Source organism: Sorghum bicolor, chromosome 6 (genome assembly GCF_000003195.3).
Source record: "Sorghum bicolor cultivar BTx623 chromosome 6, Sorghum_bicolor_NCBIv3, whole genome shotgun sequence".
NCBI lineage: Eukaryota > Viridiplantae > Streptophyta > Magnoliopsida > Poales > Poaceae > Sorghum > Sorghum bicolor.
The window spans coordinates 53,921,994-53,982,941 of NC_012875.2; the positions used below are offsets into that span (position 1 = coordinate 53,921,994).

Sequence of the window (60,948 nt, forward strand, 5' to 3'; positions counted from 1 at the left end):
TGTGGTCAAAGGAATCTATTCTTATTCTGTGTTTGGTACGAGGATATTGAAATAGAATTGATTTTTTATTTGAAATCGAATTATTTTTGGGGAAGTGGAATAGCTAGCACCACGTCATAGGAGGGCACGGAACCGAGGCCTTATTTACTTGCCTAGGCGAAAAATTTTAGTCACTATAGTACTTTTGTTATTTGGTAATTAATGTCTAACTATAGACTAACTAGATTCAAAAGATTTATTACATAAATTACAGACAAACTATGTAATTAATTATTTTTTATTTATATTTAATGTTCTATACATATGTCACGAAATTTGATGTAATACTTTTGAGTAGAACTAAACAATGCCTGACTTTTACTGCATGATTTTGCCCCAGAAGCCAAGTGCAGTGCTGACTGTGGTTGCTGGGTCGCAGGTGGAGGCCGTCTCAGTCCTTGTTTACTTTCCAGAAATTTTACAGATTTTTTAGAGATTTTCTATGACATTTATGGTATAATCTTTTGAATCTAGTTAGTTTATAATTAGATAATATTTATTAAATATAAATAAAAACATTACAATATCCATTTTGTAACTAAACAAGGTCTCAGCAATGGTGCATGCGGCTCAGGAGGGGAGGGACACTTGTAAGTTGTACTCCCTCCGTCCAAAAAAACATGTAAATTTTGATTTTTAAAGAGTCAATTTTTTTAAGTTTGACTAAATTTATAAATCATATTTTTTACATTTAAATTTCTAATCAGGTTTATTATGAAATAATAACTAATCTAACATTGTCCACTTACGGAGTAACTAGGCTCAAAAGATTCATCTCACAAATTACAGGTAAATTGTGCAATTATTTTTTATTTTCGTCTATATTTAATGCTCTATGCATGCGATCAAAGATTTAATGTAACGGAAAATTTTGAAATTTTTTAAGAACTAAACAAGACCCAAAGTTAAAAATCTTTAACTCCTCAGAAAACCGAGATTTACATATTTTTTGGGTCTAAGGAGTAACTGTCTACTCATAATAAACAAGGGCATAGGTGGCGGCGAAAAGCGAAACATTTCTTCCTCGCTTACCACGGAACGGAGCTTGTACGTAGCTTCAAGGCCCCGCAAAGAACAAATCCACAAAGAGGATACTTCCGCCCTCCTACTGGCTATTACTGTATTACCCAGATTGCTCCGCCGTGTACGGCCGACCGTCGACGGCCGACGTGTGCCTTTCCCGGCTTCCCTCTTCTCTCCGGTTGTCCCGTGAGGCCGTGAGTGCTCTGGAATGTCTGAATCTGATGCGGCAATTGAGGGGGCGTTTGTGAGGGTGGCCGTGGTCAGCCTGGCTTGCTCGCTAGGCTCAGGCCACGCTAGACCAGCCCCAAGTGCTGCAACAACCTATGTTTATCTTCCAGCATATAAACGGTCTAGTCTAGAGGAGATTGTATTTGTAAACCATGTTAGGACCGGCCCAAAGCACTAAATACAACTATCTTGCCCCCCACTTGCCCTTGCTGTGCGCCGTGAGGAGCCTAGCTCCAAAACAACACCCATTCTCAGCGTATCTCTAGAGCCAGGCTGAGAGGGCTGTTTTGGCTGCGGGAGACCGGGCTACATGCTGAGCCAAGTGCGCAAACACGCGCACTTGCAGCCGGGGAGCGCAGAGCCCAGCTAAGCCACCCTCGCAAACGCCCTCTGAAACTCAAACCGGAGACCCATAACATAATATAGGTCATATACAGTAAATGCGTCAAACCCAAAACTTGCTCTTCTCTAAGAGGCCTGAGACCCAAACCAAAGCAGGCTCCTGCAGGCATTTGTCAAAAAAAAAAGACGCTCCAAGCCGAGCGCCGCTGCACGTCTCCAGGTCGCGCTACCCACACGCCCCTCCTGGCCGAGCGCCGTGCCACCCCCACGCACCTCCTGCCGAGTGCCACGCCACCGCCGCGCACCTCCAAACCTAGCGCATCGGCGCACCTCCCGCCCAAGCGTCGCGCCGTCGTCATGCGCCTCCAGGCCAAGCGCCGCCGCGCGCCTCCCGGCCTCCACCACAACTCCAAGCAGTTGCGGCCGCGCCGTTCTAATCGGAGGTGGAGCAGAAGGTGGAAGGGTGGGTGGAGGCAGAGGTGGCGGAAGCGGCGTGCCGTCGTCGTGCTCACGAGCCAGGAAAAACATTTACGTCCTCATCGAGAGAGGATGTATTTTTGGGTTTCCTCTCAGCAGATAGGCAAAATGAGTCATATGATTGGTCATCTGTTGGAAGTTGTTTTCAGTAGGCAAAAGCACTATGCAAGAAGCATTTTGAGTATGGGTTGCATTGTTGGAGACAGTCTTAAGCGAGCAACGCAGTTCAGGGTTCCTTTTGTGTAAAAATGGATCGGGTGATCAATTGAACATGTTGTTTCAAGTTTTATTAATACTTGAAAAAAAAAACCAGACTGGCAAAACGTTCATTCAAAAAAGAAAGAAAGGTACTCTAGTAGTCGCGGGCTGGTGGGCTGTCTGCTGCATTCCGCAATGACTACGCATGCATGGCCTGCGAAGAGAGATGCACCTAGGCCGAATACGTAGATGCGTCCCGTTTTCTTCAAACGAAGTTGGGTCCTGTTTTTCACTTTACCTTTTTTTTCTTCAAATTATAGAATCGAGAATGTGCATGTAGCACAGTGATAGTCTTATAGGAGAGCTGTTGAGTCCTGCTCAAAAAAAAAAAGAAGAGCTGTTGAGTGGCTTATAGTTTTTTTAATAACTGTGGCTTATAGGTTGGGAGCTCGACTCTCTATAAAAGCCACTCCATTTTCTTTAATTAATAGTTTATAATAGCCTGGGTTTATAAATTTATCTTAAAATTAATGTTGAATTTTCCTTTTCTTTAGACTTTTCATAGAGGTAAGATCAGTACGTGGACACCATCTAGGCCGTGTCGCACAAACAGTCTAGAATGCGACACTGCCGTATTTTTTTTTCCAATATGGATATCGGAGCTACTTGGTTAGTCAGTTCTCTTGCCCTTCTTCTCGCGTTCTCTCTGAGCAAGGCTAACCTTATCAGCATAAGTGGGCTGAATCGAGACACTTATGTTAGCAGAGAAAACCCTCGCTTTCATAAGTAACGAAGCAATCGACAAGTGATCCAAACACCGTTCGTTGTTTAAACTTCTTGTCGAACTAGGCAAAGCAAGAGTAAACAAGGGATCCAAGCACACCCATTCAAGCTATACAAAGGACCTATAAAATATCCAAATATCCCAATATCGTCAAAGTCAACGTAGACTCCTCATTGTTGTTGAGCACATTATGTAGTTTTTTGTAAGCACCTTGCGCAATCCTAGATGAACAAGCCTTAGACTATCTCCAATAATCATCATCCAAAATACAAGATTCATTTATCCTTTGGGTAGCGCTATAGATAAAAGGTTCCATACATATTTTTAGTATTCTCCAACAAAAAGATCTAAAAGACAACACTCTCTGCAAATGGGTCTCGAGGAGAGAGGATACCCAAATTTGGGTTATGCCTCTCCTGATACCCAAAATGGGTCTTCTGTATGGGTACTCTATTGGAGGTTATAGGTATTGTGTTGGAGACTCATTTTAGGTTTGGGTTCTCAAATGAGTCTTCTGTTGGAGATAGCCTTATCACAGGGAAGTTAACCAACTAAGTTTAACTTTTGTTTTCCCCTTACGTTTTATTATTTTTGTGACCTTAAAGAAAGTTGTGTTTTTCTTATGCGATGAAAGGAAAGTGCGTTCACCGCATTGCATAAAGGGGACAAAGGTTACTCAACGTCTATCCATAGACCTTGTTTAGTTTCAAAATTTTTTAAGAAATTGACACTGTAGCACTTTCGTTTGTATTTGACAAATATTGTCTAATCATAGACTAACTAGGCTCAAAAGATTGGTCTCGTCAATTCCGACCAAACTGTACAATTAGTTTTTATTTTCATCTATATTTAATACTTCATGCATATGTCCAAAAATTCGATGTGATGAGAATCTAAAAAATTTTGTAATTTTTTTGAAACTAAGGCCTTGTTTAGTTGCCAAAAATTTTTGGGGAACGCTATTATCGACTAACTAGGCTCAAAAGATTCATCTCGCGATTTACAGACAAACTGTGTAATTAGTTTTTATTTTTGACTATTTTTAATGTTTTATACATGTGTCGTAAAATTTAATGTGACAGAGAATCTTGAAAAATTTTGGGTTTTTAGGTGAACTAAACAAGCCTAAACAACGCCATAGGGCACCACGACGGCACCTCGTAGGTCCTAATCAGCACAGATGGCAGCGTCAGCAGAGAGACACCCCAACCCAAGCAGCACAAGGCACAGCAACGCCCAACGGCCGGCCGGCGACGACACCCACGCAGCCACGCTCTAACAGGTGGGTCCAGACTGGCAGACTGACTACTCATTACTGCGGGCCCGGCACCCGCACGCCGTCCCTGCCTGGGCTGACGCCGGGCAGGGTCGGTCCACACTCCACAAGACGGTGATTGCGCGGCGCCAGTGGTGGCGAGGCGGCCATTCCAGGCAAAGCGGTGGGTCGCGCTTCCTTCCTCCCTGAGTCCTCACTCGGCTCCTTCCAGCTTCGCCAAATCTATCCGATCTGCGGCTGCGCAGTGATCTCCCCGGCCTGCGCACGAGGTTAGCTTCCTCCTCCGCCGCTTCCTAAGTTCCGGCAGATTCGTTTATTCGACATGTCTCGGGAATGAGATGTGTGCAAGGTGGCGAGCTGCTTTATCTGTGGCCTGTTGCGACTCGGGAGTTCTTGTGGTGCTCGTTAGAGGAATTGGGGCATAGATTGCTGGAAGAGATCAGTCTGTTTTTTTTTTCTGACAGGAAGAGACTAATCTGTATTTTTATAGGAGATGATGTGTGTGCTATCGCAGGATAATCACGTTTAGTGTTAGTCCTTTGGGACCCGGATTGGAAAAAGGGTCTTGATCTGCGGTTGTAGCTTCAGAGGGGGTTGCAGTTGTGCCCTTGTAGCTGATCAATTGCGTGCTTATAGTTTGAATTTGTGTTCTTGTAGTTGTAGACCAATGCTTATTAGTTTTGAGGAGTCCATGTTTAAGTTGACAAAATTTGCTAGGGAGAGGGACTGCAGTTGATCCATTTCCACAGTTTTGAGTACAGTGTGATTGCAATGTGGTGCATTTACATGGAACCTGATCAAGCAATGTTCTGTGAGCTTCCTTTTTAGGTGCTTGCGAGCATGTATCTGCTAGGAAAGAAAACTGGAAAGAAGAAAGTGTATCTTGGTTATATGAGTGCCCCTCTACCGTATGCCATTGAAGAGAACTACGGTGGGTGCTTCTTTGATGACGACGACGATCTTGCCCAAGTTCTTCAAGATCAGGTTGGCTACTGTTTCCTGTGGTCTTCTTTAATTGGTTGGGCAATGGCCATGTGTTCCCCATATGTGCGCTTCTGATATTGTGGGAATACTAATGAAACTTAGTCAAAATTGTTAATTAATGTTTTGTTTTGAGGAGTTTATCCTAAGCACTAGTTGCATTGGTACGGTATTGAGTCCTAGATCCATAATGGGCTGGTTGAAAAGTTATAAAATAATTATTACTGTTTTTCTAATAATATTCATTCACACAGGGTTGTCATTTGTAAGATAGAAAATTCATAAATTTCTGTTTCACTAGGGCGGTATGCTTGTTAGTTCTGGGCTCAAAATTAGAATCTACGAAATACCATTTTCATGAATTCGTGACAGTGTATCCTTACCTTTTGCTATGTGCTGCTTATGACCATTGCTATCCTTTGTACTGCAACCGTTCAGCATCATTTTGACAAATATGGCCTTAAATTAACTTGCCTGTTCGTCCACCCTGTTCAGGAAATATTGTATCAATTAATTCAAGGAAGTAATGGTAGCGGTTCATCTAGAACTCATTTGACTCCAAGTTGTAGCTATGGCCATGATCGGACACCAAATGAACGAAAATCATCTGAAGATGTAAACTATGAGTTGCAACTAGCAGTTGATGAAGCTTTAGCTAGAGAGTTGCAAGAAATGGAGGGCAAACTAGCCAACACTTCACTTAATGACAATAATGGTTAGTTGCATACTCTATATTCTTTGGTGGTGGAGTCAATTTGTTTCCCAGATTAAGTGCTAATCTGTTGTCTCAAATTATCTGTACAGGAAGAAAGCCAACATCATCTTCATTGTTTGATAGAGGCAATAATTCTGCAAGTAGACCTCCTCAGGTATACATTTCTGGAAAGCATTTTGGACAATCGATACACACTTCCATTTATTGCCAATTACCAATGTACAGGCAGTGGAGGAGGATGGGATTGATCCAGATAATATGACTTATGAGGTGTGTTTGTTTTGTCTCCTCCCCTCTCTTTTTATTTGTTGCTATGCTTCTATAAGTGGCATGTGCCAGCTAGCTTTTGGTTCTAATAACCAGTACGTTTTGCTAGGAGCATATTCTATTTTATTGCCACCTTGTGGCTATCGGTATTTTAAAGATATATGTTCCCGAGTATTAAAGAAATGGGATTTTCTTTTCATTTATTTCATTTGATTTCAGGAACTGCAACAGTTAGGGGAAGCCATTGGTACCGAAAGCAAAGGGTTGCCTGAAAGTGTCATAGCACTCTTGCCAACTTCAACTTACAAAATTGGGATATTCTCAAGAAAGGAAAAACATGAAGAGTATGTTTTTTTAGCTGATTAGGATATTGGATTTCCCTTTTTCTTGGTCAACATTTTGTATGTTTGGAAGTGCAGTGGCAATACTGATTAGTTATAAGATTTGAAGAATATGTTTTCTAGTTGTTTGTTGCATCCTATGACACTGCTACCAGGTGTTTATCTATGTTTGTACTGTATTAACTTATGCTGTTTACGTAACAAACCATTTTGCCACTTACTCTTTTGTGCTTGTGCAGATGTGTGATCTGCTGTATGTCATACAAGAACCGGGATAGGCTTACTAAATTGCCCTGTGGACATCAGTACCATCAAGCTTGTGTTGCTAAATGGTTACAGATCAATAAGGTAAGTTACCTAGACACCTAGTCTTTAGCTTTTGAGTATGTCTTTCTCCGTTCCAAACCATAGCTTATTTTGGCTTCTCTAGATACATAGCGTATATCTAAATGCATAACAAAAGCTATGTATTTAGAACAGCCAAAAGGACCTATAATTTGTGGGATGAAGGGAGTAGTACATAGGTTGGTGGTACAACTTCCATCCTTCTAGGAATTGTTGTAGTTCCTGTGGTTCCTGATCAATTTACTTGTGTTGGAATTATTTATTAGGATGAGTGCAGATTTGGTGCCCCGGATGCTGGTGCCCTCGTTAGCTAAAATACTATGTTGCAATGTTTCAAAAAACATAAAAAATCATGTATGTAGTACACATAGAGTTACGTATAGCCGCAACAATTCAGTTTAAAATTCATCGTCAAGAAACAAAATTGACAAGCAGTGAACCTGGCACTGTTCATCATGTGCTGACAGTGACATTTCTGTTTTTTTAATCTCAACATCAAAGATGAATTTTAAACTAGTAAATTGTTGCGGCTACACTTAACTCTAAGTGTACTACATAAATGTTTTTTAATGATTTTTGAAACATTGCAACATGGCATTTTAGCTAACGAGGGCACCATATAATTTTTCTATTAGGATTTAGGAGTATGAAAGCCACCGTGCCTCGTAACATGTCATTGTTTTTGTATTGCACATCAAATTTGCCTGCCAACTATAGTATGTATCTTGAGCAATGACCCGAGGTCAAACGTGATGTAGAAATATTACAAGTTACACCTTCGTTTCAAAGTATTTGAATGGTCTGCATACCTAAGACTAAGAGGTACAATAGCCAAGTAATCTTTCTTATGGAATCAGATTTTCATGAGGGTAGGTGTGCATGCATACATTAATAGAGTTGATTGTCGCAACTATATTAGGCGTTCTTTATAGCTATATGGGTTGATCATTTGGTAACTTTTTCAATTGAAACTCGGCACCTCAAACCCCTGGCATTTTCAGAGCAAATATTTCTGCTTCTGCATTTTCAAATTTGCAACCATATTAGTAATTTTTCACTTCTTATCCTGAGAAAGCATGTCTGCTAAGCCTTTAGTGGCATGCATGATGCTGCAGGTATGCCCTGTTTGCAATAAGGAGGTTTTCAGCTAGTAAAATCAAACAGTGCAGATTCGTCTGATGTCCAGCTCCAGCAACTGTCTGAACTACTGCGTAGATGTGCATTATTTGTATAAGCACTGCACTAATGCCCCGCATTGCTCAAGGATCATAGCACACCAAATTAGTGATATCTCGAGCAAATGCAATAACATCTCTGCTTTTGAACTTTGGGACATTCAGCCTTGGTGCCACACACTAGTCCTTTTTTATCATCTCCTATATCTGTATACTGGTCATTCATTTCAGTACTTGGCTCCAGTTCATTCAGCATACTGTCTGTAATGTTGCAACTTGTATTAAAACAGTGACAAATATGGAAAATTAGGCACCGATGTTTTTTTAAAAAAAGTAGCAGCCATTGTGTTTAGCAAATGGTCAGAATGTTGGAATGTTCTGATTTCTCCACAGCCAACCATTTTGGACTATGGTTTGCAGCAGCAATTTATCTTCTTCAGTAAGATAGGTCGTTCCACAATAGGATGATTTCTGGCTCATGGATGGAATTCAAACTTATGGGTCAGTATATGATTTGAAAATGTTGGTATTCCATGAGCAAGCAGCCCATGCATGGACAAACTTGCGTGTCACAGGGCAATGCTTCTTATAATACTTCAGGAGACAGAAAGCACGCCAGGAAACCACGCCGCCCGTCACGCTCGTCAGGGTTGATTAAAGACTACTTCTGTTTGCTCGTACCACAGAAATTGAAGCATTGGTGGGCTTATTTGTGCACTGACACGTGTCGCTACATGTTTTGTAAAAAGGCCCTCTATATTTTAGAAATTCAACTCATAGTCCAACTCATCTGCACCTTGCTCTCCCCGCACACGGCCGCATCAAGGCGCCGCTTGGCCCGCACCCAACACCCGCACGACAACAGAAACCCTAGCTGCCGTCATCTCTTCTGTCCCCTTTGCCTCTCCGTGCTGGAGAAGCGTGCCTCGATCTGTAGCCTGTAGGGGAGGACGGTGTGCGGCTATGGTGATGCCGCAGTGGGGCGCGCGATGCTCTCGTGGTCACAACAACAACCCTTGATTCGCTGAGGCAATGACGAGAGCGGAAGGTACGAACGAGCAACTTCTCCTTTTCCTTCTCGTCTGAAAGTTGATGCAATGAACCTAATGCGTAATTGACACCTTACGACCTTGTTTAGTTCGCAAAAAGAAATTTTTTTGTGTCATATCAGATATGTCGGTATATATTTATAGTATTAAACGTAGACTAATAAAAAAATAAATTACATAGCTTGTCTGGAAACTGCGAGATGAATCTATTAATTAATCCGACATTAGTACATATTGGTTACTGTAGCAATTATGACTAATTAGGCTTAAAAGATTAGTCTTGCGATTTATAACCAAACTGTGTAATTAGTTTAATTTTTCATCTACATTTAATGCTTCATGCATTTGTTGAAAGATTCGATGAGATGAGTGAAAAGTTTTTAGGTGGAGACTAAACAAGGCAGCAAAGTACGATTGTATGAAGCTTATTTTAGCTAGCTTTGATTAATTTGGTCAGTTTATTGATAAACCTGACGCTGCTCTTGACAAACAAACTGTCATGTTGAGACATGTATCACAATGACGAAAGCCGTCATTGTCCAAGTGTGGCCCTCAGATCCTGCTACTTTCGTCATTCATGTGCAGCCAATATAGGCACTATTGTTTGTAAGGAATGCAGTAGTAGGTGACGTATGGAAGTTTTTCGATTTATATAAGTGGTGACTGATAGCAAGATTTTGTGAAACTTAGGTTTGCTTAACAAACTAGACTAACAGGTGATGATGGATCAAGATCCAAATCCAAATCCAAATAGAGAAGCCCAATTAAAATTCTAGAGATAAAAAGAAATCCAACTTTCAATCATGCAAACCCAATGCAAAATACCTATATCTAATCCGATCTAAGTCGGCTCCTCTCTCTCTCTCTCTCTCTCTCTCTCTCTCTCTCTCTCTTTTTTGCGAAATACATCCAAGATGATTCAACAATGACAAACTAAATATAGCTGTGTGTCGTTCCAGGTCAAAAGTTGGACTCAATTCAAATCGCACCTTAATTTTTTCTTGTGAAATTGATTGACTAAAATATGTTATAAATGACTTAGTATGATATTTAATTAGCTATTTGTGCAGTGTGAGTAGATATATACTACGTGGGTCAAGCGTCAAAAGTTATACCCTAGGATTATACAATCAAGCTAACAGATTTTTAATGAAATTAACTAAAATTTGTTGGAGACGGCTCAGATGTGACGACGAACAAATTTATTTAAATTAGTACGATCATATCAACATGTAAATACCATATCAAATGGTGGACATTGAATTAAAATAGATTTCTGACACAAATGAAACAATAGCCTCGTACTATTATGCATGGGTAATTCAATACAATGTTCCGTAACATCGAAAAAATAAAAAATAGCATGGTTAAGTAATCCAATTGAAAAATGTAAAGAGTTCCACAACCCACTAAATCCAATAAAAATCTGTTTATGTTTATCTATGGACAATCTACACGCATTTCCACCTCTAAGAATGTGTTTGGATTAAGAGTTAAATTGAAGTAGGTCAGGGTAGGTCGAACTCAGATTCCCTAGCGTTTAATTATATATAGGCTCATGTGGGTTAAATATATCCCAATAGAAAATGTACTTCCTAAATATGGGTTTGAGCTAATTTCTCCCAAGCGAGCGAACGGGTTGACCCAGTTGTGCGCCCTCACGCTGTTCATAAGAACTTGGTAAACATCAACCACGTATAAGATCATATGGAACTTGCGTAATTGAGAGTGAGAACGATGAGCTTAGTGCTTGATTTAAGGGAGCAACACATTTCATTTCTTAAAGATATCGCATGGATTTTGATACGAAGATATCGCATGGATTTTGATACGATCATGCTACTTCTCGAATTGCACTCACTACTTATCTATTCTGTTTAAGAGGATTAGAGAGGCGATGGATAAAACCATTTCGTTTCTTAAGCCATAAAAATTGTTCTAGTTTAGAGCTAAAAATAGAATTAGCCATGACTATCCAACTGACCAACACCTTTGAATGGTCGTGCAGGGAGGACGTTATCCGGAAGTGGATAGGACTGCCACAAAGGCCCACAGGGGACTGGGCCCCTCTGTGCTGACTCGGATCCACACCCCGGGGCTTCGTGGTCACACATGATTAGACACCAAAATATGGGGCCACGTCGATGCGAAACGTGGAGGCGACAAGGGAAGAAGAGAGATGCCTTTCTCAAATTCTCTGCCTAAACACTCGCACTTGCATTCCTTTTCAAGCATACTCTGCCCAAGAATGCTTTTTATATACAACAACTAAATGAGGGAATGGACAATGGGCAAAGACACATACTAATAAAACATGGGCATTTTCCAATTAAACATGAACTCAATAGCACAAAAATGAGCCAAGACTTATCCGAAAGATAAATAAAACTCAGTTCGAAGAGAAGTTGGCATCCACCAAACATTTGCATGGCAGCAGCCAGTCGACGGACGCATGCGGCCGCACGCACGCGTGTTCGCTGCTCCGCTGCTCCAGCCGCCCTCATCACTTATCAGCTCAGCAGCTCCCGTGGCGATGGCCGACAGTGTCGTCGTGATCCGGTGGAGAACAAAGCAGGCACTTGCCGCATGCGGCGTGCCCGATCCTGGCTGAAATCGAACGAGCAGAGCCGCAGAGGCGTCTCGCTGACCGGAACTGATCCCTTCCAGATTCAAAACCCCTGGACGGGACCTCCTCGCTAATCGGCAGGTCCTTGTTGATAACAACGCGACCAGTGATATTTTAGAATCTATAATCTCGTGCAATCAGGGGGCGTCTCGCTTTCGGGCTCTCCTTTCTCTGACGGACGAGATCTTTGGGTGGTTTTACTTGGCTCCTCTGATTGCAAAAGGGCGGCAGCTTTGCTGTACAAGGAAAGTGCAGTTGATGACAGAGTTAATCCTGGCAGACATGGCGATCTCGACGTGGATACCTTCTTCTGATGTGCTGTTGCTTTCAGGCTGGTCCTGCCCAGGAATTTCCATTACTGTGACTTTTTTTTGTTATGCGTTAAACTAAGGCCTTGTTTAGTTTCCAAAAAATTTTGCAAAATTTTTTAGATTTTCCGTCACATCGAATCTTTAGACGCATGCATGAAATATTAAATATATATATGAAAATAAAAACTAATTGCACAGTTTGGTCGAAATTGACGAGACGAATCTTTTGAGCCTAGTTAGTCCCTGGTTGGATAATTTTTATCAAATACAAACGAAAGTGCTATAGTGTCGATTTTGCAAAAAATTTTGGAACTAAACAAGGAGGCCTTGTTTAGTTCCCAAACAATTTTGCAAAATTTTTCAGATTTTCTGTCACATCAAATCTTACAGTATATGTATGAAACATTAAATATAGATAAAAATAATGACTACTTATACAGTTTGCCTGTAATTTGCGAGATGAATCTTTTAAGTCTAATTAATTCATGATTGGACAATCACAATGTTTATTTTGCTAAAAAATTTGGAACTAAATACGACCTAATTTTTCACAAAGTCTCCTTCTAAAATGGAAAAAAAAAAGAACTAGATCTGTCTCGGCCCACGTCATACTAGAACGGTAAGAGCGACAGATTTATTAAGGAGTGAAATGCTCTGATACTGCCAGCTAGAGGCTGAAAATCATTGTTTGTAAATGTTGTTCTTGAAGAAATGAAGAGTACAGAAATTGACATCTAACCTGCATATGGAGACAACCACCAATGATAAACTACGTGTATGGACTAGGATTGCGTACCAACTTATCTGCAATGGATTATTCATGATATTCTTTCTTTATAAGGAATTATCCATGATACTAGTATATTTCGCCAGCGCACTTCGATCGGGCACTGTACATACGAACCAGCTTATGAAGCGAGATACCAGAGCCATAACGACACCCCAAATCCAGGCGACGCCGGCCAAACTGATTGTGCGGTCACACCACACCTTCTCTTGTCCCCCAACTCCCGCCCGGATCTCCCCATCGCCGTCGCCGTCGCCGCGCACCTCGCTGCCCACTGCTACTCATCTTTAGCCAAAACAACACTACCGGCTACCGCGGCGGACGACGTGGCCATGATTTCCCAAGCCAACAATATCCACTTGAGCCACTTTCCTTGTCCAGAAGCAGAACCATCCACTGATCCAACCTGAAAAGCGCGCTATTTTTATACCGCTACCACCAGCTGGTCAGGGTCAGCAAGGCATCCGCCGCCTAGTTCTCCCCTCCGTCGCAACCCCCAGGACCCCTCTCCAAGCAACTACAAGTCTCACCTCCACGGCTCTGCTCCACCCCTCTTCCTCTTGATTCGACCACCCCCAGCACCATGCATGGTCTTGGCCCTTGGGGCTAGACTCCAGCAAGTCGGTTGAATTGAGGAAGAACCAGCCGACCGGCGGTTGCCCAACTGTGGCCAACCGGATTAGAGTAGAGAGGCCTCTCCGCTCTCCAGGCATTGGAGGCGTAATCCGAGCAAGGTATAGGTACCCAACTCCGCCCACGCATTGCGCGCGTCGAAATCTTGCAATTTGGATGGGGGTGGGGGCGTCGACGAGCGTGGTGGCGCCGGAGGGGTACGGCCGCGGCCGGGGGTGGGGGCAGACGTCGCTGGGCGACATGCCCGAGAGCTGCGTCGCGGCGGTGCTGCTCTACCTCGACCCGGCTGAGATCTGCCAGGTGGCCTGCCTCAACCGGGCGTTCCGGGGCGCGGCCTCTGCCGACTGCATCTGGGCCGCCAAGTTGCCCGCCAACTACAGGTACCTCGCCGCACTCGCGGCCGCGGCCGACGACGACGACGACTGCGGTTGCGGTGGCGCGGCCGAAGGCGATGATGGCAGGTGCTGCTCCTCCGCGGCGATCAAGAAGGAGATATACGCGCGCCTCTGCCGGCCTACTCCGTTCGACGGTGGCACCAAGGTAACTTTTTTTTTTCTTGACCAGTTGCTTCCAACAATCAGAATGCTTTTGCTTTTGGTAGAGGATGATTTGATTTTAGTGGTGGCAAAAAAAAGCTGAATTAGTAGAACCTGTTTGTCTTTTCATGTTTGATGCCTTCAATAATATGTTTATTCTCGGAGTATCTTTTTGTCTGCGATGGTCTAACTAAAAGCAGTTATTTGAGTAGGAATTTTGGATCGAGAAGAACAAGGGAGGTTTCTGCATGTCCATTTCCTCAAAGGCTATGTCAATCACAGGGCGAGACGATAGGAGGTATTGGAGCCACCTATCCACAGAGGAATCAAGGTACTTCGTTTTTGCTTTCATTTTCCGAGTAAATGTACTCATTAGTAGGTTAAGACCGCATTCCATGAAACTGTCAGCGTCGTGAAAAAATGAAATCATGGAATGCTTTTATCATGCCATGTTTTTATATGATCTATTACTATATTTTGTTATATTGGAAGCTCTTTGTTAATTGCTTGACTTTTGTTGTGTTCCTCAATAAGACAATAATCTGATCTTATACTCCTTGCTTTCCGGTGAGCTTTTTTTTGGGGGGGAGGGGGAGAGGGGGGGGGGGGGGGAGGGATAATGAACTGGTTGAAGATTTCTTTTATGGGTACATGTCTTTCTTTCACATACCTACCCAATAAAGGCCTATGATATATTTTTGTGATGATTGATGGCGTGTTTTCGCAATGGGATGCATGTGGTGTTCAGACAGATGTCCTCAGTGCTGGACAGCTTATCCAAATTGTCAGCAGCAATTGACAAATTAGCAAGCCAGTAAAGTACCGAGTGTGATTGATATGTGTAGGACCATGATTTATTTATTTTAGGCTGTGTGTTCTGTTAAATGTTACTGAGCCTTTATGCTACTATGTTATCTTTTGTGTCATTGTACAAATATATAAAATCCTGAAACCAATCAGCATGCTGCATACAACCAAAGCACTTCAGTGTCATCGGAAAGCCTATATGTGTACAGTTAACTTAAGTATGATGGCTACTGATGCAAATCGAACATCTATAGTTTTTGTTCTCATGTGATTTAATTTATTCTATATACATGACCTGCCCGTTGAGTACATTTTGGTCCTTGTACTATTCTTGCATGTCATCAGTAAGCACCCCCACCACATTGCCAGTTGGTGTCATCTACCTCGACACCTGAATGATAGCTTTATGGGGTTTCTGTTACTGCAACTCAGAGCATCCGGTTTATTTGGATTCAAATATTCAGGACTTAGTTTGGAGTTAAACTGGATGCCAAAACGTACCAAACCAGGCCTCGTCCAAGCATCCCTTATTGTGAGCTGATTTGTTGTACATGTGCAATGACCCTGATAGTTTTGCTTTCGCATTCAGTTCTATATCAGACATCTTTACAAAAGGAAATTCACCTCGCATGTTAGTGGTGTTGTAGCTTGGTCCATCTGTAGAGTTAGTTTGAGCTCTGTTTTATTTTCATGTTCACCAATTGCTGAACTCACTGCATAACAGATACCTAAAGTGCCATGTTTTTTATTGCAGATTTCACAGCGTTGCCTATCTCCAGCAGATTTGGTGGCTTGAGGTAGGTGGGGAGATTGATTTCTGCTTTCCTGCTGGTTCATACAGCCTATTCTTCCGGCTCCATTTGGGCAGACCGCACAAGCGGATGGGCCGCCGAGGCCATGGATCTGAGAATATCCACGGTTGGGACATCAGACCGACACGGTTCCAGCTCTCAACTTCAGATGATCAGCACACTGTATCTGAGTCTTATCTAATTAACCCTGGAAGATGGATCCTTTACCACGTCGGTGATTTCGTCATATCGAGTTCTGACGAGGTGACAGAACTCAAGTTCTCTATGATGCAGATTGATTGTACGCATACAAAAGGCGGCCTGTGTGTTGATTCAGTCTATATATACCCCAAAGATCTTGAATTTGAGGAGGACTGCGTATTCTGCCAGCAAATTTTGTAGGGGTGCTTGAATTCGTTGGCTAGCCTATTTCTTCTTCTCGGGTCATTCTTGTCCAAAAGGGTAGCGTGCATATTCGTTTTCTCAGAGTTTTGCATGAACAATTTATTTATTTTTGTAAGGGCTTATTCTGTATTTACATTTTGTAGTCTTAAGTCAAATAAGTAGGGAGGTCAGGATGTAGATGTAGGTATAGCGATGTATGATTGGAGCGCTTGACACGCGAGTGTAGAAACAGATGCTTCATTATATGTATAGAGATCTTGTGTTTATACATTATTGGAGACGTGCTTCCAGAAAGTTTCACTTAATTTTGCCTTTGCAAGTATTCGAGGGTGAAGTTGTCTGCCGATCTGTATGTGGCATTTCCATCTCCCATGTTGCTGAACTAGGGGCTTTTGTGATCGGTGCACGCTGCATGGACTGCAGCTTTCCCGTATTGCTGACCCCTTTCAAGAGCGAGTGTTCGTGAGAATTGCTTCTGGGTTCGATGCTTGGTCCGACCAATTCTGTTCGAGTCTCAGGCTTGGAAATTTCAGGCGCCACCCCCAGAGTCAAGCAGACAAGCGGTGAAGCGCCATGGACAGCGAGCGTGCGCCGATGCACGACAGCGAGTAACGCGCCGACCATCCCTCCGCTGCTCTGCTAGTGCGATGCGGGCTGCAAGTTGAGAAGCGATGTGGGCTGCGAGTGGAGAATTTTTTAAGTGGGCCGTTTTTTTTCCCCACCAATTTAGGTGGGCCGTTTTTTCCCACCTTTGTTTGCATGAAACTTCAAAAGCCGTAGTTATCAAACCGAAATGCATTTCCTCAAATAAAAATTCAAACCGAAATGAAGAATAAATTTCGATTGTATTATAGTAAATGTTTCAAAATAGTTTTATTATGAAGATAGAATATTTTCTTTTTATGGTGTAGGGATAGTGTTCTAGTTTAGGAAAACATGTTTCGCCTTTACAAGAAAAAAAGTTCTAGATTCAAGAGAATAATATTCTAGATTTAGAAGAATAAGTTCCAATATACAATGTGTATGTAGTTAGCCTGAAATCACAGTTCTTTTCATTTGTTTGTGAGGTTGTCATCAATTACTTAAAAAAAAGGGGAGATTGGAAGTCTCTTATGGGTTTAGGTAATTGATGACAAACATTTGTAGACTAATAATTTCATATGGGACATGAAAGGTTAGTCTACAAGCGAGAGTGAACTGCATGAAGGCTATGAAAGATGAAATGACATGAACCATGTAATGCAAAAGCTAAATAAGGTGAAAATAAAGATGAAGGATGGAAGATAAAGTGAAAGCAAAGGTATATGCCCCTGTTTTCAAGTGCTTAAACCCCGTAGGTCGAGTTTTTTTCAAGTGCTTAAACCCAACCTACTAGTGTGCACCGCAGCTTTGGAACGATGCACGTGCACGGTGACGCCAAATTCAAAAACTTAACAGAACTCTCCGGTGTGACACTGGAGAGGTGCATCGGAGAGTGACTCCAGAGAAAGTTTGTTTTTGTGCAGTTTGAGCTCTAACACCACCCGAGCTCATATTGATAGTATGTGATTTAGGTGATTGGTCTTGTTTTCTTGTAATTGTGCTCATGATTTTCACGCAATTATACTCAGATGCCTGCGATCTGTCAAAAGTTTAGGTATCTTCGAGCCTTCACGCTCTCTCTAAAATCTAATAAATTTGGCCTTGCTCCCTCCATCTTGTAGTACAGTATATTGTGCTATTATAAGACAAAATAAGAAAGAGAGCAATAGACACATGTACCCCTCACTTAACTTAATTTATTGAAATTTGATTATATTCACATGATTTTTTTTGACAAGATATTCACATGATTAAAGGGTGCAAGTTTTCTTATAGAAAATATGGTAAGCACTCAATTATTTTTCTCTCCCATAACTTTATTCAAGTAAATATTATCTTCTTGCTCCTCGAATGTACTATATTTGAGGACACATCTCAAATTTCAGAATGCACTCCCTGCTTCAGGATGGAGGGAGTAGCTATTTCAGTATTGGCATGCAGGCAATTACTGGTTCATCTTTATAGCCTTATCTATTGTCCGCATCGTCCTACAAATTTTATACACATATTTTGTGAGATTATTCAACCTTCAGGCAGCAATGATTCACCTGACCCATCATCACATCTCAGTCCTCAGAGGCGCTATACCTTTGCGACTCGGAAACTAGCACAAAATCCTTTTGCCCATGCATGCATCACAATTCACAACACAAGTTATTAATAATGGGGTTCACGTGGTAACTGACTAAATGTATCCATGCATCAATGCCCGCGCACGGGATTTACGTGGTGGCGGGATGGCGGCAGCTAGCTAGTGCCTTTGGGAAACCGGAACTCGCCGAGATTTCCATCCAGGTCATGGAAACGTACGTACGTGGCAATCGATCCAATCCAAGCCTGTGTTTTTCCAGCTGATAACGTAAGATTTTGTCCGTAAGCTTTCATGGTCACTAGACCATATGCATTTCGTCAAAGCGCAGCCTTGTGTTTTTGTAATCCATGTACTCGGTCACACGTAGGAAACCAGCTGATGGTAATGCGTCCCTCGTACATCATGCTGGCCGTCTGCCGGCCCGTGTGTTGTTACCCACTGGAACTCATCAGGTCTGCTCCGTGTTTTGACTGAACTGGTATGCAGCGTGAGTGCATTTCTGGTGGCGAATCGCGATGATTGCTTTTGCTTCTTACTGAGATCGTCCGAACACCATGATGATGAGCCCTGCCCTGGCACAGCACAGGGCAGAGAGAGGCAGCAGGGAGAGTGGTGGATCTGTGGATGGAGGACGCGCAGACGCCGATGCGATGTGCCTCCCTGTCGTCTCTGCCGTGGCCACCTTACGGACGGGTGGTGGCTGCTCGCTCGTGCTTGGCCCTGCTGCCTGCTGCGTCTATTGGTGGTCCAGTCGATCCAATCCGGTTTTGTGCAGGTTGTTGGCTTGTTGCAGGGCAGGCTGCATTGCTTGCATGCTCTCTCGTGCAATCGTGCATGGCCTTTGCTGCTGTACGCTGGGCCAGCGGCAAGTACGTGTCGATCTGTCGATCCCTGAGACGCCCGGCCGGCTGCGCTAGCTCGAGCCGTAGTGGTGCTGGTGCGTGACCAGCAGCGAACCGATTGCACTCTGCGAATAGTGCTATGCAGAGAAAGGAGAGATAGAGAGGCCAGTCGAGTCGAGATGCGGAGCAGCCTGGCGTCCATCTCGTCGTCATCGCAGCCGGCCTGGCGCTGGCGCTGGCGGGGCAACAGTTACAGTGGTGTGGTGCTACTACTGCACCTGGAGCACTGTTGACTTCAGCCAATTCAGCGCTAGGCACCACCGTACCGCAATAGTCCAATCCTCATCACTCAGGGTGGCGTTGCTGATTTTATGCGGTGTCGTTGGACCGGAACACGGTCACACACGAGCAGCATGTTATTGCAGTCATGGTTTGAAAGTTTGGATAGATGACCATATATTACCATTAAATAGAGGAAGAAATGAAAGGAATTAAAGGCACCCTCCCTGTGTCTTGCCGTACGTCCATGTCAAAGGGAGTTGCTTTCGTTTACGCTCGATTCGCGCGGCAACTTGCACCGGTTCCACCGGCGCCGCCACGCGCCGTATCCCGCACGCGCGCGCGGAGATCACTCCGGCGATGACGACGACGACTCGACCGTTGGTAGCCTGGCATGGGACGGCAGGACCGCGGGACGACGACTGGACCGCGCCACCGACCGCGAGCGGTGCCGACATGCCGAGCACCGCGCCCATGTCGTCGGCACGTACGCCATCCTGCAGCAGGCGGCCGGTGCATGCGCAGGGGAAAAACAAGCCAAGGCGACTCGTTCTCTGCTCCGCGTCTGCAGGCGACTCGAGAGGCTTCCCCGGCCCGTCATGGCGTTATTGAGGGGGAGTAGGTCAGGCCAGGCATTGACATCGGTACAGGCAGGTCAGAGTCCACAGGCACGCACAATTATATCTGATTTTTTTTTGGAGCGAGCTGTAAAGCCGATTAGTTGGGGGCCGGCCGGGTCGCCGGGATCCATGCACCAGCGAAGAACACTGTTACGGATTACAGTGAGGGTCTAGATAAAGGAAGGCCTTGTTTAGTTTCTACCGAAATCAAAAAAAATTTCAAAATTCTCCGTCACATCGAATTTTGCGGCACATGCATGAAACATTAAATATAAATGAAAACAAAAACTAATTATACAGTTTATCTGTAAATCACGAGATGAATCTTTTAAGCTTAGTTAGTCTATGATTGGATAATATTTGTTAAATAAAAACGAAAATACTACCGTAACGAAATCCGAAATCTTTCGGAACTAAACAAAGCCGAAGTGGCAGGAGTGAGGGGGCTGGGAAGAGAGTGACAGCGAGACGGCCTTGCCGCTAGTACTCGATCACACTGCACCGGCCATCATGTCGTTTTTTGGAACAACTTGCACCTCTAGCTAATCCGGAGGCACTCGCAGCAGCGCAGCAGGCTGTGCACCGGTGCAGTGGGCCGGACGGACGGACGTCCGGATCCAGCTCAAGGCTGAGGGCCACTGCATGCAATACTAGCTCGCAGTCGCAGCAGGGAGCAGGGATGCTGGATAAGCACCAAGACAAATGGGGTTCTGAATGATATGATTCCAGCGCGGGAGCAGGCACGTAGGGCTGGTGCTGGTACTGCAGAGAATCCCTGCGCCTGCGCATCGCGCTGCATGGGAAGTGGACCGGGAGAGCGGGAGCTGTTGCCCAACTGCCAGCAGCAGCTCGCCTGTTCCCTCAGGCTCAGGCCTCAGAACTGCCCATGCACGCACGACAGAGGACACTACCCCCTGCTCCCCAGAGACGCAGCAACAGGGGAAGAAACACCTGAGACGGAAAACGTAAATAATTACACTACGGCTTTATCCTTTCACTACCGCAGCCAAGAACATGTTCGATGTTGATTTATACGCTAGCTCTAAACATATTATTCTATATTTTAATAGAAGAGAAAAGAACTATCTTTTGTTTAAGTGTTAGTCTTATACACAGTCCACGATTATGTAATGTGTGTTATGTGAAATTCTGTTCATATTATGAGCTACTATGTGCTAGTAAATTTTTATACCGTTAGGTAAGTTGTCACAGAGCTAATATGCTACCTCAAATGTTAACGCTACCTAATGTCATCGTACACTTTCGTTGATGCAGTGATTTTATACCCCCCCTCCCCTCCGAAAGACTGAAACAAAGCACATACCAACTTACCATGACATGCGTATACAAGAATGCTTAGATGAAAATGCATGGACGTATATGCTGAAGACTCAAATCCGAGAGAACAGCTTCTCTACCACAACAAACTTAACACCTTAATGTTCTTAAAACTACGTCACACTTCGTGAAATTGGATCTCTAGAATAGTTTATTCTCCCACATTTCCTATATAGTCCAGATGCCTGAAATCAAGGACCAAGAGAGATAAAAGGAGGAAGAGAAAGAACATGTATAGTGTTGGTTTCTTGGATGGTTAGATTAAGATCTAATGGATATTGTTTGTTGCCTGAAAAAAACTTAAATTTAAGGCACCTGAGAGCAACTCCAGCAGGGCCCCTACTTGAGCCCCTATAGCTAAATATGGGTGCCCAGGCAAAAAACAGCACTCCAGCAGGGCCCCTACTAGAGCCCCCAATTTGGGGTGGGCACCCAAATCTTCCCTGCAGCCCCCATTCCTGTTGGCCCAACAGCCCAGCCCCCATCCTGCGTGGTGTGGCAATTACCTCATCACACCGAACAAGCGCAGCTTCGCCCATCTCCCTCCAGCGCTAATTTTCACTACCGCGCTCCCTCCCTCCATCTCCGACCTCCACGGTTGGGCCTCGCTGCCATCCCTTCCGGTGAGAGTGGCCTCTCCTCGATGAGCGGGAGCAGCCCCAGCCATGGTTATCGCGATCGTCGAGCCTCCCCTTCTTGTGGCCATGCGGTAGCGAAATGTTTGACCCAATGACGAGTGGGTCCCACATGTCATTGTCTGCCAGTTTGGATTTGGGGGCCTTCATTTAGGTGGTACTGTTGGAGTGGAAGCAAAAATTTTGGGCACCCAAAAGTAGGGGGAGCACCCAAATGAAAAGTAGGGGCTCTGTTTTAGGGGCTACTGCTGGAGTTGCTCTGAGAAATAGCAGCCCCCTTATTCTCCTTTGAGTCAAGGTGAGCTAGTATCGACACTGGCAATAGGATAAGGGATTGCATTACTTTTCAACACTGTTTGTCTAAAAGAGTTATTTAATTAGCCTATTTACACACCGTTTAAACGCCACACAGTGGTACACGTTTAATCGGTCGTTTCGACCGTTTAAACAATCATTTTGCCTGTCTCAGGTTCCGTTTGACCTGAAAATGGCTAAATTGTTTACCATTTAGGAAAACATTTCTTTTGAATGGCAAACTAGTCTGATGATATGGTGGAAGGAACGTCATTTGCTAACTGTGGCATTGGATCATAGATAAAGGGTGCAAAGACCAGATGATCCAACAGAGCTAGGCTAGTATCAATAGAAATGATAGGGGTCCGAGGTTGGTGAGACACAGGGACAAACTCTTGCACCATAGAAATGTTTGGAGATTGAACACAACGACATTGGATCTCTATCCGATCAGCGACATGTATAATTGAGAAGAAGAAGAAGAAGAAGAAGAAGAACACACAGAACAAAGAATAACATCTCTAAAAGAGTTACTCACACTCCATGTCTTCCACATCTCAATGAAAGAGTGGTTTCCATTTTGTCCTTATTAAGGGTTTATTTAGTTCCACATCATTCCACCCCTATCCATATGGAGTAGAGGGTATTGGAGTAGTTAATTGTTCCCTTCGATCCAAAACGAATGTAAATATAACTTTTTGCGGATTCAAATATTCTCAAATTCAACTAGTTTTTTTATAAAAAAATTAGAATTTTAATCTCTAAATAGGTTCGTTATGTAAATACTAATTATGATCCCGTTTAACACGGCTCAACTTCACTAGTGAAGCTGTTTTTTGTGACTTCAGCTCCATAAACAACTCTATCGGTGAAGCTGGAGCCATTTTGTTAATCGTTTGGCAAAACAACTCCTCATTAAAATGTGCTCTCACAGAATACCACTTAGGATGAGTTGAAGCCGGGAGAAGTCACTATTTTTGGCTCCTCCGCACTCTAAAACTATGTGAAAGCACGTTTTTAAGGGGCTTCGGCATCTGAAGCCGGTGGAGAAGCCCTACTAAATGAGGCCTACATATCATTACTATTTATATATTTTCAATGTATATTTGATCGAAGTTAAGATTAATTTATTTCACGAGAAGTGAGATTTATGTTTTTTTTGGGAATGATAGAGTAGTTAATTTTCCGATCACATTGCCTCCCAATGGTGTGTAGCCAAACAAGCCATACATGCTCTCTCTCTCTCTCTCTCTCTCCTACACATATACTACAATGCACATATAATCATATATAATACGTATCCAACGTTCATGTGCACATGAGAATATATATTCCCTTATTAACGACAGATTTAACTTTGCCGACTTCAATAATCCCGTACCCATGGCATGGCCAAATTGTCAGCCGTGTACCATCATGCCGCGCGACGGTCACAGAAGTCACCGCGGCGGTCGGTGAACGGCCGCGGCGACGACAGTGATCGCGTCCTGGCCAAAACGCCTAGCCAGTGGCCTTGTGGGAGCACGCGGACGCATGAGGCGCGTCGCGTAAGTCACCGCGCGGTCTGTGACCGGCCGTGGCAACAGTGATCGCGTCGCGTCCGGGAGCCTAGTGGCCTAGTGCGCGCAAGACGACGCCACCGTCTACCCAGACCTACGCCCTGCAGGCCGGTCGATCGATCTGCCACGCTGCAAGACTTTGGCGCCGACCGCCGGCCGATGGCTCCTGTACGGCGCCAGGACGCGAGATATGCGTCGCGTGCTGGATCGATCGTTGTCACGATCTTTTTGGTCCAGGAAATCGGGCCACAGAGGATGCTGGCCGGGTGTACCAGGACCGAGGACGACGTATGGGGGTCGGGGAGCCATCACGCGTCTGTGTACACATTTGTTATTCTACAAGGACATACGTGTCGACCACTCGACCTGCCGGGTTGCTGCGTGGGTGCACCTTGCACTCGAGCGAGAGTACTAGCACCGTGGCTTCACGTTTGGCGGGGCTCTAGAGAATTGGTTGCAAGAGAGAGTTAAAATCATCGGCCTCCCGTAGGTACGGTAATTTCTCTAACGTCGTCATTCTGACTTTTTCTATGTATACATAACTTGTATTCTCTCCGTACCTATAAAAAAATTATTTTGGACAATATTTAGGTCAAATATTTTAGAAATATAAATCATAAATAACTTTTAAGTTGTTAAGTTTTAAAATGTGAAAACCATATAAATAGATTTGTCTTAAAAAATGTTTTCGTAAAAATATACACATACCTATTTTTGATAAATATTTTTATAAAAATAAAGAGTCAAAGTTAGGCTTCGGAGACCGTAACGCTAGACTAAACAACTTTCTTTATAGGTATAGAGAGAGTATTATTTAGGCCTTGTTTAGTTCACAAAATTTTTTGTGTTTTCGCTACTGTAGCATTTCGTTTTTATTTGACAAACATTGTCCAATCACGGAGTAACTAGGCTCAAAAGATTCATCTCACAAATTACACGTAAACTGTGCAGTTAGTTTTTATTTTCGTCTATATTTAATGCTCCATGCATGCGACCAAAGATTCGATGTGACGGGGAATTTTGAAAATTTTTGCGAACTAAACAAGGCCTTAGGCCTTGTTTAGATGCACCCAAAAAACCAAAACTTTACAAGATTCCCCATCACATCGAATCTTACGGCACATGCATGGAGTATTAAATATTGATAAAAATAAAAACTAATTACACAGTTTGTCCGTAAATCGCGAGACGAATCTTTTAAGCCTAGTTACTCTATGATTGGACAATGTATGTCAAATAAAAACGAAAGTGCTACAGTGTCAAAATTCAAATAATTTTTGGATCTAAACAAGCCCTTATTTACACATAGCCTATATATCTATAGGCAGGATGGATCCTTGTTAGTCCGTATCACATCAAATACTTAGCCTAATTAGGAGGCTAGTTACAAAACTAACTACATAAGTTGTAGATAATTTATGAGACAAATCCATTAATTCTAATTAGTCCATAATTTGCCAATGTGGTGCTACAGTACACACTTGCTAATCATGCGTTGATTATATGTTTGTCTCACTAATTAGCCATGACTTATGCAATTAGTTTTATAATTAGCTCATATTTAGTCCTTCTAAGTGGCAACCATAGTCATATAGGTACTGTCATGATAATGATATACTGCATAATTAGGAGGGCCAACCTGCCCAAAGAACATTTTAGAAGGTTTAGAAAACATTATAAGATGGTAGAAGGCCTGATTTCTCGAGTCGTGCCACCTGTACGTTGTATATCCATAGCAAAGTAGCGAGTTTTTTTTCTTTGTAGAAGGTCTTAGGGCACTCACAATACAGACTCTATCATAGAGTCTAAAGTTATTTATTACCTCAAACAATGTGGACTTAGAGTCTAAATAAGACTTGGAGTCTTATTTTTTCTACCTCTTTCTTCAATAAATATGCTGACACATCAGCAAAATACCATAAATAATATGTAATTAGTTGTCTTGGACTCTGTGATAGAGTCTTGCATTGACTCTATCATAGAGTCTAAAGTTATTTATTACCTCGAACAATGTGGACTTGGAGTCTTATTTTTTCTACCTCTTTCTTCAATAAATATGCTGCCACATCAGCAAAATACCATAAATAATATGTAACTAGTTGTCTTGGACTCTGTGATAGAGTCTTGCATAGGGCACTCACAATGCAGACTCTATCATAGAGTCTAAAGTTATTTATTACCTCGAACAATGTGGACTTGGAGTCTAAATAAGACTTGGAGTCTTATTTTTTCTACCTCTTTCTTCAATAAATATACTGCCACATCAGCAAAATACCATAAATAATATATAATTAATTGTCTTGGACTCTGTGATAAAGTGCCCTTAGAAACACATTGACACAGAAAACAAGCCAGTTATATGGATCTGTGTGCAAGACCAATAAATGTTGCACGAGTAGTCTTCTTTCAGGAAGATCTCATGGTCAACTTGTCAAGTCTCTAAAAACCGTACGCTAGAGCTAACCAATTGCCAGGAGCCCAGGAATGCAGATGGATTCCGGTCCTAATTAAGATCACGACAGTGATGTGCAAGGTGTTTCGAGCCTCTGAAATGTGGGCATTGAACCAAAAGCCTTTTTTCACTCAGCCACATCATTTGCGTCAGGCAGTCAGCCCGTCGACAGTAGTTCTTGACTGCTTGTACGTGGTTGCTGGCATTGGTCGCCATTCGACCTTTATCTGTTCACGCTTCCTTTCATCTCAAAAAAAATATAGAGACAAATCAAGCTTTTTTAGGTTGATTGAATCACATTTATAGAGAATAATACTCCTATCAATATTTATATTTTAAATAGATTTTTATGAAAATACATATTATAAATAATCTAATGATACATATTCAGAATTATAATTATCAGTACTTTTTGGACGAATTTGGTCAAATTTAAATTTAAATTTATTTGACTCAAAGGAAAGTAAGAATTGAATTTTTTTTCTTTATAGAGAGAGTACTAGTACGTGTATTACTACGGTCACTGTTGCTCCGTACGTTGCTCAATCGGGGTGTCTCTCGACACGTATATTATGTTGCTTATAGACCATGCATGTCGGCTCCGATAAGTCACGCGCATGCTGCTAAAACTGATTACGACGCATGCCATCCAGAACCGTATCTGTGTTGCTTTGGTTGCAATTCAAATTTTATTTTGTCCCGCCGTGCGTTTGCTTTGTTTGACATGCCATGCTTCGGTTCACATACAGCTCACGGTCAAAAGGAATCAGTCTAAGACTTCACATTTCACACGATGGCAACCCAACGCCTCCTGGACTTCCGGTATAAGGCTTTATTTGGTTCATGCCGATAAATTTTACTGTTTATCATATCAAATGTTTAGATACATACACAATGTATTAAATATAGATTATTTACGAAACTAAAACATAACTAGAGAATAATTTGTGAGACGAATCTTTTAAGTCTAATTAGTCTATGATAGAATATTAATTATTAAATAAACAAAAATACTACCTATTAAACTTTAACGCTTCTAACCAAACACCCCCGAGTTAGGCTGGCTACCGTTGCCAAACTGCTTCTACCAGACAAACACAAAGACAACAAATTAGCAACGGCTACAATTCTTAGGTGTATTTTTTTCCTCATGGAAATTAGCAACAACTTTTGCCAACTTCTGAAAACTGCACAAGCTTTCATCATGCTTTGCTTAAAATGTAAATGTCTGCAATTGAAGTATTTTAGAATATTTAGAAATCTTTCAAGACGATATTTACAATATATAGATGCAAAAGATTTGTGTAGAAGAAATTTTAGTTAATGTACATGCTGGTGTGTTTTTTGTTATTCGATCAATTGAAAGCAAGACCTTTCATATGCATATTAATCCAATCAGTCACATTAGAATAAGTTTATAAAAGTTATTGTCATTACACCTACAATTTGACCATGGTGTTTTTTGACTTATTAAATCTTGTCAAGACTCCAAGCAAGCATTTTTCACAAGTCCAGATAGAGGTGGAATTGAAACTATGAAAACATCCAAAATAAGGTATGCAATTTCCAACTTCTCCTAAGTTATAGTAAAATGAAATCAATAATGATACTTGACTTATACCGAGTCACACAAAAAAAGTTGACCCTTGTTTAAATGTTTGGTCAGGCGAATTTGCTAATGACCCTACATACATTAAATTATATCTCCGATATTATTAGTCTAGCAAATTTAAAAAATATCTGGTGCTAGTATATTCTCACATGATATATGTAATATCTAAAATTATTTAGGAAAAGAGTAAATATTTGTAGAACTCACTTGCTAGCTTCAAAATATCAACCAGAACATCAAAGACTTGTATGGTATTGCTCTAATTCCCAACTTCAAATTTGATTGCGGTCGCAAACATCCATTCCTTGGAGCAGCTAATTACCAGGAGGGGCATTTCTCCTAATTCATTTTTGGTGGAGGAAGCAAAGTGGTGCTCCACCACACTCTGCTTTTTGGTGGACAGGCTTCGAGTGTGGATTTTAGAGGAACTAGAAAATCTTTTTTGAACATGTAGATTAGAAAACTTAAAGTTGAGCATTCTCAAATAGACTTTAACAGAATATGGATGATATAATATTTTCTCAAAAGCATGTCACATGTCCTCTTTCTATGAAAAGTAGCATTCACTTCCAATACGGTGCCTAAACGCTATTCAGTGCCGGAGAATAACATATATCTAGTGAAAATCGTCATACATTTTGAGTAGCTACCTCCACGAAATAAAAACAAGCCTAACAGACATCTAGGCACGCACATCTAAACCATGCCACGTCGGCAATCAATGGCGAGACTTTGAGTAGCTAAGGCCAGTCTCAATGCATGTTTCATGAAAGTGTCATGTACATTAAATAGGGTGCCATATAAGCATAATTGCTGACTTGGCAGAGTCATTAAATAAAGAAGTTTATCAGATGAGAGAGGAGTTTTATCCCCATGAAACTCTTGTGGCTCGGTTACCTAGTTTATAGTCTTGGTAACTGTGAAACTATGCATTGAGACTGGTCTAACTACAAGAGCACGACCAATAATAAAGCCGGGCTATTAGTCAAGTTGCAAGAGTCAAGTTATACAATAATAGTCCCTTATTTGTCTATAAGAATGTTTTTATTGTTAGTTTACCCATACCCTACCTTCTCTTTCCTAATTCTCCTCATATTCACTTAGTGTATGGACTCATCTTTGTCTATGCATCTGTGTCTAACTTGTTGCTTGCATGAGAGCCAAGGTCTCATCTCTCTCATCACTTCTCTCTTCCATGTCATCACTTGATTGATTGTAAGCCTATTATTATATCTGCTCTGAGACAGTCACTGATGGTTGTTTTTCTCGACATAAGACTTTGAAACTAGAGGCAAGCTATATAGGATCTAGGGGCAAATGCCCCCTCAAAATTATAAAAACAATGATAGGCGAAGGTTTATCTACTATATAAGGGAACAATCAAAACAAAGCTGGGTTCACCCTAAATTTGTCCTTCGTTGAGATAGTTTAACCTTTGTGTACTACACAATTTGTAAAAAAAATACAATTATATTAAAATCAGAGGCTCACAATACTCCCTCGGAGGCTTGAACTCAACTCAAAAGCCAGTTTAGATGGGCACCAGTGGGCAGCAAGCCCTCGCATCTTCTGTAGTGGCCCTATAGCAAGGCATGGGAAATCACATGCTCTTGCTGACGTTAGCAGTGAGCCCCTATAGTAAGATGTGGAAAAACACCTAGAGGAGGGTGGGGCAGGCCATCCTAGGCAGCGCATTCGCTCCCTCTCCGACGGATGCCTAGAAAAACACCTAAAGGAGGGCGAGGCAGGCCCTCCTAGGGAGCCTCGCCGACGGACAGTGATGCAAAGGTCTCGACACACTGTTCATCTTGGTTTCTTGGCAGGTATGGACAGCGGTGATGCATCAGTGACGATCATCGAGTTGCTCCAGCTGATCAAGATGGAGGCCAACCGATGAACCGATGAATTGAAGCGCAGGCACCATTGGGTTACAGAACTAGCTAGGGGCTAATCTAAGCCTAGCGCTAGCTACGTTGTTGTTCAGTTTCACTTATGTAGTCCCTCTCAATACAACCAGTTTTGCCCGTAAACTTTGTATTTGTTACTTTGCTTCCTTCTTAATGATAATGATGCGCAAATCTCCTACGTATGTTGGTCTTGCTTTTAGAAGAAAAAAAAACTGGATTAAAAAACCCTACAACGATCGACGCGACTAAAATAAAAATTAAACTTACCGCTACCACTCGCTCAAGAGGCAACTTTGGGTGAAGTGTCGACCGGTCGATCCAAGGAATTACACATTTTCGCAGGAATAAAGATTAAATGAAGAGCATGAGAAACGTAGGTGGAAAGAATAGCGGCAAGAAATGTACTCTAGGTTGAACTGAAATAAAACAAAACAGTAGAGTGCTGCTAGCTGTTTTGTTGGTTCATGTCGAAACTACAATGTGGCAGCATTTCGCCGTAACTTTTTTTTAACTGCAGTAGGTATCCTTGCTTATGCTTAGGCCAGACGCAGGCGTAACTAATAATAGAGTAATAGACGGTATTGGATTCCGATTTTTACAACCGTTCATTTGTCAGATGCCCTGAGATGGTTACGATAAAAAAGGGTTCATGGCATCGGCTTTGTCGCGTCTCCTATCTCTGCATCCACGATTGGGGACATGCTTGTCTCGTTTCTGCGATTCCCGGGCAAGCCTAACAGATTTCTCAATCCTAGCAGCAATTGTCCCGTTACTGTTAAGGTAACACAGTGTCTACTACAGATAGACAAGGCCACATGCGTACTGCAGGGCCAAATATTCTCTTCTCTTCTCTTCCCTTCTTTTCTTTTTGGCGCAAATGATTCGTCCCATGTCTGAAAAAGGAGGTTCTTTTTTTGGGGCACATAATTCGATCCACACATCTGAAAAGATAAGCATTGACTTTGCCACATGATGTATTAATATTACGCCGGTCGGATTCCCAGCAAAATTCCTCCGAAGCACCTCAAAAGAACGGCCTTAACTTTGATGCCAACACGTAGAAAAATCCTCGCATATATTTATTCTCTGACCATGTTTTGATGTCTTGATGAAAAGTGATTAAATGCTTATCATAATCGCCACGCATTTGTTTTTCTTTCTGGATTTAATTAGAGTTTCATTGTCTACAGAAGCATGATGATAGGGCTTGGATAATATAAACTATAAAACAGACTGAGTATCTATAATGCCCTTGACTATTTTGTTAAGGACTTCTATTGTGTCAACGAACGAACAATTAATACTGTATTAGCATAATTTAGTGAAGGTCGCTGGACACAGTACTTCGAGTACTGTGCTAATATAATCTAATCGCGTAGGTTGCACATTCAATGGATTTTCAAGGTCAATTGCCTGTTTGCTTTCTGGCCACAAGACACCGTGCTAAGTTGTGGCGGCGTCTAACTTGCGGTAATGCGGCTGCCAAAACAGATGCCACAACTGTGATGAGATTTTATTTTAGAGAAAGCAGTGGCTGCCGTAGCTGAGTAACAAACCAAACAACAAGGGGTGTGGCGCGCTGTATGTTAGACGAGGCACCCGATGGCCAAGAACAAAACACCCATAAATCTCTCAAATTCAGCTGCAAACAAACATTTCATTTACGTAGAGGGTTTGTTTAGTAGAGCTTCATATAACTATGATTCTCTATGGAAGCTGATTATCTAAGAGAAGTGACCATGTAGCTGATTATCTAAGAGAAGTGATCATGTAGCTGAAAGTGATTCTTTTTTATTCTTTAGCATAAATTCTCAAAATCATGATAGAGAATCACTTCTTATAACCAGGAGATGCTACTTTTTTAGCTCCTAGCCTCTTAGTTCATTTCAGTGAATCACTTCACATAATCATGAGATAATCACTCCTCTCTGTGAAAATCTTCGGCTATAATACTTTAGTGGTAGCGGAGCACAGTACTACTGTATCACTGTAGAGAATTGTCACCATGCCGGACACGGTAACACCTGCTACGGAGCATCCGTATGCCGTGGCCCACATGTCAGCACCTGGACCAGAGAATCGCAGTACTACGCTACGCTGCATGCGGGTGAAGTACCCCATGTGGACCGCGCAGTCGCTGAGTCCAAAGATGTTTGTCACGCTTCCGCCCGCTCGGCGCGCTCGCTTATTTTCTCCGCGGCTCTCACTCACCGCCGACGCGGGGCGGGGAGCGCAGACACGCCAAAAGCGAAGGCGTTTTTTTGGCCGCGTCGACGTCGTCGCACCTTGCTAAAGACAGGAGGCAGCTACGGTGCTTAGTTGCGCCGCGTAGGCCGTCGACAACAAAGACATATATGCGGCAAAATAAACGCGCACGGGGCCCCGCCGCCCCTCCTCGCGCGGCCGCGGGTTTCGCTGGGCAGCCAGCTAAGACGAGCCTCGTGTCCAGCGGCCGTGAGCCAAAAACTAAGCTCCCTGCTCACGACGCATACGTACGCGGGCTAAAAAAACCCAAGTGCGCTCTCTCGAGTAACAACTATAGGCGTTTGGCGTTGCACTCCAAAGAAACAAAAAAAACGCACTCGTGGCCGCGGCTGCCGCCCTCCGTCTCCGTGGGCATGGATATTGGCTTCGGGGCTTCGGCCAGGAGCAAGGCAACAAAAGAGTGACAGCGGGCGCGTCTCGCGACAAGCGGAGGTTATGCACGTACGTACCTGCTCTGCTCCTTGTTTTTTCACTCCAGGCTGAGCCCGGCGAGCCAATCGCGCCTCCGCGCCGGCAGCGGCGGCACCCGCCCCCGCATACAACAAGAAAAGGCCACGGCGGCAAATGGCTTCTTGGACCATCCTCTGCCTCTCCCTCTCCACGCACACATGCAGATGCAGCCACCTCGCCAAGGCAAAACAATGCCAGAGCCTTGGAGCTCCTCTTGTCCAACGCCGCAGCTAGCAGCGCGCGGCACAGTGGCACCGCCAACACCCATGGCCATGGACCATGCCGGCTGGTTGGTCACTGCCCGAGCGAGACAAAGGGGCCGGGGGGCCAACGCTGGTGCTGCCGCTACCGCTACTGCTACTGCACTAGTCATGCTCATGCATGGACCCGGCGGAGCCGAAAGCTCTGGGTGCTCGGTTATAATACGGCCACTTGTTGCCAAGATGCATTCCCCCCATGCATTGCACTACTACACCCATGTCACTCATGCATGCTAGCCTAGCCTAGCCGATCGAGCCGATGGCGCACATACACGGATGCAACTTGCGAGGAGGCAGAGACCTAGATTTCCTCAGCCATAACATGGCATGTTGGTGGCCTTCTATACCTCTCCGTAGTCTCCGATCGAGATGAGATGAGCAAATGTTGCGCGGTGCCATCCATTTGTGCAAGTGTGTTACTATTGTTAGCAGCGGCAGTGAAGCTACTGCTACCACAACTTGGCACGGAGAATATATCGAGGCAGGAATGGTAAGGCCATTGCCTGATTCGGAAATGGAACCCTGATTCGGAAACGAGAGCGTCCCTGGTTTTCCAGGTACCTGGTTTTGATCACATCACAATTATTCCCAAATTAGTAACGCTTGCGTAGTTTTTTATGGCGGGCGGGCTGCTCTAAGCTACTCCCTCCGTCCACGAAAGAGTCAATTTCTAGAATTGTCCTAAGTCAAACTTTTTAAACCTTGACTAAATTTCTAGAAAAAAATGCTAAGATTTATAGTATCAAATTAGTATTATTAGATTCATCATAGAATATATTTTCATATAATGTGTATTTTATATTATAGATGTTGTTACTCTTTTCTATAAACTTAGTCAAACTTTAAAAAGTTTGACTGGCACGGATCCTAGGAATTGATTTTTTCGGAGACGGAGGGAGTAGTATACTACTTACTAGGCCAGCACATGCAGAGCACCAGCTTGGTGCAAAGCAAAGGGCTATCCAATCCAAAGCTTGCTTTCTCTCTATAAGTGCCGCAATTGAGATTCCAAGCGTTATGATTTCACTACTAGCTAGGCGTCGTTATTAACTTAAAATATACAGCTTATACACACACACACACACACAAGGGACCAAGACGGATATGACTTGTGTTATTGGCCGACCAAAACCTCGCCCGGCATATGACACTGTTTCTTACATAGAATTCAAGCATTGGTCTAAGGAGCCAGCAAGCTTTTCTTATCAATCTGAGTCAGAGCGAGAATTGCCGGCTTCCCACACTTTTTTTTTTGCATTGACAAATTAAGGTGTAAACTTTTGTGCACAAAAGTACAGACGACGGCATAACAACAAAAATATAGTGCAGAAAAAACGGAGATCTCACTGTTTAACAAACAGTGAGATATTGTATTCCCTATAGCAGATTAGCTTCACGACAAGGAGCGATCGATGCCGCGATGCCGTCGCGACAATTGTTGAAATACTAACAGTCTTATCTTAAAAAAATAGTGCTTAAATGAACAGATTAGTTGACCTACACTTATGTTATTTACAAATACAACAGGCCTGCCATTTCTTTTCTCGTTGCCTGCAGCGAAAGTTGTGTCAACTAGCAGCTGGCACCCTAAAAAATTAGTTGACCAAAAAAGTCCAAAGGCCCTCAGGTAAAGTCGTCGTAATGCTGTCCTGTAACAAACTCAAAGTTCAAATATAAGCAAAATTCGTATTGATTTCATATTAAAAAAACTACAGTACTCGTTGAACCGCATCTAACTACTTGCTAGTAAGTTTTAAGTTCAACGGGATCGATCGCACTAGCAAAAACTACACAAGTCAGCTCTTCACGCCACAAGTTCCCAGGCAGGTTTTATAATTTTTAAAGCATAGGCAGGTTAAACATAAAAGAAGAACGAAACAAACAATTCAAATATTTGTTCAGGCCTCCATTTGTCAACAATAGGCAGGACAGGAAAAACTGAACAATCGTACTTCCGTTTGGATTTTTGTAATGGACCGGCCTAAACGCAGTAAACAAAGAATCTGAACAATATCCTGTTACAAAAGTAGCTTAATTTATTTTGTTTACTTGAGCAGGCTGCAAGAAATTAATTCTGCTAGTAATACTTTGGGTGCCGGTATATCTTTATAAGCTGACTTCTTTATCCTCATACATACGGTTCTTAATTCAATTGAAAAGCCTAGTCAAACGAAACATCATTGAATAAAAAACTAATGGCCACAAAAGTAACTTACTCTTAAAGAAAAAGAAAACCCAAACACTCATAAATATCAAAAACTACTTAAGAGCTGTGACGCAAATATTTTAGTTAATGTACTGGAGTTACAAAACTTATGTTTAGGTCTGGTATAGTTGCAAAAAAAATTTCAAGATTTCCCGTCACATCGAATCTTGCGGCACATACATAAACATTAAATATAAATAAAAAAGATAACTAATTACACAGTTTACCTGTAATTTACGAAATGAATCTTTTGATCCTAGTTTGTCTATAATTGAATAATAATTGCAAATAAAACCAAAAGTGCTATCGTAGCGAAATCCAAAACTTTTCACAAACTAAACCAGACCTTATAACCGAAGCCAAATATAAAAGTACTACCAGTACAGCCAACATGTATGTATATGCCCAGGACAAATATATGTTACACAGAATTATTTTAGTATGCCGTTTCAGGTACGTATTATTGTACAATCCATAGGAAAAGAATTCATGCAAGAAATGAAATAGATTTCTGGGCGGCTCTCGGTTGAAAGATACAGCAAAAACACAGAACCAATCCAAGCGCTGTCAAGCAAGGACCGAGAAAAGCTAGTGAGAGAAGGCTTCACCCAGGCAGCCTCTCTCCCCGTCTTCCCTTCGACGCCTATAAAAAGGCATCGCCGGGCTTCCCAGTCCTCCGCGCCGCGCGGCTCTCGACTCCACCAACCATCCCAGCTTCCAAAGGGGAGACAAGCGCTTTCCCTCATCTCCCCCCAACAGAAACTACGTACCATCTCGTGTAAATTGCCTGGGAGTTAGAGTTACACCTGCGCCGCAAAGGTTTTTACTGGCGAAACCGCACGCACGAGCGGGCCAGCACCCAGCACCCAGCAGAAGCAGGGTATTCCTCTGTTTCTCCAGCAGCCAGCCATGACGTCGTGCGCGGGAGACGCCACGGTGGCGTGCAGGGATGACGCGCGGCCGCACGGGGACGCGGCCTGCGGCGTCTCCTGCCCCTTGCTCGCCAAGCCCGCTGGGGAGGTCCACATCCCGGTGGCCGGCGAAGACGCGCCTGCCGTGCCCGTGCTCACGACCAAGTCGCCCGGGCGGCTCGCCACCGCGGTGAAGGAGGCCCTGTTCGTATTCCTGGGCATGGCGTTCCCGAAGACGCCCGTGGTGTCGTCCAGCGACGCGCGTGGCGAGGCGCGGTCGATTCTTGGCCTCGCGCTCCCGATGATTCTGACGGGCCTCCTCCTCTACCTCCGCTCCATGATTTCGATGCTCTTCCTCGGTCGTCTCGGCGGCCTGGCGCTCGCCGGCGGGTCACTCGCCATCGGCTTCGCCAATATCACTGGGTATTCCGTGCTCTCCGGCCTCGCCATGGGCATGGAACCCATATGCGGCCAGGCATTCGGCGCGGGCAACTTCTCGCTGCTCGGAATCACCATGCAGAGGACGGTGCTGCTGCTCATCGCCGCGGCCGTTCCCATCGGTGGCCTCTGGATGCACATGCGGCCTCTCCTCCTCCTCTGCGGCCAGGACACCGGCATCGCGGCGGTCGCCGAGACCTACATTCTGGCGTCGCTCCCGGACCTCGTCCTCCAGGCGTTCATCCACCCCGTGCGGATATACCTCCGGGCGCAGTCCATCAACCTGCCGCTCACGGTCTGCGCCGCGCTCGCCATTGCCATCCACCTCCCCATCAACTACGTCCTCGTCACCGTCCTCGGCCTCGGCATCAGAGGGGTGGCATTCGCCTCCGTGCTGGCGAACCTGAACCTCCTACTCTTCCTCCTCGGCTACATCTTCTTCATGGGCGTCCACAGGCGCACCGGCGGCTTCGTGCTCTCCCGCGAGAGCTTCCGCGGCTGGGGCGAGCTCGCCAGCCTCGCGCTGCCGAGCTGCGTCAGCGTCTGCCTCGAGTGGTGGTGGTATGAGATCATGATCCTGCTGTGCGGCCTGCTGCTGAACCCGCAGGCAACGGTGGCGTCCATGGGCATCCTGATCCAGACCACGTCACTCATCTACATCTTCCCTTCCTCCCTCAGCTTCGGCGTGTCCACCCGCGTCAGCAACGAGCTGGGCGCGAACCGGCCCGAGGACGCGAGCCGCGCCGCCACGGTGGGGCTCATGCTGGGCTTCGCCTTCGGCGGCTTGGCGTCCGCGTTCGCGTTCGCGGTGCGGAACGTGTGGGCGAGCATGTTCACGGCCGACCCGGCGATCATCGCGCTCACCGCGTCGGTGCTGCCCGTCCTGGGCCTGTGCGAGCTCGGCAACTGCCCGCAGACGACGGGCTGCGGCGTGCTGCGCGGCAGCGCCAGGCCCAAGGACGCCGCCAGCATCAACCTCCGGTCCTTCTACCTCGTGGGCACGCCGGTGGCGCTCGTCCTGGCCTTCTGGCTCCACTACGACTTCAAGGGCCTCTGGTTCGGGCTCCTGGCGGCGCAGGCCACCTGCATGGTGCGCATGCTGCTGGTCATCGGCCGCACGGACTGGGCGAGCGAGGCCAAGCGCTCGAGGCAGCTCACCGGAGCCAAGGACAGCGACGACAAGGCTGGCGGAGACGAGAAGTCGCGCTTGTTGCTTGGCGACACGGACATGGAGAAAGCCAATGCTCACTCTGATCAGTGTTGATAGCTACAGCGCCAGCCGCATGTGTGCTTTGCTCTAATCTACTCTTTTCCCCCTTTTCTATTTCCCCCATTTTCTATGGCGGGGGAGGAGGAATCAGAGGCTGACAGAGTGACAATTTTGTTCGCCACATTTGGTAATTAGCATGTAAAGATTTTTCTGATTATTATCACAGAGATTGAACATACAGTATCTAGCGCTGACACGAAAGATTCTTTTTTCTTTCACCGGCCCTTTTCTCTCTTTTTTTTATTTGAAAAAAAATGAAAAAAAAAGAGAGAGCATTTTTTCATGGTGAGGTGCCGAGGTAGGAACAAAACACAAACCGTTCACGGCTTTCGCCGCAGCTTGCTCCGGCTTCCTCAAGCTCCGGGTCAGTGTCTGGTGGTCCAGTGAGGCGAGCCGCGTGACGACCTGGTCACCGGCGCGGGCTACCGCCGGAGTATTGTAGCACGCACACAAACACCGGGTCCAAGTCGCGTGGCGGTGTCAATCACCAAACCATGCTGCTAGTGCTACCGGCGGGCCCGCCATGCAATGCAATCTTGCGCCGCGCAGCCGTCGGCGGTCGGCCGTCAAAACGACGGCACTTCCTTCCTCCCTCTCGTGCAAGCGGCGAAAGAGGTAACCGCAATTGTGCACGTGATTTGCATAAAGAGACCGAACCGAAGCCTGGTGACTAGTAAAGACACGTGTGCAAGCCTAACCTTAGAAGAGTCAAGACTCCGTTTCCACGAGAGGTCTGATGACAGGGATCCTGCCAACACGCAAACGCTCCCGTTTTTAGCTGCGAATAATACTATGTATTTTCACTGAACGGTAATTTCACACCCACTTGGCTGTGAATTGTTGAAACCGCGAAAACCAATCGACCTCATTGCGGCCGTAGGAACGAAGATTCCTCCTGTGCGCCCGGCATCCAGGCCGGCAGGGGCAGAGGCAGGCAAGTAGCGACGTGCAGGGGCCATGTGGATCCACATCACCACATGTAGTACCGCGCATGGTCGGCCCCGGCCGGAACCGCAGGCACTGAGGCCTTATTTAGTTTCAAAATATTTTGTAAAATCGACACTGTAGCTCTTTCGTTTGTATTTGACAAATATTGTCCAATCATGGACTAACTAGGCTCAAAAGATTCGTCTCGTCAATTTCGACCAAACTGTGCAATTAGTTTTTATTTGTGTCTATATTTAATACTTCATGCATGTGTCTAAAGATTCGATGTGATGAGGAATTTGCAAAATTTTGTAAAATTTTTTAGAAACTAAACAAGGCCTGAGAGGTCCGAGATCCCAGCGTGCTCTGCTGCGCGGCAGCTCGCGTGTGCGGCGGATGCCGTCGGCGTCGGCGTCGGCGTCACCGGCAGGCAGTCCGCATAAAAAATGACTCGCCCAGTCGCCCGCTCAACTCCACTCCACTGATCCACTCCTTGGAGCCCCGAGAAGATGGATACTGTTTCGATGCCTCAAAAGCCAGCATTAGCGGTTAACCATAGTACTGTCTGGAGTATTATACTATATACTCTGCACCGTACAAAGCACTAAAATTGTCGTTATCATTTGAGACATAAATACAAAGACTGACAAATATCAACTGCCTCTGCTCGTGAGTTGTGGGAGTTCTGTACTCCAGAGACGCACGATGCAATGCATCTGCGAACGACAGTTTGTGCGTGCCGTAACTGAGAACTTGATCGTCGTCGTACTTCCGCCCAATCGATCGGGCACGTCTGGCGTGGAATAACGAATCATCTCTCTGTTTCCAGTCAACGGCTCATCAATCTGAGAGATGAAATGAACGGCAGTTCACGTTCTGTCGATCAAGTCAATGGCTGTTCCCAATTGAATTGTTAGGTTCATTCATGTCCCCTTGATAGCGGGCGAGGCCTAGAGGTGTCTGAGCGTCTCCAACAAAGTAGCAACGTGCTCCTCTTTCTAGGTTCATTCATCACAGCTAAGGAGTAGCTCCTTACCTCTTTCCCGTCACTGGATACATATGCACGCTGCATCATCCGATTGGCCCGGCTGATATATCTCAAACGCCTAGGATTGATTACTCTTTGCACCTTGCAGTGTTTGTCAACTTCTGGTCGATTGTTAATCGTATAAGTTTTCTTTATCTAACAAAAGTCAAGTCTATTGTATTACGATTAAAAACTATTTTTTTGGGGACCATGGTACATACATAGGCATTGATAAATGCACACACTCGTCTCTATAAAATTATTCAAATCTTAAGATTGACGAAGTCATTATAAGCATTTCACTATCAACAGATATATTGCCTACTACTGAAAGAAAAGACGCTAACAAATTCTAAAATAAATTCAAACAAATATGGGCACAAATGTCATATGCTGGGATTTTATAATAAGTTGCAGTAAGTTATTGCAAAATAAAATATTGGCAGTACGTGCACTGGTAAGGTACTATGGTGTGCTGTTTGACATTTTCATGTGTTAAATCGGGGAAAAGTTTGATTCAAAAAAAATTACATGTTGTACCTTGTCATCTTTCATATATGATTTTCAACATTTATACACTAGCAGACTGCACATAGCTTAGTTCATTAGATTTCTTGTGGTGGAACATACTCAATCAAGTTTAAGTCTACTTGATACGAGTGCTTATGCAAATTATTTTAGAATTTCATGGTGTTATGTTTTTAGTTATAGTCGATGTGTCTATTGACATCGAAAGGCTTATGGCAACTTGGTGAATTTTGAGAACTATAGGTATTTTGAAGAACACTAGCAGACTGCACATAGCTTAGTTCATTAGATTTCTTGTGGTGGAACATACTCAATCAAGTTTAAGTCTACTTGATACGAGTGCTTATGCAAATTATTTTAGAATTTCATGGTGTTATGTTTTTAGTTATAGTCGATGTGTCTATTGACATCGAAAGGCTTATGGCAACTTGGTGAATTTTGAGAACTATAGGTATTTTGAAGAAAAATCTAGACACTAGTTTTGTGAACATGAATTTTAGAAATTTGCATTTATGTTCCCAACTAATGGCACTATACTCTCATATATATGCTATACATATCCTTTGACTATACTCGCTCCAGGTTGGTAAAAAATTCGTTTTGGACAAGGTTTGGGTCAAACATTGAGAATATAAATCATAAATAACTTTTAAATTGTTGAGTTTGAAAATAAAAAAACCATATCAATAATTTTGCCTTGAAAAATGTTTTCATAAAAATATACGTATATCACTTTTTAATATATATGTTTTTATAAAAATAAGAAGTAAAAATTATACTTTGAAGACCGTGCCGCGTCCAAAATATTTTTTTTTACCGAATACTCTCTCCATCCCAAATTGCAAGTCGTTTGACTTTTTTTACCCCAAATTTGACCACTCGTCTTATTCAAAAAATTTGTGTAAATATAGTCAAATTTAAGTCATTCTTGAAGAAACTTTTATTAATAAACCAACACACAACAAAAAAAGTGATATTTTGTACAAAACTTTGAATAAGACAAGTGGTCAAACTTGATATTAAAAAAGTCAAACGACTTATAATTTAGGATAGATTGGGTACAATTTACATCATAGAACATTACATACAATGCGCCTATCAAGGGCAATATTTATTGGGATTTTCAACGTTCTTTCGCAATAATTCTTTATCTGCGCTGGAATTGAAGTTGTACGTATATTGTAAGGCCACTTGCCGGCATGGACGTACAAATCACTGCTTTCTTCCATGTCCATACTAGTAGGAAATTCGTTTTTGCTTCTAGTTCACGTCGACCTCCGATCGAGTCGCGACGTCCGTCCATGCATATCTATCCTCACAGCTGGATGCAGCATGCGGGTGTCCACGTCTCGTGTGAATCATGCATTTCCAAGGTGGAGAAAACAAATGCAGCCGGAAGCCTGCAGCCTTGCCCGGCGACGTAGCTAAGTGCATGACGGAATGGCTCGCTGATTCGATCGTCGAGCTCGTTCAACCAACCAGGTCAGCGTGACGGCACTCGTGTCATCACGCACGTATGCGGCTCCAGTTTTCATGCCGTCAGGTTTTTGGCCCATGCATGCATGGGGGGGCCGCCGCCCGCGATTCCAATTCACAACCCCCGCCGTGCGTGTCCCTCTTGTTTCTCCGTTGCATATCATATATACAACACGGATCAACGGGCGAAAGTCCGGCGCCGCCACGACCGCCCGCTGCATTTCCTGTCGCGATCACTGAGGCCGCCCGATCCACCGACTTTGTAAAGCGACGCCGAGGTGCACTAGTTGACCGTCTTCTCCTCCGTTCTACGCATGCGGCACGCACCCAGACCCAGTGCACGGGCGGCCGGCCGGCCGGCAGCGGCATGCAGCTGGAACAATACTCGCTCGCTCGTCGTTGCGGCTGCGCGCGGGCCACTTTGGTTTGGTATATCGCAAGTTTCAACAGGAGAACACTTGAAGGAACGGCTACCTAGTGGAGTGATACGACCGCCCGCACGAGCGTTTCCTGGCCAGTCAGATCGATTCGCTTCCGGCGACCGGTTTCAGGTTCCGAGACGTATCGGCTGACTACGACGCCGTGACGGAGCAGGCGCACGCACGCGAGAGATAAGCGCCTACGACTCGTCCAAGGCAGGCAGGCAGGCAGACAGCCTAAGACACGAACTGCGATTAATTATACTCAAATCGTGGTCAACTCAAATCGGGGACGGCAATCCGCTGCCATCCGTCCATCGATCGGCCCCGCCGGCGAAGCACTCTAGCTAGCTAGCTACTCCTCGCCCCCGGTACGTTCCAGTTACGTGCCTACCCTCCTTGTCGCGGGCGCGTCGGTCACGCGTCGGCTGGCTTCCCCTTTGAACAGGGCAGCGGGCAGAGGCGAAAGGGAAATCGCGCACGCCGCCAGCCAGCCTGCTGCCTGACGGCGCACGACCGGCCGGCCGGGTTTTCGCACCGGCACCGCGACTGCCGAGCCGCGCGAGGAGCACCGAGGGAAAGGGCCTCGTGGATTGATTTTTCCCCCCGGCCGCGGGAGCGGGGGCGGGACTGATCGTGACCGGGGGAGCGTGTCTAGTGGCGGGGGAGCACGGGCGAATCCGACCCCGTGCACGGGGGCCGCGCGCGACGCGAGTGGTGGGGGTGGGGGGGCACGGGCACGCGGTCGCGGGCGGGAGGCAAAAGGCGGGGCCTGGTGTGTGTGGTGGTGTCCGCGTCACGTCTCGACACTGCCAGCGGAAGCGAAGTGGATGGCTCTGCTGGGCCGCGCGGTGTCGCGTACGTCGTGTTGCACCGGTGGTCCGATGCCCCCACCACACCAGCAGGCGGAAGTCGTGACAGCTGCAGGAAAGTTCGCATCGTCGGCCGTGGTTGGTACGTCCAGACCGGACGGGCCGGCGGCAGGGGGTAGGCGGGCGGCACGGCAGACGCGCAGACGGGCGGGCATTGAAACGGCCGGCCGGGCCGCGGCCGCCACGCGCATGCAACCGTGGCGGTCGTACTTGGTGCGGCGAAGCTGGACCGGTGAATTGGTTCCTTGTGAAGAAACATTCAGCGCCATCGGTGAGCATGCATGCACGCACGCCCTTCGTTCTCTTCTCCACTTTCTCCGGTCTTCAGCCGCACAGCGTGCTGCTTCTACGAAGCGCTAGCTTATCCGTCCGGAAAAGTAAAAAAAAGAAAGGCAAAACTTTAATCGTGTCGGCGATCACCACATGCATGGTCATATCCATCCCAAGTATGGACCAGTCTATAGACTCAAAACAATCATGGGATGGGAGACTCCCGCGGTATACGTGATCCTAATAGCAATGTTTTAGTTTGCCATCCGGTAAACGATAGGATCGTAGGAGTATTCTCCATTTTTCCCGTCTCAGGCTCTCAGATATGTACGGTCGCACCCACGGCACGATTGGTCACTCGGCAATTCGGCATGTGGGGGTCAATTGTCTACGCCTAGATTTCAGCGGAACGTACGCACGCACGTACTACGCCGAGTTTGTACGCACACTTGTCAGCTGTCCTGCACTCGCGCGGGTGTGGCACAGGAGAAGAGGCGGCGAGATAGCATTTGTTTCTGCCGATTCCTCATCCATTTTGATGGCGCACGTTCGCTGTTGGGCCGGCGAATATCATCAGCAGGCCCTAGTATAGACCCCCCAAAAAAGTACAACAAAGGTTAGACCTGTGCAGAGATAAGATTTTATATATGCATATACAATAACAATAAGCATAGCCACGCTACTGTACGCCAGTTAGCCGCCTAAAATTCGTAATGTATTAGTGCCATGGATAAGCTTTTCTTTTATCAAATTGCTGTTAGCACGGATGACTTATTTTAGCTTATTAAGTACGGATAAGCTAATAAAACTACGTGATCGCTTCTATTAGGGCTCCATCCTATTCCTAGGACTGATTTGAGAACTGCGTTTCATCAGGCATGCAATGGAGTCAGAATCTCAAAAGAAGAGGATAGAACGACGAGCTCATCGCAGCTGCTGGTGATGATTGGAGAAACCGGGTTGACTATTTGGTATTTTTAGCATTTCATCAGTAGTCTAGCGGCGCGGGCGCAGCTTCCGAATGATTGGCACCCGCACGCCGCGCGTATTTCGATTCGGATTGGCAATCGATCGACAGTAGTGTCAGTTCCTGTTGGTGGTGGCGACACTGCATCGGCCAATTGAAAGCCTGATCCTTGTCAGTGGTATTGATAATGTGCGCGGTGCTATTATTGTATACGACTTGGTACTTCCTACTGTCATCCGTCCAATAAATCTGTTTGTAGACAGGGGCCTCCGACCAGAGTGGATCAGTGGACAAACCGAAACGTGGTGAGTGGTGCTCAGAACTTTACGGGCAACACACAGTAGCATAGCGTTTGGTAAAGCAGGGCCTTTCCCAGCCTTTGGGCTCAGGCCAATCTGATCAAGTGCATCAGTATCGTACTATTGGTTTGTGCTTTCTGTGAGTTGCGGCTGCAGCCGCACCAAATCCTGAAGCACAGTAAAAGGCAGTTTGGAGCAATAGCTACAGCTGCAGCCGCGGCCAAAATAATCTATATCGAGCGCATTCAAAGTTAGAAAATCTCACTCGTTCAATAAATCTCAACACTTTATTACTATAAATCTAATGTATATCACAAGCATCTCACAATGTTGAGACAGGAAAAGTTTTCATTTGCTTGATGAAATAAACTTCCCTTTGTCTAAAAGTAAATAGCAAAAAATATATATCTAGAAAAAAACTAAAATATCTTGTAAATTGGAATTGAGAGAGTAGAAACCAAAGCCTCACAACTTCCTTACATATACGCTGGTTTAGGTGGAGGGTACCGGGTACCTAATGTCCAGCGTATGTGAATTGCATTTCTTGTGTGTCGTATGTGGTGGTGCGAATTGGTACCGATTAGGGGTTTCCTAACTTATTAATCTTATATACTGATTAGTTTACATATTGGTTTTCTAGTTAGTTACAATAAAAATGTTGATAGATAGAGTATAGTAAATAATTACATCTTGTTCTCTAAGCCGGTGAAGATACCCATATAGGTGTAGGACTTTGGGGAGTCATCCTTGCCCACACTATGTCCAAAGGGTTCGTATATGCCATCCACGATGATACCCAACAATCAATATCATTGACACCATGCAATGCAAAAATATAACAGATTTGAATTTATCCTAACTTAAGTCCACAACAAAGGTTATTAACATTGTGAAATCAAAAGGTTAAACTATAAAAATATATTTCATAAGATAAATATTTAAATGTATTAATATCACAATTATGGTTACAAGATCATTATACTCGACACGTATGAGGGCATGCTATGTTGGGATATGGTTTTGGATTTTGGATAGTTTGGGAAGTATCTATTTTGACAACGTTCAAATTCTTCGATAATGCATTATAGGATTTTGAATTTGATCTATTGTTGCCTATGTTAGGTCCTATTTGGATCCACTCAACTAAAGTTTAGCTAGCTAAAATTTCAAAGCTAAACTTTAGCGAGCTAAAAGTTTTCCTAGCTAAATTTTTAGCTATGGTGTTTGGATCCTCTAGCTAGGCTGAAGCAACTAACCCAGCTAAACTTTAGCAAGATTATTTGGATCTCACATAGTTAAATTTAGCCAGCTAAAATTTAGTGATGGATCCAAACATACCCTTAGTTAGAACACATCAGCTATCCTTGTTTGCCTTGTACTAGTATATTTAGGATTTTTGGTAAACGCTGCAAAGTTCTTCCATACTACTCTCTTCGTTTCAAATTATAAATCATTCGAGCTTTTTAGATATATAACTCTTACTATCTAATCATATTATAGATCTACATGTGCAGCAAAAGATATATCTCAAGGAAAGCACATAATAATTTATAATTTAGAATGAAGAGAGTTTTTTTTTGAAAACTAAGAGAGTATTTTATTAAAAGAACATAAAAACATAAGTAATTATACCTGTAACTCTGTAAGGCTGTAACCGGGAAAGAAAAAGGTTACTGGACTGGACAACCAAGTAGGCTTTATGGGCCAAATGTGGACTCTAGGCAAATAAACACACCTAGGCCGACTTTATATATGGGCTAAAAGGAAAAACGGATTGGATCATTTTCCCGACGGCCCGGTAGCATCATGCAGCGAAAGGACAGGCTGGGCTCGGCGTGGGCCGGCCTTCCTGTCGTGTTACTGTTATAGGCCGGGATGGGTGATTTTGTGACGCCACCGCAGCGGTGTACCGTCTAGAACACGTGACAGCCGCCGGAAAATCGCTTTATGCAAGGCCACCAAAAACCAAAAACTTTTAAAGATTTGCCATTACATTAAATCTTGCGGCACATGTATGAAGCACTAAATATAGATAAAAATAAAAACTAATTATATAGTTACCTGTATATTGCGAGATAAATCTTTTAAATCTAAGTACTTCATAATTAGATAATATTTATTAAAGAAAAACGAAAAAACTATGGTCATAAAAAAACCAAAAAAGTTTCGGAACTATGGCCCAAGTGGGAAACGGACCTACGGCACCTGCCCGAACCCAACCGCGCAGCGGGTTCCACGCCCCGTCGCCTTCGGCCCTTCGCCCTCGCCTTGACTCGGAGGAGAACTCCCTCCGTCTCAGGCAGCTCACCAGTCACAACAGCAGTCGCCCGCCCCTTCCAGCCTCCATCGGCTAGCGCTCGTCCGCCCGGCCCCTTCCTCCGCACCTCGCCGCCGGCCGCTGCCGCACCAACGGTCGCCCCTTCCTTCGCGGCCCCATCGCATCGCACCCAGTTCAGTTGGCCTCAACAGGCTAGCTCCGCATCGTGCTCGCGCCCCACCAAATGGGCGCTCCGGGCCGCGACCTCACCGCACTCCTATCTATCCGCCGCAGCGGCAGCCGCCTGTTCAAGCGGTAGGCACACCTCTTTCGCCTCGCAGTGGCTGGTGGTAGGTGGTGTCGGTGGGAGAACGGAGGCGGAGGGTGAGGGGAGGTGGGGGGACAAACTCTGAAACTCGGGGTGAAGCGCATCAGCGGGCATGTTTGGGTCGGGGCTGAACCTAGTCAGCGCGGCGCTCGGCTTCGGCATGACCGCGGCCTTCGCTGCGTTCGTCTGTGTGAGGTTCATCTGCTGCCGCGAACGACGCGGTGACACCCGTGCGTCGCCATCGCCGGACCTCGTCGCGGAACTCGATGGCTCGGTGCGTGTAATGCCTCGGCCCACTCCCCTGTGTGACACTGTGCTGCTGCTGTGGCTCTAGTCCACGGTCCTTCCCACGAAGGGGAATTTTCTGGTGTCTCAGTAAAGGCATGGACACTGAAGTGTCCCCTGCTTGGTTATATGTTCTGACTGCTATAAAAATCGAAAACGGAAGTTTAGATGAGCATTTCCTGTGTTGATGGGGGGAAATTGCTATGTATAGCCTTAGTGCGTCGCGAATCAAATGGGGAAATTAAATAGGGACAAAAGTGGGCAATCTGCTTTTCCAGTGGGTGTGATGCAGGCAAAGTGGCTTTAGATTCCTTGGTGTTAAGAGTTTTTTTAGATTCTGTATTCTTTATGAAAATTTGGTGCCCCTTAAAATAACATGCTACTAACTTCGCTTTCGTATTATTATTCTATCTTTATGTGATTATAGTGAAATTGAAGTCCTAATCTTGAAGGGCCTTGTTGGCAGTTGTTGAAATATCATATCTTCATTGCCCCCATGATTATTTTTATCCCTGATCTGGTAATTACGAGTACAAGTATGTGAATCACTCTCTTTGGAGCAAACTTTGTTTTTGAGGGCCCATTGTGCATTCCTTTTTTTTCGCACATGTACTAAATTTAAGAAAATGAATATGCCAATCAAGCAAAAGTATAGTTCTCACAGAGTTAGTGTTCTATCAATTTCACAAAGCATCTCTCTTAAATAGTTTCGTTGTATCTGGAAAGTGGTTGGTTTTGTGTGTCTGTAAATGCTATTTGTGTAAATTACCAGAGACTAGAGAGGACATTTGAGGGAGAATTAAGAAGAGAGGGAGAGGGAGGCGGTGGTCAAGAGGTGGCAGGTGCCCTAGGGTTATTGGAACGTGAAGGGAGTAGCGGCCACAAGGGCCAACACCAAGCCAGGGGCATAGAGACAGGCTCAGCCCTTGATCAACTTCCTCCTTATAAATTTCGAAGGGTACAGGGGGGCTCTGTATGGAGGAGGCTCTACATTACTGCTAACTAACCTATCCGGGCCTTCCCTATTTTTGGGAATCCTTTCCTATTACAAGAGATAAACTCCCTAACCAATTAAATTCATGATCCTTCCTTATTATTATGGACTTGAAGATGATGCAGGGGTGGCACTACAGTACCTATCAGCCCAGTCAGTCCTAGGCCATGACAGCAATAGACTAGCAGTTTTTCTTCACTGGTATTGTTTCTACAACGAGACAGTAATTTATGAATTGCTGATCATGTTGTTATTCTTGTTGATGTTATCCATTTTTTTCAAACATGCAGGAGAGCTGTGTTTCATTATATTAAGAAAAAAAATAGGGGGATTGGAGCCTAATAGAAAGTAAAACTCATGGGCCTAGTAAACAAAGAAAAATGACCTGACCAAATTTTATCTGAAGATTATTATAGTTTTTGGTCGAAATAATGAATAGTGAAATACCCTTGTTTTTTATTATAAAAGTTGAAATTTAATCCTGTCCTTTTGCGTTGTTCAGATAGAGCACACTCGTACTGGGTTGGAACCTTTGGTTATTGCTGCAATTCCTACTATGATGTATAATTGTGAGGCTTTCAGCTCTAAAGACGATGTCCAGTAAGTGTTAGTTCCTTCATATGAACTTATTAGTTGTCATTATTATTGTGCTTCAATATAAATGTGCTCCCATTGTTAATGGAACATTTTCAAAATTGTCATCACTGAATTTTCTGATTCACTTGAAATGCGAAGACTGAGCTAAGTAGTCTGTCACTTGTGATTGATGCTATGACCTACCTGGAGTAGCTCCAGACCCATGATCCTTGAGCTGTCAATACAAGGCAGAGAATTGCAACTAGACCTTGTCCTTATTGCTTATTCGTTTCTTTTCTTAGACCCTAGCCCCGTTTTAAATTTAATAGTTTGTTTCTATATCCCCTAATCATTCGAAGCTTTGTTGGAAGTTCCATTTGACAAAACATAGAAACATAAGAAACCCACACACATGGGCTGTGGGCATGCATTTATTGGAAATAATATTAGCCATATTTTTGCTTTATCATGTAAATTCGTGTTGAATGGCCTGATCACCTTGCTGCTTCATGTTTTGGTACAGCTCCAGCATTTCTTGAGCCTTATATATGCTTTGTTTGGAAACACAACAACGTGCAAATTCAGAAGCTGACAACAATTACCAGTTCATTTTGGATTGGTGCATACTTGCAGCCGATTCAATTTAAAATCCACATAACTTTGGACCAAATTTGCAAACTTGAGTTTCTTATTTATTGGATTCTTAATGGGTGCAATTTGCCGTACCATCTATCAACTATCAAGTAATAAGTAATTCTTGGGCACTGCCGCACTATTCAGTTTTAGGGCATTCCCAACCCAGAAACTAGAATTGTCTCTATATTCATTAATTAGGTACCAACTAAGAAAAATGATGATGTGTCATTGTAATTAAAGAAGAGAGAGGGGAGGAAATGGTTTCTTAAATAAAAACTATATCTATATGGAAACCAATATATCAAGATATGTGGTAGGTAGATAATGGAGAGAGAAGACTTGTGTTTGGACAAAAAAAAGTCTGAAGAAACTATCCATCGGAAGTATGATTTTTATGTGTAATGTCTACATGAAACTAGCTGTGGTTTCTAGCATTAGGACTACCCTTAGTCGCTATGATGCCTACAGTGATATATTAAATTCTTAGTTTAAGACAGCTATACACGATTTAATGTTTGTTTGTTTGTTTTAACAGGTGCTCAATATGTTTAGGCGAATACAGGGAGAAAGAGATTCTACGAATCATACCAACATGCCGCCACAACTTTCACCTTGCTTGCTTAGATTTATGGTTGCAAAAGCAGACGACTTGCCCAATATGCCGGGTCTCACTGAAAGAGCTGCAGGCTGCCATGCCATCGGCACGTAGTGGCCCTCAACTCCCGGCGGATCCAGAGAATTCTGATAACCCAGCACCTCAGTGTTTCCTACCTGCTCGTCAAGATCGCAGAGGTCAAAATCATAGCCACGAGGCACGCGGATCAGTAGAAGTGGTTATTGAAATTCGACGGTGAATAGACATTTGACATGACTATAGAAAGCGAAGTGACAGAGGCAAATGTGGAACATTTCCTGTATCTAGCATCGGCATTTTCTGCAGGGCTGTTGATAATCAATTAATCATGTCACCCGCAGCATTGTCACGGTATCATGATGTTTGATCTCCCAAATCCTTTCTAGATGAAAAAGTGTACGTACGTTTCGCGTAGTAGGTCATCATGTTATATTATTGAATTGATCAATCTGTGGCCTTTGAGTTCATTTTGATGTGACGATGAATGTTGTAACTTGTAAATATTATTGGTGTCAATACTGAATCTTCTATAGCCAAAGAGCTGCACAAATATCTTCCTTGTGAGATTCCCTAAAGCTGGTGATGCACAATCACCGCAGCCCTAAAAAAAAAGGGGTGGCTGTGAGTTATTATTCACTTATTCCTTTCGTCGTGTAGCAGCTCACGCTTCACATTCACAGCATCTGGCCTGGTACAGATTGGGCTGGCCATCTCGTTAGGCAAGTTCGAACTAGGAGATGGCTCTCAAATGCGATTTTGGGAGGATGCGTGGATTACTCTACGATCTCTAAAGTCAATCTTTCCTGGGTTATATAATATTGTTAGCTCTAAAGTCAATCTTTCCTGGGTTATATAATATTGTTAGGAAGAATGGGGCATCGGTGAGAACGGTCCTATCAACGACACCGTTGAATGTGGCGTTCCGAAGATCTTTGGTAGTGTTAATTTACAAGCATGGCACGAGGTGGTTGCTATGGTGGCAGATGTAGAATTAACAAACCAGAGGGATCATTTTGTTTGGGGGCTACATCAGAATGGATCTTTTTCAGTAAAGTCCATGTACCGAGCCTTGTTACGGTCTCAAGCCATACCGTATAACAATATAATATGGAAATTGAAACTACCTCTTAAAATCAAAGTTTTCTTGTGGTATTTGTATAAAGGAGTAATTCTAACAGAAGATAATCTAGAAAGACGGCATTGGCAAGGAGACAACAAATGTTGTTTTTGTTCTTCGCAGGAGACTATACAACATCTTCTCTTTGACTGCCACTTTGCTAGATTTGTGTGGCGGACTATTCAAGTTTCGTTTAACTTAACTCCTCCAACTGGTGTACATAATTTGTTTACAGATTGGTTAATTGGGTTCGATCGGAAATTAAAGTATAAGATTCTTGTGGGGGCGGCTGCTATTTGCTGGGTTATATGGTTAGCCCGAAATAACGTAGTTTTTGACAAGATCCTAGCACCATCTTATTTGCAGGTTATCTTCAGGGGGACTTACTGGATCAGATTCTGGTCCCTACTTCACCAGGAGGAGGATCGCCAAATAATGATGATGGAGTGCAGGAAAATTGAGACAGCCGCAATGGAGGTGTTTGCAAGAAACGGTTGGAGATTCATTAATAGAATTACAGTTTAGATGTTACTTCGAGAGACTTTTTATCTTTTTTTTTATGCTACAAAACTTTGTTTTTGAGATAGCTTGGACTTTTTAGCTTGAGTGTGTAATAAGAGACAGCTATATGCATTAGTCGATGCAGAAGCTGAGATATCAATATATTCCCTTATCTAAAAAAAATCTGTGCAGGGTCATAACCAAGCCATACCAACTGCCGTGACGTGCCATCCAGTACTCCCCGTCATCTTTCCAGATTTCGCTCACTGTGCAAATACGCGCGTGACACATCTTTCAGCAGCCTTCCTGTCACTAATCACCCCATTGCTTCGCCGCTGATAGCGGTTGTTACAGCCGCAGTTCACTCGGCGAGGATTCAGATCCAGCCGTGTAACCGTGTGGTCGGACGGCGGAACGGCCGGAGCTGAGCAGTTGACAACCCTGTCCGCGGCTGTCCGAGTCAGGACTAAAGTGGGCAAGTGGGGAGAGACGGCGCTACCACACCCTTCACTTTCACTTCACCTATATATGTATCGCGCTCACGGGATACTAGGAACGCAGCCGACGTCGCGCTCGCCGAAGCGCCCGTCGCGCCTGGGCTTCACATGGCCAGATTCCGCAGGCCAGCGGCTGGACACGCGGGTGTCACGCTCGACGAGCGCAACGGATTTGACGCGCGGCGCGAGCGCGCGCTCAAAAGCGGAGGGATCACTGGTGCCGCCAGACGCGAGCCAAGTTGGCGTAGCGCCGTAGCCCAAGATATTGGACGCATGTCGCTCTCAGTAAAGAAATTCTCTGATGCATATGCCTCGCGAAAATGATTTGGGGATGCACCATGTCGATCGTAAGAAAAATGGGACGCATATGGTGGCGAGACACGTAAGCATGGTGGCACGTGATCTCTGCTCTCTTATGATTCGTAACATACAGCACACCACGCCAATGGTAGCTCATTGGCTCCATCAGCAGATAGAGATCGGAGAAGCAAAAGGTATGATGTCCATTAGTGAACATAAGGACGGAACCATATTTAGGACATGTTTGATTCCACCTATTAGTTGTCATCTTTTGCAGAACAAAACCAACTTTTTTTTTAAAAAAAAAGAACACTACCACTACTAAAAAAACTTTTACAAAGGGTTTTGATTTAGCCCTCAGAGGCGGTTGGGCCAGCTGCCTGCCATAACTGCCTCGGTTAATAGATATTTACCGAGGCGGGCATCCTAACGCAACCGCCTCGGCAAATCATTAACCGAGGTGGGCATTCTAATTCTATCCGCTTCAGTAAATCAAGCCCAGCCCACTAGCCCACACAATCCATTACCATCTCCAATATATAAGCAAAACAACCAGCAAACCCTAACTCCCTAACACTCCTCTCTCAGAGCCGCAATCTTCCTCCCTCAGACTCGACCAATGAGTCGCCCCTCCTCCCTCCTCGGGACCTCCCTCTCCCTCTCCCTCCATCTCTCGACGGCGGGGCTCCAGCATCGAGCTCGTGCGCCCAAGCGGCTGGCGCCGCGCGCTCCGGCAGTGGGCTCAAGCGCCTCGACGGCGGGCGCCGCACCCCTGCAATGAGTGGGTCGGGCGCCATGGTGGCTTGGTGGTTGTGTGGCCCGGCCTCCTCCCCTCCCTCCCTCCTCCATGGCGCCGTAGATTTGGTAGGGAGGATGAGCGGCGATGAGGCTGGGCTTTCTCTTAGCGGTGGTGTCCGGTGGGATCCGGCAGGGGCGGCTCTCCGACGTCCACAGCAATCGAGCAAGGGCGCCATGGCCTTCTCTAGCGTCCACAGCCTCACCTTTCCCCTTCGCCGGTGGCGGCGCAGGGAGGCTGGATTCGGCTGGTGGCGACGTAGGGAGGTCAAATCCGGTGAGCACGATGGCGGATCTGCTGCAGGAGCTAGGCGGTGCCGGTGGATCCGACGAGCAACGATGCTGCGCTTGGATGGGCTTGGCGGGCCTCGTCGATGGGCTCTACAGACACTATCGTCGAGCTCACTATATTTTTTTGTTTTTTTATTTTATTAACCGAGACGGGCATCAAAACCACCTCGGAAAAGGTCTCATTAGCTGTGACCTTTGATCCGAGGCGGTTGTCCAAAACGCCTCAGATCATCTCTTTTGCCCGCCTCGGTTAAACTTTTATGTGGTAGAGTACTAAAGACGGTTCATTCTTCGAGCTGTTCGACATTCATTACAAAATGAGTCTGTCTCTAGAAATGTATTTATAGTGGGGAGGGGCTGTTATTTTCATCCACCTCTATAAATGCCTCTATCTTTGCCAGCGGCTCTAGATGCATGCAGCCGCTAGATTTCTAGAGGCAGATGCATCTAGAGCTTAGTCGCCTCTAAAAATACGTGCGACATATATAGTAAAACTTGAAGTAGTCTCGGATGAAGAAGCGATTAAAACCAAAGTTGTAAATCTCGATGATATCTATAACTTTGAAGTTGATTTTTTTCATTTGAATTCGTTTAGAGTCCTAAATAATCATTTCAAAATCAGATAAAGATGGTAGCAGGGGAATAAATATGCCTTATGGACACAACTATCTTTAGGGTAGAGTGGTTTGAGAAGTAACGTGCGAGGCTCGAGGTCGCGGATTAGATCTCTCACGGTTACACAACATCTCCGTGGATTAGAGATTTATTATGATTTTTAGAGAACAATTTATAAAGACAGTTATATTTTAAACTCTCCGGCTAGCTCTATAAATGTTTCTACAAATAGTTGTGGATGTGATTTTGACCTGATATATACACATACCCAAAGTAGTGCTTTTATATCTTTATTAGGGAGTTCTTCTTCGTTGTGCATAGTCAGCCACAAGTCCACAAGAACACGACAAAGTTAGCGGGGCTATCTTCGTCCTGTACGGACGCATCTAAAAAAAGATGATCTATTTATATGAGAGAAGAAATACAAGTTCGAAGCTGAACACATTCTATGTTAATTAGATCATGTTTAGTTCTCAGTTAAAAACTTTTTGCTCTATCATATCGAATGTCTAGACACATACATAGAGCATTAAAAATAACTAATTGTACAATTTATATGTATTTTACGAGACGAATCTTTTAAACATAATTAGTATATAATTAGATACTAATTATTATAATTATAAATATGCTACACTATCTTAAAAAAATTCTTTTCATGAACTAAACAATGCCGTACTCCATAATTTTATTGGGCACTTTTGTATTGGCTTGCGCCATCATATATATGTACTATTTTTGCTTTTACTACTTGCAGGAGGGCGAGAGACGAACGTTTCGTTCGCCATCGTTGTCCATGAAATTTGACTCGATGAGGCTCAACATTTTTACCTACCAAATACAGTAGGTAAAAGCCGAAAAAAAGAACTCCACTGTCTCTAGCAGTTTAGGTATAGATATCTATATCACGGTCTTGGTAATAATCTCCGAACCGGAGTTCGGGCAGCAATCAGGTGCTGCTAGCCACGCGCCAATATGTAACGCTTTCATCCTCTGACGATCGATACGATAGAGCAGTCAGTTTCATTGACGGTTGCCATGGATGTGATGTGTGTATATATTCTACATATATAGTAGTGAGTATCACTTGCCCAGCAGCTATCTAGCAAATCATCATCATCATCATCATCATCTCGGTTCGTGAAGCCCTATTATTTGACCATAGAAACCTTGAGGGAAACGTGTCCCAGTAGAGGATACGTCATATGGTACATGTTTAGAACAAGACCGGAGCGCGACGACGACGACGCCAGCGAGCAAAAAAACAAAAGCAGCAGAAAGTGCGATGCCCTGATGATGGCCTGGGTATCGGCCAGTTACCACTACTACTCACACACTGCCACAGCGCACAGGCACGCGCTCTCTGGTGGCTCTGCCTCCACGACGACGGCGACAGTAGCTAGATTCAATTCGCGGGTGAGATGGACCCGAACTCAACTCGCTCTCGCGCGTCCGCCGTCCAGTTCGGCCGGCCTGCGGTCCTGGCCTCCTGGGGCATGCGGGGGCCAGAGCTTTCCCAACCAAATGGTGCGTATTCCTATCCCGCGAGATTAGGGTTTATTTGGATCGACGGAGAAGGCTCTCAGGTCAAAAGGCTAGTGTTGTGGGTCATCCCGCTGCAGGCTCTGGACGGACAAGGAGGCCGTACCGTACGTACTGCGACGGGCCATATTGTCGATCGTCCTATTTCCTATGTTTGTCGTTGTTGCCGTCGTTCGATTTTCAGTTTTTCATGGCGCCCCGGCCGTGTTCGCTAGCTCAAACGTACTCCCTAGTCTCTACGCACTGGAGCACTGGAGCGGGAGCGGGAGCGGGAGCGGGGAGAGGCACTCGCACCGTCGAACGGCCGTCGCGCGCGGCACGTACGTCAAGGTCGAGCGAGAGTTCCATCCAAATCCAAGCCGCCGCGCCAGCCGCCAGCAGGCCATGCGATGATAAAATCCGATACGTACCTTTCCACGCGGTCGTACGTACACACATCCGGTTTGTGATATACTATGGCCTGGTTTAGTTCCTAATTTTTTTAAAAAAATTTCTCGCTCATCACATTAAATCTTTGAATATATATATGAGCATTAAATATAGATGGAAATAAAAATTAATTGTACAATTTATCTGTAATTTGTGAGACAAATTTTTTAAACCTAGTTAATCTAAAATTAGATAATAATTATCAAATACAAACAAAATGCTACAGCAGCCAAAGTTAAAAAATTTCACGAACTAAACAAGGCCTATGTACTCCTCCTAATAAAAGCAAGGTTAATCCTGTGATTCCCTAGCATTAGCGAGAATTCACTTCTAGTTCCGTTTTATTTATGCAGTCAAAGGGTGGATCCGTGCATATGTAGATCCAACAAGAAGCTTTGACTAGCCTTTTCATCCACAACAACTTTCAATTTTTCATCATGTACGTTGTGGCTGAACCTGCAGGCTTCTTCCTATAGATTTCAAAATAACAGCAATCCAATGACACGACATGTTACAATAAATAAAAAGATATTCTGGTCCCATCAGTAAATTGCCCATGTTGAAGTGTAGTACTCCGTCCTACATACTCGGTACTGCCTTGTTCGCTTGAGCTAGCTTATTAGCCAAATTAGCCAGTCATTCAGCAGTATTTTCTTTCACAGTAAATTAGCCAATGTTACTTTCTGCCACGGTTTATCAACCAAACGAATAAGTCGGTACGATTTCTTGAGAATTGCGCCATCCACTTTTAGACGGCATCTAGATTCTAGTGAAATGTGTCATCCACTTTTAGACTTCACTGAGAGATTATAGCGCCATCCACTTTTAGACTTCACCAAGAGTCTATTTGGTTGCTTGGATTATCTCTTATCTAGGTCCATAGTACAATTCCCCTTATTTGTTTCTCTACATAAACCCATATGCACGCTAGAATTATACTAAAAGTAGACCTATCAAAATGGTCAAAAATTTCTATATCCATCTATGCACACACTGCATATGCAGCACATGGCACAGACAAACCACTTATTCAGACAACCAATCGCAAACTTAACAATGCATATCCTCTGTATGCAGGCAAACCAAGCACCAACTAATTGCATATACTTATCCCATTAAAGTATATATCTTTAGCTATTATGCTTGTGCAGCTTTATGCAGCTAACCAATCATATACTTCAATTGAACTACAAGTACACACTCTCTTATTTAACGTACACCTTGTAACCTCTTTAAAACTTACTCTAGTAATAAATTGCTAAATAAAAGTTGCGTGCTAATTTCTTTGCTCCATAGCTGAAGTTGAATCATCTTTTACCTTCGGCGAGGGGAGGAGCAAATCGCGGGTTCTTCAAAAACAGGAGAGAGAGAGAGAGAGAGAGAGAGAGAGAGAGAGAGAGAGAGAGAGAGAGAGAGACGGGGGGAAATGGGAGGGGACACGGATCCACTTCGCGCTAGCTTTTGGTTAATCCATCCAAGGAAAAAATTACCAAAAATGCACGAATGCGAGAAAGCTTTGAGAGCGACGCGATTTTGCCCAGGCGCCCGAAAATAACGCGCCTCTGTGGGCTGTGTGGCTCTGTTTTAATTACCTGGGGAGTGTTGTTCGCTTCCGGGGCACCAGCTCATTGCAAGCCAAGCGAAGCGCCATGGCCTCCTCCTCCTCCTCCTCATCGCTTCCCGCCCGCCTCGCCGCCTCCTTAAATAGCAGCGCTCCTCCTCGTGCGCTTCCTGGCAACCTGCATCTGCATGCACGCGGCGCCGCCGCAGCCACCGCAATCTATCTCCGCACACGTGCAGATATATAGCACTAGTGTATAGGCTGCCACCAACTAGTATGTGCCTAGTCCTAGTGTGATTGGGTGTAGCCGATCGATCGGAGTAGTAGATAGAGCTGCAGCCCTAACGCGGTGCTCAGATCAATGTCTGACCGCGGCGGGCCGGCGTCGCCGCGGTCGGGGAAGCACCCCTTCTACCGCGGCATCCGGAGCCGCAGCGGCAAGTGGGTGTCGGAGATCAGGGAGCCGAGGAAGACGCGCCGCATCTGGCTCGGAACGTTCCCGACGGCCGAGATGGCCGCCGTGGCGTACGACGTGGCGGCGCGCGCGCTGCGCGGCGCCGACGCGGCGCTCAACTTCCCGCACCTGGCCGCGTCGCGCCCCGCGCCGGCGTCCACGTCCGCGGACGACATCCGCGCCGCGGCCGCGGAGGCCGCCGCGTCGCTGCTGCTGCAGCAGGAGCAGCAGCAGCAGCCCGCCGATCATCACCAGCCGCCGGCCCGTGGCGGCGCTCCTGGACGCGGCATTGCTCCCGCGGAGGCCGGGGCAGCGCAGCAGCAGACCGGTGGGAGCAGCGCCGCCGCCTGGGCGCAGCAGGAAGGAGGCAGCGGCGCGGGGAACCCCTACTTCCTGGACGAGGAGGCGCTGTTCGAGACGCCGCAGTACCTGCGCAACATGGCCGCGGGGATGATGATGAGCCCCCCGAGGTTCGGCCGCAACTCGTCGGACGACTCGCCGGACCACCCGTCGTCGTCAGATGCCGGGGACAGCCTCTGGAGCTACCGTGATCCGTAGATCGCCGATACCGGATTTCATGCCGGTAACTGGATCGGAGATGATAACAACAACAATAATGGATGTGGTGATGAAACTAATAAGCTCTCTACTATACTACTACTACTACTATTGCTGCCTGCAGCTGCTGCTACTTCTACTGAACCTGGAAGCTGGGAGTGATGATATGACCGGGGAGCTGAGATAAAAGGAGCGAGGTACACATACAGGTGCATGCCCGTCCGTTGCAGTGCCATTTTTTCTGTCCAGGAGTCCAGGTCCAGCCGCCATATGTGCAGTGGGGATAGCTTCGGCCCTCAGCCGGAAGATGAAGTGTATCTTTCCTTCTTCTACCTTTTACCGCTCGATGCGTGTGTTTCTGCTGTGAAGTGACAAGGTAGTAATTAAGTCTCCTTTTTTACACTAGATTTCACTGGTGTGGCTCTATATACCTTGCTACCTCACTGCAGTTTGGCCGTTGCAGTACATATGAATCGTCTGCAAAGGGCATATATACATATACCTATATATGTATGGTAACTTTGGAATAATGCCAAGTAGGTATGTAGAAAGTAGGTACTTCATGATCGAGGAGGCCTGCTGTGTTTTGTATAAGTGAATGATGTTGTTGTGTGTAAGCTGGTATTGTGCAAATTAATCGTTGTGTTTTGGCGGTGGATCGGCTATGCTTCCACCTTAGCCCTTCACTAAACACTCCCTTCTTGTACACTTCGCACTTCGCAGTTTATATAGAAGCTAAGTGTGTCAGGGCCTCCGAAACTACAAGGTCACTAACACATATGCTGGAGTTACATGCCACCTCTCTAGACAATGTGTAGCACAGACCTGTTTAGCTAATACATGAGCTACATTATTACAAACTCTATTAACAAAAGAAAAGGAAAAACTCATGCAAGCTATGGCTGAGCTCCTCCACAATCTCCTGCAGGATAGGAGGGAATCCCAACGTTCCATTATAAACTAAGTGTGTCAGTGTGTAGTAGGCCTTTCGCTTTCGAGTATATTGAAAAGAGAAGTGGATGGGAGTATGTATAATTAATTCAGCTTTTTGTTCGTCGCAAAAAAAAAAAAAAATCAGCCTTTTGTCGTCATTCTACATACTGCTGCTTCTGGAGATATATATCTTCTTCCAATCAGATCACATACGCAGAACCAGACAACTGTTTGCTTTTCGTACACCCATAGAAAGTGATACATCATGCGCTATCGATCGAGCAAACTAAAGTTTCAGTATGGATGAATTTGTATTTGTGGGTGGTTGATAAAATCTGGTTTGCGTCTTTACAACTACAACTAGAATGTTTGATTCTACTATTCTAGCCAATGTAATCTATATTTCTATTATTTTTATACACAATATGCATGATTCAGATGTATTACATAAAGATATCGATCTGATTCGATTTAGAATCCACAAATTCGATAATATTTTGCCTTATCCTGATGTTGACCCAGGCAGCACAAGGTCCAACTACGAAAAAAAAAACTGCTCATGCCATCTCTTTTTGCTGTCTTCTGTTGGCGGCCGACATTCCCTTTAATTAGATTTGCCTCTCTTGCTCCTAACCTTCTCGATGCACTATATATATATAGTACCTTTCTGCTTAAAATTGTGGTAGTTGATATAACAGTGGGCCGGTATATCTTCCTCTGCCTTTTCAGTCTGGCGCATGGTGGATGTTATGAATTCTAGGCCAGCAACATTACAAATCATGAATTTCGAAAAAATGTGACTGAAACCCATTCAAAATTTAGCTCTATTTTAGACAAATCACATAAGGTGTTGTAAATTAGATCTGATATTACCGGACCACTTTAGTATAAGTTAGCATAAGTTATAGTCCCATGACCAATACACAAAAATGATTTTCTAGATAAATCAATATGACTACACAATTTTAATGGAAGGTCAGCTAAATTGCATTTGGAAAAAAATACTCTCTTTGAAAAATGATAACTGATCCGCTGAGTTTGAAACCCATATAAAGACGTGCTCTCTCCTTACCTTGAATAACTAAGCAAGTTCCATCAATATAATGGATCACCACCACGCTATACCCTTCGTTGGTGGTTGTTTCAGCCGTTAGTGTTTTCTTTCTATATTTGTCTTTATCCTTTCTATCTTTTTTTTTCTTGTATAACCTTG

General features: G+C 44.6%; 5 protein-coding genes across 5 annotated transcripts; all 5 read left to right on the forward strand.

Moving 5' to 3' along the window:
* On the forward strand, nucleotides 4,269-8,543 carry LOC8057608 (E3 ubiquitin ligase BIG BROTHER-related). The gene is made up of 8 exons (XM_002446910.2): nucleotides 4,269-4,636; nucleotides 5,196-5,351; nucleotides 5,844-6,063; nucleotides 6,153-6,217; nucleotides 6,289-6,333; nucleotides 6,550-6,674; nucleotides 6,911-7,019; nucleotides 8,132-8,543. The coding sequence occupies exons 2-8, from the start codon at nucleotides 5,208-5,210 to the stop codon at nucleotides 8,165-8,167; spliced, it is 744 nt and encodes a 247-aa protein (XP_002446955.1). The 5' UTR covers nucleotides 4,269-4,636; nucleotides 5,196-5,207; the 3' UTR covers nucleotides 8,168-8,543.
* Nucleotides 13,228-16,441, forward strand: LOC8060405 (F-box protein PP2-A13). Its single transcript, XM_002446911.2, has 3 exons — nucleotides 13,228-14,137; nucleotides 14,346-14,464; nucleotides 15,695-16,441. The coding sequence occupies exons 1-3, from the start codon at nucleotides 13,754-13,756 to the stop codon at nucleotides 16,131-16,133; spliced, it is 942 nt and encodes a 313-aa protein (XP_002446956.1). The 5' UTR covers nucleotides 13,228-13,753; the 3' UTR covers nucleotides 16,134-16,441.
* Nucleotides 35,690-37,859, forward strand: LOC8060406 (protein DETOXIFICATION 49). Its single transcript, XM_002446912.2, has one exon. The coding sequence runs from the start codon at nucleotides 35,938-35,940 to the stop codon at nucleotides 37,639-37,641; it is 1,704 nt and encodes a 567-aa protein (XP_002446957.1). The 5' UTR covers nucleotides 35,690-35,937; the 3' UTR covers nucleotides 37,642-37,859.
* On the forward strand, nucleotides 46,703-50,694 carry LOC8060407 (RING-H2 finger protein ATL39). The gene is made up of 3 exons (XM_021463951.1): nucleotides 46,703-47,291; nucleotides 48,799-48,896; nucleotides 50,044-50,694. Exons 1-3 carry the CDS (start codon nucleotides 47,130-47,132, stop codon nucleotides 50,360-50,362), a joined length of 579 nt encoding a protein of 192 aa, XP_021319626.1. The 5' UTR covers nucleotides 46,703-47,129; the 3' UTR covers nucleotides 50,363-50,694.
* LOC8060408 (ethylene-responsive transcription factor ERF027) lies at nucleotides 57,397-59,493 on the forward strand. Its single transcript, XM_021462738.1, has one exon. The coding sequence runs from the start codon at nucleotides 58,152-58,154 to the stop codon at nucleotides 58,800-58,802; it is 651 nt and encodes a 216-aa protein (XP_021318413.1). The 5' UTR covers nucleotides 57,397-58,151; the 3' UTR covers nucleotides 58,803-59,493.

Bases quoted from the DNA above. Each gene is read 5' to 3' on its own strand.
- LOC8060408 (XM_021462738.1), top strand. From the start codon at position 58,152: ATGTCTGACCGCGGCGGGCCGGCGTCGCCGCGGTCGGGGAAGCACCCC.
- LOC8057608 (XM_002446910.2), top strand. From the start codon at position 5,208: ATGTATCTGCTAGGAAAGAAAACTGGAAAGAAGAAAGTGTATCTTGGT. The intron at 6,334-6,549 runs GTGTGTTTGTTT...ATTTGATTTCAG, and splicing joins CAGATAATATGACTTATGAG to GAACTGCAACAGTTAGGGGA. The intron at 6,675-6,910 runs GTATGTTTTTTT...GTGCTTGTGCAG, and splicing joins AGAAAGGAAAAACATGAAGA to ATGTGTGATCTGCTGTATGT.
- LOC8060407 (XM_021463951.1), top strand. From the start codon at position 47,130: ATGTTTGGGTCGGGGCTGAACCTAGTCAGCGCGGCGCTCGGCTTCGGC. The intron at 47,292-48,798 runs GTGCGTGTAATG...TGCGTTGTTCAG, and splicing joins TCGCGGAACTCGATGGCTCG to ATAGAGCACACTCGTACTGG. The intron at 48,897-50,043 runs GTAAGTGTTAGT...TTGTTTTAACAG, and splicing joins AGCTCTAAAGACGATGTCCA to GTGCTCAATATGTTTAGGCG.
- LOC8060405 (XM_002446911.2), top strand. From the start codon at position 13,754: ATGGGGGTGGGGGCGTCGACGAGCGTGGTGGCGCCGGAGGGGTACGGC. The intron at 14,138-14,345 runs GTAACTTTTTTT...TTATTTGAGTAG, and splicing joins CGTTCGACGGTGGCACCAAG to GAATTTTGGATCGAGAAGAA. The intron at 14,465-15,694 runs GTACTTCGTTTT...TTTTTATTGCAG, and splicing joins CTATCCACAGAGGAATCAAG to ATTTCACAGCGTTGCCTATC.
- LOC8060406 (XM_002446912.2), top strand. From the start codon at position 35,938: ATGACGTCGTGCGCGGGAGACGCCACGGTGGCGTGCAGGGATGACGCG.